Source organism: Pinus tabuliformis, chromosome 7 (assembly GCF_031772625.1).
Source record: "Pinus tabuliformis cultivar Carrire ecotype Pingquan chromosome 7, CPIR1, whole genome shotgun sequence".
NCBI lineage: Eukaryota > Viridiplantae > Streptophyta > Pinopsida > Pinales > Pinaceae > Pinus > Pinus tabuliformis.
Window position 1 is genome coordinate 2007048696 of NC_142293.1, and position 72089 is coordinate 2007120784.

The 72089-nt window shown below is 38.1% G+C and overlaps 1 pseudogene across 1 annotated transcript; it reads right to left on the minus strand.

Annotated features, from left to right (window-relative positions):
* Positions 1-47028: 47028 nt before the first annotated feature.
* LOC149256530 (transcription factor MYB1-like) lies at positions 47029-48844 on the minus strand (annotated as a pseudogene). The gene is made up of 3 exons (XR_016266465.1): positions 48405-48844; positions 48054-48183; positions 47029-47909 (listed from the first exon to the last, which is right to left on the minus strand). The product of XR_016266465.1 is annotated as a transcription factor MYB1-like (transcript).
* Between the last annotated feature and the right edge of the window lie 23245 nt (positions 48845-72089).

Sequence of the window (72089 nt, forward strand, 5' to 3'; positions counted from 1 at the left end):
ATCACTGTCCATTGTCAGTAATCAGATCTGGAAATTGATACACTTTTTTAGGGAATCTGAAAGGTTCGATTTCCCACTATGGTCGCCACTATGTTGTTGTTCTGTATTTTTGAGGTTGAGGGAGTAAACACATAGGACAACATCAAAACCACTTTGGAAGCTGGGATAGCCCTGCCAACTTCAGAGAGGGATCTATTTGTAAATTTAGCTATGTTTGATCTGAATGTTAAGCTAGTTATAACTGTACTGATTGTTTTTTATTGGATTGTTTGGTTTATTAAATTGTTATAATTCCATTGGGCTATGGAGTCTAAAGATTAACTGGATCTACAACAAACTTTGAAGGAGTTTCACAAGGAAATCTAGGTTGAACTAGTTGGATCTTTCAGAATTTTAAATGAATTATGAAACAAAAGAAATATAAGTTTGAGTAGAAACTAAGGAGCAATGAAGGATTCCTTAATTTGACTTCAGCAGAAAACAAATAAATTACTAACAGCAAGAATAGGGTGTTCTGTATAACAAACCTATTCATCACATTTTTTGGTATGTAATTAAGCTTTTCATAAATGACATAGAAATGAGACAATGATTAAATACATGAACAAAAGAAAAACATCACTAATTCGTACACCACATGAATCCTGTGAAGAATGTCCTTGTATTATTGATGTCTCCGACAACTAGAATATTATAATTTGTAGAGGAATTTATATTCAACAATCAACCCTCTCTTACCTCTAATGATGAAGTATTTATAAAATCCTAAACTAAAATATCTTGAAAAAATATCAAGATTTGTTACCAATATCTCCAACTGTATTACACAAATAGAATTGAAATATAGGACATTCAAAACTAATAAATCTACTTGGAATTATATTTCTAGATTTTTGGTCATAAAGAAGAGCAATTTGAATTTGATTGCAACTCTTATTGGATGAGGTGGTATCCAAGTCACTAACTATCTTTGAGCTTTTTCCTCTTGAAATTCTGAAAAATAGGGTCCTGTAATCAATTTGTATGTCCCAACCCATAATAGATGTTAGAAAAATGAGAGAGGCGTTTGGAAATGATGATGTTTGAAACAAAAAGCTCTTTGATATCTTAAAAATTGATTTCCACTTGATTGTAAACCGCATTCAAAAACACTGACTAAAAACAGGAAATTTTGGGAAAACATTCTTGCAAAGATTCATCCGAATCTCCCAGACAATAATAGTTGTTAGAAAAATGAGAGAGGTTTTTGTACATGAGGATGTTATAAGAAAACCCCTTTTCATTTTTTGAAAATTTGTCCTCGGTTTTTTGTAAACCATGTTTTAAATTATTGTCCTGTATATGAAAAATCATATTTTTAACTAACCATGAAATGAACATATGACATGGAGGTGGAAGGTGACATGGAGGTGCGTGGGGAAAAAATTCCAAGTGCCAGGTAGTGAGTGGTGTGGGAGTGACATCGAGGTCAAATTTCAATTATGTAACGAGCATGGTGAGGTGTCGGGATAGGAGTGGAGGGGAGCGCGTGGGAAGAGCTAGTGGGAAAGGGGGAGAAGGTTGGAAGATTTCGGAGGGGGTTCAAAATGGTAAGTGGTTTGTGAGGGGAGGGGTGCAAAATAATGTGTAGGTGACACGTAAGGGTGGGATCGATGGGGAGGAAACCACCTTTTAGACCCCCCCCCCCCAACGGATAAAGGTAGGATGGGTAAGGGGACCGAAATACCTTTTTAGCCATTGATCTGATGAGGACTCCATCGAACCGTCAGATGGAGCACAAAACTTAAGAGATATGACAATCACCTTTTGTCTCTTGTGGGTTTTATTACATATTAATTAATCATGTTTAAATTACATGATTAAATTCATTAAAACAAAATTAATTTATGCTAAAACATAATTACTTTATCCTAAGGGCACATTTTGTTTTGCAAGCCCATTTCTTTACTTTTGTTATTTTTTCTTGGAAATAATTTGCAGGATGAAATATTATTTACATCTCTCAAACCTAAATAATCAGGTAAAATAATAACTCATCCTATAAAATTTATAGGACCCTAACACTGTGAAGACAAAGGACACAAGAAAGTGGTGTGAGTTCCATAAGAGCTCCACTCACAACACAAGTGAGTGTTGGGCAAACTAGTCACTGGTGGAAAAGATGAAGGCTTTTGAATGAGATGCATGTTCTAACTCTGTGTCAAAGCCTGACAAGGGGAATGACAAAGGAAAGAATATCACCGATGTGGAGCCCAACGCCACCGTTGCTGGCAAAAAGATCCAGAAGGAGGAACCCGAAGGTCCAGAGCAGGAGGGACACCTATTCCATTCTTAGAAGTGGGTAAAGGGTTCCCCGCTACAGTTCATTGTCGATAATGGGATCCAAAAGAACCTCATTTTGGTAGAGGTTATGAAGCGACCGGGCTTACCGACCACAACACACCTACAACCGTACACCATCGGGTGGCTTCACCAAGGACGAGATCTTCGTGTCAGCCAGCAGTGTCATCTTCCATATAGCATCAAGCCTTTCACGGATGAGGTATTATGTGACATTGCTCCTCTTGAAATTTGTGATGTATTATTAGGCCAACCATACTTATGGAAGTGACATGTTGTGTATGAGTCAAGTCCTCACACTGTTATTGTTACCTTGGGAAATAACTTGTACAGGATATCGGAGGTAGCACCGCCTACCACCATCTCTTTGGTTACTGCAAAAAAATGCAGTAATCTCATTTCCAAAACTAAGATTTTTTTTTTCCTGATGATATGCCCTCAGGAAAAGACAAATAAGTTGTCCACCGCCTCCAGACAGGGCCCCTCCACATGACAACAACAGATGGACAAGGTCATGGAGGAGTACGAGGACATCTTGACCTCCCCCGCAAGGGTGCTTATGCATTGTTAGGTCAAGCACACCATCGATATGATCCTAGGTGCATCATTTCCCAATGGAAGAATCTATCAGTGCTCTATTCTAGAGAATGAAGAAATCAAGAGGTAGATTCAAGAACTGCTAAATAAGGTCACATCCGCTCAATTTTATCGCCCTGTGGGAGCCCAATCATGTTGGTAGAGAAGAAATATGGTTCTTGGAGACTCTGTATTGATTATCAGGCATTGAGCAAGATCACTGTCCGGAATAGGTACCCAATCCCATGGATTGATGACCTTCTAGACCAACTCAAGGGGGGAAATATTTCAGCAAGATCAACTTGAAGTCTCGATATCACTAGGTACCAATCGAACCCTCCAATGTGTGGAAGATTGCACTTCAAAGCCAAGGAGGGCCTTTTCGAATGGTTGATTATGCCTTTCGGGTTGACAAATTCTCTTGCAACCTTCATGACACTAATGGATGACATATTGTGGCCATTCACCAAGTCATTCATAGTGGTATATTTGGATGACATCCTGATCTTCAGCCAAAGTTGGGAAGAGCACCTCCACCATATCTGACAGGTTCTCCAAACACTACGGCAACACAAGCTATGTGCCATTTTGGAGAAATGCACTTTTGGCATGACCCAAGTTCAGTATCTGGGATACATTATTAATGAATGGGGGGTGCATGTGGATCTAGCCAAGATCAAGTCATTCTTGATTGCCCAGCCCCAACCCCTTTGACAGAGTGCTGCAGCTTTCTAGATGTTGCCAATTTGTACTGCAGGTTGGTGTTGGGGTTCTCTCATATCACTTGGCCCTTAAGTCAAGTCACCAAGGGAGGAGCGAAAGAAAAAATATTTTTGTTTAAATCTCAACAGAAGGCATTCATATAGTTGAAACATCGCCTCTGCTCTGGACAAGTGCTGACATTACCAGACTTGCAAAAACCATTTGAAATTGATACCAATGCCTCTGACTATGCTATTGGGGCAGTCCTTACTCATCAGGGGCATTTAGTGGCATATCATAGTGAGACACTTTCAGACACAGTTCAAGAGTATCCCACTTATGACAAAGAGATGTATTCCATTGTGTAGGCCTGCCGACAATGGAAGCATTGCATTTTGGGGATGGAAACGGTCATCCACACAGACCATCGACCCCTGTAGTTCATACAGACACAAGGGAACTTGTAGAATGATCGCCATCAGAAGTGGTCTACATACCTACAAAAATTCCATTTGAATATCAAGTACCTGCAACACCAATAATGTTGCAGACTACCTCAACCGACCGATGATCATGATGTTAACTACCATGCTCAACTCTTGTGGGCACGAGACTTCTAATTGGCCAATTCCATACAAAAGCAACCCAAAATTCGGCCACACATACCAGATGCTCTTGGAGGGTCAACAAGCTCCATATTTTCGCCTCTAGGATGCACTATTATGCCACCTGGGATAAGTTTTTATTCCTACAAGCGAGCGTTCCAAGATAATTTGGGAAGTGCACTATAGTCAGGTCGCTGGGAATTTCAGGGTCAAGAAAATAGTGGCAGTACTATAGAAGTATTTCTATTGGCCAAATCTTCAACAAGATGTCGGGAAGTACATCAGATCCTGCATTGCCAATGACATTTCCAAACTAACCATCATGAAGCAAGGTCTATATACTCCTCCACCTACCCCTAGTCAACCTTAGGAATCCTTCTCCATGGATTACATGGTGGGCCTTCCTTCTACTAAGCATGGCAATGTCTTTGCTTTTTTGGTTGTCGACAAATTCTCGAAGATGGCCATTATGGCATCCTAAGGGAAGAATATCACAACAGAAGCCACTGCTAAACCCTTCTTTGAATGAGTGTGGGTACACTTTTGGATCCCACAGTATATCATATCAGATTAGGACAACAAATTCCTCAATACATTTTGGTCCAGTCTGTGATCGATGTTGGACATGAAGTTCACTAAGTCCACAACTTTCCATTCCCAAACTGATGACGAAACAAATGTCATCAACAAGATGATTGTACATATTCCACACATGTACAACTCAAAGCATCCACACACATGGGATGAGAGCCTCCCCTATGTCCAGCATAGCTATAACCATGCTCTACACATCTCGACTTTCAGGTGGGCTTGGGATTCCAGCCACAATGTCCCATTGATGTAGCCATACCATTTGCAACTACTCAGTTACATTTGACTCATGTCGATTCCAAAGATGATAAGGAAAATAACTTCATTGAGCACATTTAGCACATTTTTCAATAGGTCCAAGACATATTGGATAGAGCCAATGCTAAGTACAAGCAACGACATGATCAGCATTAGGTGCCACATAAGTTTTAGGTGGGTGACAAAGTTTGGCTACATTTGTAGAAGGAGCACCTCCCTATGCCCCATCGCAAGCTTCCCTTGCTCCAATATTGGTCATACGCCATCACCAAGGTAGTAGGGGATAATTCCTTTGAGCTCAGTATTCCACCATTACTTGGTCTGCACCTAATGTTCAATGTGGACCGCCTTCGGCCCTACCTTCCACCATTGTTGGACACATCTGAAATTACAAAATAACTCACACCAACAGAGTTAAACGCAGACTGCATGGAACAAGCCACAACTGATCATATCATGGACACATAGATCAAGAACACATGACAACAAAGGATCCAACTATATTGAGTTTTCAAAATAGGAAAACTCCTTCACCGAGGCAAGTGGCTCATCAGTGACCAAGTTCAACAGAATTTTCCTCATGTCATGGAGGAACTCAATGCAATGAGCACCATTAATTCATAAGGGGGGAGGAATTATCTAGGTGGATATTGGTGGACACCCGCCCATTCCACTTGAACCCCCACCATTGTTTCTTTTAGTTTTTCAGTTTCCTTACTTGTAGTAGAGCTTTCTATTTTTGGCGATTTTTTGGGCCCTGAACTTCCAGAGCTATTTTAAGGTCCTAAATGGTGTTTTTTGGGAAAGCCACCGTGGTGAATACAAAAATTTAATTTAATATCTTCTATCCTCTGTTGTATTCCTCTGATAGATCTTTCTAACAAGGCATCGTGTGCATGAATTGGAGATTGTATGCCAAACTTATGACCTCGGGAAGTTGATGTACCAACTTACCCCAACAGGGCATATAGTTTGGCGTTTCATCTCCTAGGGTTAGGTTTTTGGATGTTTAGGGTTTTAAATTGTTTCTAAATAATAAATAGGCCTTCAAGCCTCATTGGAACATAGTTCAGAGGCATGCAACTGCCACGTCTCTTCTAAGAGATAAGCTACCATCACCCGAGCTAATTTATTTCCATTTTGTATGTAAGCATATTTCAGTTCATTGATATTAATGAAATGAAGTTTTATTTTCATTGCATCTCTGTGTGTATACTTATATTTGTAATTTTTTTCATTCCTCTTTTGATTCGGATCATTCTTGAATAATCATCAATAAATGTTATCATATATTTATTACCATTGATAGTTGCAACAGGCATAGGACCACATAAATCGGAATGTATGAGACTTAATTTTCTTGAAGCTCTAGAAGAAGAACTATGAAAAGTCTGCTTAGAATGTTTCCCCAAAATACAATCATATGGTGTAAGCTTTCTAGGAATTGTAGGCAATCCTTTTATACCTTGTTGTCTCATAATTATGATACTATCATAGTTAATGTGACTAAAAGGAGAATTCCATAATAAACTGGAAGATAGAGTATCACTTCATTGTGCTAAAAGAGTAGAACTGTCATGAGAATTCATTACAGTAGATGATGTGCCATTCAATTTTAGAAGCATATGTTCTTCAACACTGGTCATAATGATTGCATGATCTTATGCTATACGTATCTCAATGATGCCATTGAAGATATGTATGGAAATCCCTTGTTGTCCAATATGTATAAGAGACATTCAATTTCTTTCAAATGTTGGAATGTAAAGGACATCCTGTAGAACATAATCTGCAAGCTTTGGTATCTTCAAATGAATGGATCTAATTCCTAAAGGATTCACTTGAGATTATTCAGCAAGCCCAATAAACTTCGTCAGCCTTCTCACTGAATGTTTCAAAAAAACATCTCCTAAAGTTCGTATGACATGTGTCTCTATTGATGCCTCTAAAATCCTAGCACCAACATTGGGGATAACATCCCAGTCCTGACCTTAGTACAACTCCTTTTCCGTTTGGTGTGGTGGCTCCGACTAGATATTATGGGTCCAGCTTCCCATATAATGGATGGTTGGATGGATGATTGTTTTATAATGTATAATAAGGATGATAAGTTCTTTAACCTATGACTCAAAAATATACAAATATGCTTATCTAAACTCGGGTAATGTATTAACAATGCGATTTCTGATTATTTCTAACAGACAAATAATCATATAGATGAATTACTAATCGATAGAAAGATGCATTCATAGATAATGATTACTTTGTTTAAGAAATTAAACAAAGTAATTATTAATAAAACATATCGCATTTATAACAATATATATATCGCTGACATATATCTTTAAAGTATAACAATTCTATATATTCAGAAATGACATGATAAAGAATTGTTTGAACAACATACATATATCAACAATAGCAACTTTTAAAAGGAATGCTTCATTACATAAGGAAACAAGGCAAAATAGCAGTGATAAAAATACCGCATGCATTTGAGTCTTTCTGATGCAAATAACACTCTGATTCCACTTTCTTATTTGAGAAAACCTTCCAGGAGATACAAAAGTGCAGGTCTTGAGAGAGTTTCTTCACAAAAAGGTAGAACCTTGATCCACTACTGATAAAAAAATATTCAGAAGTACAAAAGTGCAACTTCTTAAGTCAAATATTATACAAGTTGAGGACCCTTTCTTCAAAGACATGAAAGGGTTTAAATAATAAAATAAAACTAACTGTCAATAAAAATCGCTCTGAGCTGTTGAAACTGCTAACATGAAAATCTGGGATTTGATTTATAAAAATAACAATGCGATAGCCTTTTAATTGACTCACTGTCTCTACTTCTTCTCTTATGCTTGCAACTGACAAACTGAGAGCATTTGATGAATTTCGGGAGGGTGACTCAGCCTAGAATGTAGTTGAGCTACGTATGTAGCATCTAAAAGTTTAGGAACCATGAGATTGACAGTGTCGGCAAGGCATTTGGTGGCCATTTGTTGACTATGCAGATTTAATAAGAAAAACCAGAATGCATCCCAAGTCAAGTCTTGTACCTTGCCGATTTGTTCTTCTTTGCTGGCTAGATCCTGTCTCCATTGATCTTCTAGCGCTTTTGCTTTCGGGAGCTTTGCCGGAGAGCAATTGAAGATCAAGTTAGTTAGATATAGGTTGTCATTTACCAACTTGATTACATTATTCATTGTTTCCCTGGCTTTGGAAGTGGCTCTTTCGGCCTTAATTAACTGTGATTCCCACTCCGAAAACAAGATCTATTTGTGTGATTCTTGGATTTTCGGTAGATTAGTAGCCATACCTTCCACTGAACATTGCCAAGAAAGGAATTTTGTTACCTTATCATCTGCGTTTTCAAATTCTAGCTTATCGTCAACTGCCTTTTCAATGAGTGATGAAGTGATAGTGCACAATGGGTCAACCAATGATATCTTATGGCAAAGGATATTTAATATCCAAGATAAGGCTTTAGTTACTTCCAGGGCTTCTTTCTTGAATTCATCAACCTTTGGGTAACCCTTGAATCTATAATTGCAACTACGCAATTTGTTCTTCTTTAGCCCTCTTTTCCTGCTGAACTACCGCTTGAAGCTTGCTGAGTTCTTGAGACAATTTTTGTTGTTTTTAGATAGCCTGTTGATCTATCTTTTGTTTCTCTAGAGCTAGCTATTCTTTTAGTTGTTCATTCTATTGTTTTTGTTCTGCTAGTTTTTGCTCACGCTGACTAATCTTCTGCTGTTCTTCTACTATTTGCTCTTCAAGTTGAGTGATCCTTATATCCTTTTCCTTGATTATTTGGCTAACTTCAGAAGCCTTATCCATTGTAGCAGCTGTATAGCCACCTGCATACTGAGACAACTTTGTTAAATCCTCAAAATGGTTAACCTCTGAGTCTTTCCATATCACATTCATTAGCTTAGCTTGAGGAGTTGAGAGTGTTCCCTGGTCAATTTTCCTCCTTTTTCTTTTCCTTTTGACCACAACCCTATGCTTTGGACTATAAAATACATCCAGGGGTGGCATTCCCTCTACCTTCAATACAATTTCTTCAGAAAGATTTTCTAGAATTATTTCAATGTCCTGCTGAGTGTTCACCATGCCGACTGCCCCTTCAATTGTAGTAGCCATAACAATAGGCTCTTGTGTTGTAGTTGATTCTGGTGTAACAATGTTTTGGGAGTCATTCTGGTTCTTGATCATTTGATCAAACTGCTCCCATTGCTTGAGTAAGCTGGAATCAATATTTACATCGATATCTAGGGGCTCACTGGTTTTTTCATTTTTTAGCTCCTTTTCGGGACTTTGCTCCTTTTCGGGATTCTTCCCTTTTTCAGGAGTCTTCTCCTTTTTAGGACTCTTCTTAGTAATTTGTTCTTCACTTTGGCCTTCTTGCTGCACCATAGGGGTAGTGGCCAATAAATCTAGAGGAAATGTTTGTAACCTCTGTGCCCTGAACTGCATAAAATTATCTCTCCCCCTGCTCCTAATTTGGTATTTGCTAGATGTTTTACCCATGAGAATACTTCAGCCAAAGCGAACAAGTCATCATATTTATCTGTCTCATGTTCAAATTTGGCCAGCTTCACCTGACTGGTAAAGTTGTAAGCGACTACTCTTGGATCATACTGTCTCTTTGGAATGACTCCTAACTTGAGAATTTTTTTCTTCTCTGTTTCTTTATTTGCATATTTGAAATCATGTAGTGTGTAGGTACCACAATGGAGGTGAAATGGAGGCCACATTTGTTTCTTTGACTCTTTGAGATTCCTTGACATTCCTATTTCTGATATCAGGTAAGCTATTTCTTCGGCCAACAACTTATCAGGAATGTACAAGGGGAGAACATGTGGATATGTGGTGCTTCCAAAAAGTCTGACATAGGTGAACATTTCTTCACTGAACCAACTTCCGATTGATGTTAGGTCAATGCTAGCCTCATCGGATAACCGAGAAGTAGGTTTGTTGAATATTTCCTGATGGACGGGTAAAGTAAAAGCATGACAAATTCTATATGTATGATCTTTATAATGGGCCTTCCAAAAATACTTATGATAAATGTGAATAGGAGTTGGGTCTTGAGGAGTCCATTTCCAACCTAGGATGGAGTAGTCAGAATTGAAACAGATGGTATCCATGATATAGGTGCTCATATAAAATCGGGGTATTATATGGGTAGTTACAAACCTATTTCTTCTATAATCAAAGATTTGGTTGGCCATTTTATCTGGTAAAATGGTTGCCCAATCCATGATATAAGAGTGGATTGTTGCTTCCATTAAAGGCACCATTTCTATAGTAAACCTAGTTGAATTAGAGACTCCAAAGAATCTACATAACATAGCATCAGCATAGCAATAAGGAGATGCTAAGGAGTCGACGGAGTACATACCAAAAGATTCATGGTTATGCTTGTTCAGGAAATGTCTCCATTTCCTGATAGGGTCCGACTCTATATCATTCTCCTTGGCGAAGGCTTCTAAAAATGCTTTATTGTAATGTTTCTGGGGGTCTGGAAATTGATGCATTTTCTTGATATCTTCTTCCCTGAATGTCCTGAACATCCTTCCATCGGCTATATAGAAGGCCTTGTCAGTTATGTTGATACTTTCTTTAACCCATCTCACCATGTCATTGTATGGTAACACTTTCGCTCGGGCTGCTATTATGTGGAGGAAGGAGCTGACTAAATCGTAAAGAGTATTTTCTAATTTATCAGTTGAACCAGTCATTACCCCTTCTTCTTCAACTTCACTTGGATCCTCGGCTTCGAGTAAATTATATATACCCTCCCATAAAGTCTTGTCGAGGCCTACACAGGTAGTATCAGCTATCAGTACCAACTTTGCTGGTTCATATTTCGCTACGACAGGGACCTTTGCTTTCCAAGCTCTCTTAGACATTTTTGCTGAACCGATGATTTCAGATTTTCTCTACAAAACAAAATAGAAGGATGTAACAGTGGAAAAAAAAATTTCAAAGTTAATACGCAACGCACAAGATCAAAAGCAATTAAGCACAATAGACGTTATGGATCTATGATATATTAAGCCACCATGGATGAAATGCTTCAAAGATTCAACCATAACTGCTTCTTAATGATTTCCCCATAACTTCCAACGTGAAACTTTAATGCCTCGATGATATGTCACATCACCAATTTATAACAGTCCTTTTTAGAATGGTATCGTGACTTCCCGATCAGCGATTAGCGATAATTGCATATCGCAGATCGGGAATTACAAGTGCCATGCTTAAATGGTTCCATTGCATGGTTGTGATTGTGATCAGTGGTGAGCTGGCATGAGGAGGTTGCATGCTTTAAACTTAATAAATCTTTTTAAATTTTCTTTATAATTGATTTATAACTTTAAGCTGCACATGTTCGTGATATTTCATGTTTTGCCTTTTATCAAAAGCGCGCTTCCAGATAATAAAATCACATCGGAAGATTTCAAAGGAACTTTTTGGGATGTGTCTTATGATTTTAGCGATGCGTAATTTCGATCAGCGTATCACATCGGATGTTTTCAATGGAAGACTTGAAGCGATATTAAATTTCCCGATAGAGTTATCACATCGACGGATTTCAATGGAACACTTTTAAGTCCATTTTTGAAATAAAGGATGTGCACGATGCGATACATTCTTTTTATAATTGCTTTCATTCGATAAAGATTTATGATAAGGTTTTATTGTAATTGAAATCGGATTGGACCTTATCAAAAGGACTTTCATGGGTTTGATAGATTGCCAATTGCGATTGCGATTTAACCTATTCTAAAAGAAAATTTTATATGACCTATTATAAAATTTATTTTCAAATGTTTTATTGATTTTATTTATATTCTAAAGGGTACCCATTTCTTATTAATGTTTTTTATGAAAAAATTTAAAATGGGGAGGGTTGTTGTATAGCACAACAATTGGCGATTCATTGGGAGAAACAATTATCTCTGAAAAATAATGCAATATCTAAAACTTTCTGAGTTTGGAAACAATTGAGGATAAAGAAAACCATCTAAGAATAGCTAATAAAAATTAACTCTGAATGAAATGACAATATTTTGCAATTTCTTTTACAATCTCTTAAAAATAAAAACATTTCAGGTTTTTTCAAGTTTTGATTGGTTGATAAAGATAAAGTATGGGGCTCTTCCAACTTATCTTTTAAATTTACTCTTTTGTCACAGGTAGTGCCTCTGCTGCCAGCAAACATCTATAGTCTCAGCAGGGTTACCTTTTAACCATAAATCATTCATTGTCCCATCCATCTAAGAGCATAACTTTTGAAAGATAAATTCAAAAATATATTTTTACATATATTTTTTGATTATATATTCTTTTTATTTTTTAAAGATAAAAAGCCATCGTCTTGGTTTGGGAGTGAGCTAATGACAACGCCATTCACTGGTTATAATTGAACTGAACAAGCTTGCTCGTGATGAGACCCCTTGTCTTATGATTATAAGCCATTACCCTGTTTTGATATGCAATATTGGTAATGTTAGTTTAATTAGTTCCCTATGATCATGGTAAGAAAGCTCATGATGAGACCTCTTATCTTTTATATCAGACATGTTTTAGAATTACACTCTGAAAAATCATAAACTTAGTGGATGGGGTGAATGACTTTCTCCTTAGGATTTTATGGGTGACAATTTTAGAGTTATGGATGCTAAGCTTGGAAAAGTCTTTACTTTTTATGAATAACCTCTCTTAACATTATAAAACTTAGAATTATTTACAGTATTTTCAAGGTTTTTGGAAGATTTTACAAATTTTAAAGAGGTTCTCAGAGTTCATGTTTTATTCAACTTTCCAAAACTGTAATCATTTCCTTAAAGGTTTCCACCTATTGAAAGCAAATTAGTTACAATATCCTCTTAAAGAGCTTTCCAATAGTAAAAGGCCAATGGAAGACTATTTACAACATTATTTTCTAAAATAAACAAACTTGCATAAAGAATATTTACAGGTAAGAAGGGGTTACCTCCTTAAGAAAAGAATTTCTTTAAGATAAGTCCATTCAAAGGAAGAGAATCTCTCTTTCCTAATAAATCTTGCAGTATGAATGTTGATGAGCCTATATTTTCAATGATTTGAAATGGTCCAAGCCACATCTTTTGAAATTTGGTATGTTTACCTTTGTCTTCACGTGCCTTGTCCCATTTCAACATGAGATCACCAATTTGCAATGTTTTTGTGCCAGTAGAAATTGCATCAAAAGAAGATTTAATAACTTGTTGTTGTTTAGCATGAGTGATTTTGGCCTTCTCTCTTTCCTCCTCCAATTTAAGGATTTGATCAAATCTTAATTGAATAGAGGAAGAAGGATTTTCTTCAATAAACTGTACTAGGGCTAGAGATTGGAGTGCTAAGTTTGAAAGTATTACAACTTCTTTCTCATACACTAGGTTAAAAGGAGAAGTACCTATTGAGGCCTTCTGAGTTATGCGATCTGCCCATAATGCAAATATTAAATTTTTATGCCAATTCTTTTGATTTTGATCAACAGTGCTTTTAATAATCTTAATGAAATTCTTATTAGTTGATTATGCCAAACCATTACCTTGACGATAGTAATTTGTAGAATGTTTTAATTTAAAACCTCTCTTTAGAGCAAATTCAAATATACTACTCCCAAAAAAATAAGATGCATTATCAAAAATAAGGGCATTAGGTACACCAAACCTGGTAATGATGAATTGATCAATGAATTCAATGATTGCATCAGAGTTGGCTACCTTTAATGGAATTGCTTCTACCCACTTTGTGAAGTAGTCCGTGGCTATAAGGATGTATCTGTGTTGCTTGGAAGAATGTGGAACAATCTCTCCTATGATATCAAGCCCCCACTGTTCAAATGGTTGCTCAATGTTTACTAGTTGTAAAGGAAAGGCTGGTTTCCTTTGTCTCCCACTAGCAGTTTGGCATATCTTGCATTTCCTGACATAATCATGGGCATATTTAAACAAAGTGGGCCAATAATATCTAGCATGTATGATTTTGTGAGCTATACTATCTCCTCCAAAATGTCCACCTGCTGGACCATCATGTAGTTCCTGCAAAACCTTTTATCCTTCAGTTTTTTCTAGGCATCATAATAGACTTGAATCATAATTTCTTTTGAATAACACATCATCAATGATTTCGAGGTGTTTTTCTTTTAATATTAAGGCACATTTGTTTTTGTAACTGAAATTAGGGGGAGCATATCCATTTTTCAAGTAAAAGATCAGATCAACATACTAAGATTTAGTATTTATGATACTTATCTCGTTCACCTGAAAAGTGTTATCTGAATCTTCATGTTTTGGAATATTAGAAGCTCCTACTAATAACCTGCAAAAACCTTTCCCTTTCACAAGTTTCGTCGGTTTAATATCAATATCATACTCCTGTAAAGCTGTTACCCAAGTAGCTCTCTTTTCTCCTATTTCTCTTTGCACTAGCAATTGTCTCACTGCAGAGAATGGGACTATTACTTTTGTGTGTTTTTTAGGAGAAATGGTCTAAAGTGTTTGATAGATTTAAACACAGCAAAAGCTTTTTTTTTTACTTCCGAATAGTTGAGTTCAACACCCTGAAAATTGGAACTAAAGAAAGATATAGGTGCTTCTATTTGTTGATCATTGATTTGTGTCAAAACAGCAGCATAAGATGTTTCAATGGCCAAAGTATACAAAATAAAATGATTAGAAAAATTGGGAGTATTCAATGTAGGAGCATTAATAATGGCCTGTTTGATTGAGTCAAAGGCTTCTTTTTCATTATGTCCGCATTTGAAAACTAAATTTTTCTTAATCATAGTTTGTAAAGGTAAGACTATATGAGAACAATCAGGAACAAATCTTTTTACAAAATTTATCAGTCCTAAAAATGATTGCATTGATTTCTTGTTATGTGGCAAAGGAATATCAAAAATCTCTTTTATCCTATCAGGATCAATATATATGCCATCTTAGGATACAATAAACCCTAAGAGTTTTCCTTCATTTAGGGCAAAGAATGATTTCTTGGGATTTAGAGAAATCCCATACCTTTTACATCGTTCAAAAATCTATTTTAAATCATGGAGATGATTGGCTCTTTTCTTGGAAAAAAATAGTTATGTCGTCTAAGTAGACAACAACTGACCTATTGATCAAACCTTTGAAGGCTATATCCATGGCTCGTTGGAAAGTAGCTCTAGCATTTATCAGACCAAAAGGCATTTTCTGATAAGCATATGTTCCCCGTTTAGTCCTGAATGTAGTTTTTAGTCTATCATCTGGATGCACCAGTATTTGATTGTAACTTGAAATATCATCAAGAAAGGACATTAACTCTGAACCAGCTACTGATTGAAGTATCTACTCCATTGTTGGTAATGGGAAATTATATTTTTGACATGCCTTATTGAGATGTCTAAAATAAATGCAAATCCTAATATCACCATTCTTTTTTCTTACAGGTACCAACTTTGAAACCCATTTAGAATGTCTAACTGGGAAAATTATTTTAGCTTTCAGAACTTTATTCAACTCTGCTTTGATTTGGCTTTCTAGATTTGGGTGAATTTTCCTTAACTTTTGTTGTACAGGTTTCTCATCAGAAATCATTGGAATTGTGTGTTGAATGATAGAAGTAAGGTGCCAATTTTGAAACCCATTTAGAATGTCTAATTGGAAAAATTATTTTAGCTTTTAGAAGTTTATTCAACTCTACTTTGATTTGGCTTTCCAAATTTGGGTGAATTTTCCTTAACTTTTGTTGTACAGGCTTCTCATTAGAAATCATTAGAATTGTGTGTTGAATGATATAAGTATCATAAGTTCTCAAATATTTGTAATTCCAAGTGAAAACATTTTCGTATTTGTTCAATAATATGATGAAAGCAAATCTTTCTTCTAATGTGAGTTCAAGTCCTAGATTAACATTTTGTGGGTTGACCTTAGTGCCAAGGTTTACTAATTCAAACATTAAAATAGAACTTTGAATTTTTGCATTAGTGACCTTTTTGAATCTATCTTTGATGTCATAGAGATCTTCTACCTTGACCACAGATTTAGGAATAGAATTCTCATTTGGTCTTTGTTTTAACTGAAGATCATGATTGCTTTCATCAATAATCTAATCATCATAAGATTTTTCAGAAGTCAAGAAATTTAAAATGTCTTCATCATGATTAAATACCCACCAATTGGTGACATTGTCTGGGACAAATGGCTGAAAAATTAATTCAATTTAAAACCTATCTGGACTATAATCCTGGGATGGGAGGAGCTTAGAAGCAACATTAGCCAATAAATCAGCTGCTACATTCTGAGATCTAGGAATAGGAGAAATGTTAAATGCTAGAAAATGAGTTATGAGGTATTGAACAAGAGATTGATTATGTTTGAGATGTCCTGAAAGGAAATGGATAGTGTTTCTTACCTGTTTGATGACAATCTCGGAATCACCAAATACTTTCAGATATTGAATATTCAAGTCTATTGCTTTATAAAGTCCTTGGATCAGTGCCTCATATTCTGCAATGTTATTGGTACACTCAAATTCTAGTCTACACGATAGCATAGTTTTTTCCCCTTCTAGACTAACTAAAATACTCCTGCTCTTGCACCATCATTGGATTTTGATCCATCAAAATATAAAGACCAAAATAAAGGCTTACCTACATATTTATTTACAAGTTCACCAGCAATACTAACACATCTTGAGGTATCAGTATGAGAAAAAATTTCAATTTGTGATGTGATACTATTAACAGGAAAAGGCGATTGTTGAGCATTAAAATTTCCAAAGAATGACTCAGCTGAGTAATTTCCAAGAATGTTGTTACTGAAAGCTAAAGGTTGGTTTTCTTATTCAAACTCCATTACTGTATGAGTCATGTGTTTTTCCCGATCTATTTCGATTTGATTTGGTTTCCCTTTATAAGGAAGCCAGATGTGAGACCAATCAACAGAAATGTAACCATGGAGTTTCTGAGACCAATCCCTACATAGAATTAAACCATAAAACTCAAGGATGTCAGTAATAAATATATCAATTCTTTGAACTACTCTGGGTTCAGCCAATAGCCTAATGGTAATTGAATTAATCTCTCCTAAAACTTGCACTTTATTTCGATCTAATTGAACGATATGAACTGCAGATTTCTGGGGCAGAATGTTTACTTTAGATCAAACTGAGGCTGGCATTATATTTGATGAAGCCCCTGAATCTATCAAGAAATTATGCATATTTTCGTTATAGATCTCATAAGTCAAGAAAAAGGAGGAGTGTGATAATTAGACCTATCTCCAATCAAAACAGCATCAATAGCATCTACTTTATCCGATGGTGATTTACCTGATCCTTTGGCCGCTTTGGATAATACATTGGTTGGAAGAGAAGAAGAAGGTACTATATTTAACTCTTCAAGTAACAATTTCTATTGGTATTTTAGCTTGCTAAGTTCGTGTAAAGAAATATTTTCTCAAGTCTTGTTCATGTCCTCCACAATGTTGTAATCCATAGAGTTAGAGACTACTAATGTTTTAGATGATGAGGGTGGATTGGAGGATGATGGTTGATTTTGGGTAGGCACCACTGGAGTTTTCTTCATGGGATATTTGTCTTTAGGAACAGAGCTTGAATTTTTCTTCCTTAGATTTGTTTGAATAGGCTCTACTACATTTTTACTTCTGATATTTACTGGGAGAGCTTCCTGTTCACTTTCATTATCACAGTTGGGCAAGATAAAGTCCCACATCCCATGACATTCAATTGTTTCCTCTTCTTCTGTTTCCTCCGATGATAAAATTGTGTCCTCATCTTCATCACCATCTTGATCTGATTCTGCATTAGATATAGCATTAGGTGGTTTTGGTTCAGTTGACTGATTTCTTCTAAAGTTTCTAAATGGTTTTTTAGTAGAAGTTTCAGCTACCTGCTTTTTTATTTCCACCATTTCATTAGACATAGTTTTCAGAACCTTTTGTAAACCTTCCATGTCATATGGGTCTTTAACCATTTTCTTTTTTGAATCATATTTGAAAGTAACCTTTTTTTATTTTCTTTCTTCAAGAGCATTTTTATTTTCCAAAGCAATGATACATTTTTCAACAGCAATTGCTTCCTTCATATTTTCTGCTAATGTGGGTTTGGCAGCCCTATCAACGAAAATGGCTATGTTTGAAGGTAAAGCAGAGATATACCATTCGCTTCGGACTTCTTCACTAGGCTTGGATGTTGCAGGAATTTTATTCAGCAGTTTATTAAATTGGGAGTTGAAGTCTTGGATGGGTTCCTTTGATTCAGATTTCAAATTGGAAAGGTCATTAATCAAAGTCGTTGTAGACCTATCATCTCCAAACTTGGTTAAAAATTGTTCTTGAAAAGCATCCCAGCTATTGATGGATCCTGGTGGTAATGAAAAATACCATGATCCAGCTACCCCTTGTAGAGTATATGGGAAAAGCCTAACAACAACATCTTCTTCTGTTACCCCATTCAGGTTTATGGACAACATAAAATTGTTTATATGTTCTTCTCCTAATATGCCAATGTCTGGATTGAATTTTGGTAACCATTTTTCAGGATGAGCTGGTAATTGACTCAAGGGTGCAGGAATAGCAAGAGCTATTGGATTTGTCCATGGCCTTGGTTGAGGTTGATTATGTGCCATTGTTGAACTAATAGCAGAGGAGGGTGAAGAGACAGTTGAAAGTGATTGGGTAGAGGATGTTGGAGTACCTGTACCCTTATGGACTATGATCTTGAGTTGGGGAGTGGATGGATGACTTTGCAATGGTTTAGATGGAATGGATGATGATGAAGAAAGAGTCTCACTCTCAGACTCTAAAGGTGTCTTCCTAGCTCTTTTTCTACTTGGTAGAGGAAATTCAATTGGTGGAATACCAAGCTTTTCACTCTAGGATCTTGTAAGAGGCTGGGATGGAATATATTGCGAAGTCACACTGCCTTGGGATAACTCAGACTGTTCTTGGGATATTGAAAACCCTTGGAGTTTATGAATTAACGTCTGTACTTCAGGGAGTTCAAGAGGAGAATTGTCAAGTGTGTTTAAGTTTTCAACAGTGGCTATTGTATTTTCCCTTTCAACTTCTCGTTTAAAAATAAGATATTTAGAATGTGAAGGAGAAGTTGGAGGAGATGGTGAGGGGGTTTTACTCTTAGAATGGCCTATAGATTTGGATTTACTCGCCATTCACAGCTCAGGCCCTCCTTCTAGCACCAAAAACGTTGATGCCTCTAAAATCCTAACACCAACATTGGGGATAACCACCTGGTCTGGACCTTAGTACAAATCCTTTTCCGTTTGGTGTGGTGGCTCTGATTGGATATTATGGGACCAGTTTCCCATATAATACGGTTTAATGAATGATTGTTTTATAATGTATAATAAGGATGATAACTACTTTAACCTATGACTCAAATATATAAATGTGCTTATCTAAACCTGGGTAATGTATTAACAATGTGATTTCTGATTATTTCTAACAGACAAATAATCATAAAGAGGAATTACTAATCGATAGAAAGATGCATTCATAGATAATGATTACTTTGTTTAAGAAATTAGACAAAGTGATTATTAATAAAACATATCGCATTTATAACAATATATATATCGCTAACATATATCTTTAAAGTATAACAATTCTATATATTCAGAAATGACATGATAAAGAATTGTTTGAACAGCATACATACATCAACAATAGCAACTTTTAAAAGGAATGCTTCATTACATAAGGAAACAAGGCAAAATAGCAATGATAAAAATACTGCATGCATTTGAGTCCTTCTGATGCAAATAACACTTCAATTCCACTTTCTTATTTGAGAAAACCTTTTAGGAGATACAAAAGTGCATGTCTTGAGAGAGTTTCTTCACAAAAAGGTAGAACCTTGATCCACTACTGATAAAAAAATATTTAGAAGTACAAAAGTACAACTTCTTAAGTCAAATCTTATACAAGTTGAGGACCCTTTCTTCAAAGACATGAAAGGGTTTAAATAATAAAATAAAACTAACTGTCAATAAAAATCACTCTGAGCTGTTGAAACTGCTAACATGAAAATATGGGATTTGATTTATAAAAATAACAATGCAATAGCCTTTTAACTGATTCACTGTATCTACTTCTTCTCTTGCACTTGCAGCTGACAAACTGAGAGCATTTGATGAATTTCTGGAGGGTGACTCAGCCTAGAATGTAGTTGAGCTGCATACATAGCATCTGAAAGTTCGGGAACCATGAGATTGACAGTGTCGGCAAGGCATTTGGTGGCCATCTGTTGACTGTGTAGCTTTACTAAGAAAAACCAAAGTGCATCTGAAGTCAAGTCTTGTACCTTGCTGATTTGTTCTTCTTTGCTGGCCAGATCTTGTCTCCATTGATCTTCTTGCGCTTTTGCTTTCGGGAGCTTTCTTGGAGTGCAATCGGAGATCAAGTCAGTTAGATATAGGCTATGATTTACCAACTCGATCACACTGTTCATTGTTGCCCTGGCTCTAGAAGTGGCTCTTTCGGCCTTAATTAACTGTGATTCCCACTCTGAAAACAAGATCTCTTTGTGTGATTATTGATTTTTAGTAGATTAGCAGCCATACCTTCTACTGAAATTTGCCAAGGAAGGAATTTTGTTACCTTATCATCTGTGTTTTCAAATTCTAGCCCAATGTCAACTGCCTTTTCAATGAGTGATGCAGTGATAGTGCACAATGGGTCAACCAATGATATCTTATGGCAAAGGATATTTAACTGCCAAGATAAGGCTTTAGTTACTTCTAGGGCTTCTTTCTTTAATTCATCAACCTTTGGATAACCCTTGAATCTTTCTACTTGTAATTGCAGCTGCGCAATTTGTTCTTCTTTAGCCCTCTTTTCCTGCTGAACTACCGCTTGAAGCTTGCTGAGTTCTTGAGACAATTTTTGTTGTTTCTGGAGAGCCTACTAATCTATCTTTTGTTTCTCCAGAGCTAGTTGTTCTTTTAGTTGTTCATTCTGTTGTTTTTGTTCTGCTAGCTATTGCTCAAGCTTACTAATCTTCTACTATTCTTTTGTTGTTTGCTCTTCAAGTTGAGTGATCCTTAGATCCTTTTCCTTGATTAGTTGGCTAACTTTAGAAGCCTTGTCCATTGTAGAAGCTGTATAGGCACCTACACACTGAGACAACTTTGTTAAATCCTCAGAAGGGTTGACCTCTGAGTCTTTTCGTACCACATTCATTAGTTCAGCTTGAGGAGTTGAGAGTGTTCCCTGGTCAATTTTCCTCCTTTTTCTTTACCTTTTGACCACAGCCTTATGCTTTGGACTGTAAAATACATCCAGGGGTGGTATTTCCTCTACCTTCAATGCAATTTCTTCAGAAGGATTTTCTAGAATTATTTCAATGTCTTGGTGAGTGTTCACCGTGCCGACTACCCCTTCAATTGTAGTAGTCATAACAATAGTCTCCTATGTTGCGGTAGATTCTGGTGTAACGATTTTTTGGAAGTCATTCTGGTTCTTGATCATTTGACCAAACTGCTCCCATTCCTTGAGTAAGATGGAATCAATATTTACATTGGTATCTAGGGGCTCGCTGGTTTTTACATTTGTCAGCTCCTTTTCGGGACTTTGCTCCTTTTCGGGACTCTTCTCTTTTTCAAGAGTCTTCTCCTTTTTAGGAGTCTTCTCCTTTATAGGAGTCTTCTCATTTTCAGGACTCTTCTTAGTAGTTTGTTCTTCACTATGGCATTCTTGTTGCACCATAGGGGTAGTGGCCAATAAATCTAGAGGCAGTGTTTGTAACCTCTGTGCCCTGAACTGCATAAACTTATCTCTCCCCCTTGCTCCTAATTTGATCTTTGCTAGATGTTTTACCCGTGAGAATACTTCAACTAAATTGAACAAGTCATCATATTCATCTGTCTCATGTTCAAATTTGGCAAGCTTCACCTAACTGGTGAAGTTGTAAGCCACTACTCTTGGATCATACTGTCTCTTTGGAATGACTGCTAACTTATGAATTTTTATCTTCTCTATTTATTTCTCTGCATGTTTGAAATAATACAGTGTGTAGGTACCACAACGGAGGGGAAATGGAGGCCACATTTGTTTCTTGGACTCTTTTAGATTCCTTGACATTCCTATTTCTGTTATCTGGTAAGATATCTCTGTAGCCAACAGCTTATGAGGAATGTACAAGGGGAGAACATGTGGATTTTTGGTGCTGCCAAAAAGTCTGACATAGATTGAAATTTCTTCACCGAACCAACTGTCGATTGATGTTAGGTCAATGATGGCCTCATCAGATAACCAAGGAGCAGGTTTGTTGAATATGGCCTGATGGACGGGTAAAATAAAACCATGACAAATTCTATATATATGATCTTTATAATGGGCCTTCCACAAATACTTATGATAAATGTGAATAGGAGTTGGGTCTTGAGGAGTCCATTTCCAACCTAGGATGGGGTAGTCAGAATTGAAATAGATGGTATCCATGATATAGGCGCTCATATAGAATGGGGGTATTGTACGGGTAGTTACAAACCTATTTCTTCTATAATCAAGGATTTGGTTGGCCATTTTATCTAATAAAATGGTTGCCCAATCCATGATATAAGAGTGGATTGCTACTTCCATTAAAGGCACCATTTCTATAGTAAACCTAGCTGAATCAAAGACTCCAAAGAGTCTACATAACATAGTGCCAACATAGCAATAAGGAGATGCTAAGGATTCTACAGAGTACATACTAGAAGATCCATGCTTATGCTTGTTCGAGAAATGTCTCCATTGCCTAATAGGGTCCGACTCTATATCGTTCTCCTTGGTGAAGGCTTCTAAAAATGCTTTATTGTAATGTTTCTAGGGGTCCGAAAATTGATACGTTTTCTTGATATCTTATGCCCTGAATATCCCTAACATCCTTCCATCAGCTGTATAGAAGGCCCTATCAGTTATGTATATACTTTCTATAACGCATCTCACCATGTCATTGTATGGTAACACTTTTGCTCGGGCTGCTATTCTATGGAGGAAGGAGTTGGCTAAATCGTAAAGAATATTTCTGATTTATCAGTTGAACCAGCGATTGCTCCTTCTTCTTCAACTTCACTTGGATCCTCAACTTCGAGTAAATTATATATACCCTCCCATGAAGTCTTGCCAAGGCCTACACAGGTAGTATCAGCTTTCAGTACCAACTTTGCTGGTTCATCTTTCGCTATGACAGGGACCTTTTCTTTCTAAGCTCCCTTAGACATTTTTACTGAATTGATGATTTCAGATTCGCTCTGCAAAATGAAACAAAAGGACGTAACAGTGGAAAAACTTTGTTCAAAGTTAATACGCAGTGCACAAGATTAACAGCAATTAAGCACAATAGCTGTTACGAATCTATGATATATTAAGCCACCATCGATAAAATCCTTGAAAGATTCAACCATAACTGCTTCTTAATGATTTCCCCATAACTTCCACCGTGAAACTTTAATGCCATGATGATATGTCACATCGCCAATTTGCAACGGTCCATTGTAGAATGGTATCGTGACTTCCCGATCAACGATTAGCGATAATCACATATCGCAGATCGGGAATTACAAGTGTCGTGCTTAAATGGTTCCATTGCATGGTTGTGATTGCAATCAGTGGTGAGATGGCATGAGGAGGCGACATGCTTTAAACTTAATAAATCTTTTTAAATTTTCTTTATTATTGATTTATAACTTTAAGCTGCACATGTTCGTGATATTTTGTGTTTCTCCTTTTATCAAAAGTGCACTTCCAGATAATAAAATTGCATCGGAATATTTCAAAGGAACTTTTTGCGATGTGTCTTATGATTTTAGCGATTTGGGATTGCGATCAGCGTATCGGATTAGATGTTTTCAATGGAATAATTGAAGCGATTTGTTGATGAGAAGCAATATGCAATTTCTCGATAGAATTATTGCATCGGCAGATTTCAATGGAACACTTTTAAGTCCATTTTTGAAATAAAGGATGTGCGCGATGCGATACATTCTTTTTATAATTTCTTTCATTCGATAAATCTTTATGATAAGGTTTTATTGTAATTTAAATCGGATCAGACCTTATCAAAAGGACTTTCATGGGTTTGATAGATTGCCAATTGCAATTGTGATTTAACCTATTCTAAAAGAAAATTTTATATGACCTATTATACAGTTGATTTTTAAATGTTTTATTGATTTTATTTATATTCTAAAGGGTACCCATTTCTTATTAAAGTTTTTCTATGAAAAATTTTAAAATGGGGAGGGTTGTTGTATAGCACAACAGGATCCTAAAGCCAAAATTCAGCTATCTTTCTATGAAGAAAATGCAGTATCAAAAACATCATTAATATTAAAATTGCAATGAGCAACAATGTAATGTGAAAAATATGATTATTTTCCCTTATCTGGTGGTGGATGCTTTTTCTTTTCATTCAACAGTTCTCTCCTTTCACCGATTCTCTCCCAAGGAATTCTACAATTAGTAGCAGTGTGACCAATTTTACCACATCTAAAACACTTGATAGTTGGTTTATCATTAAAATTTCTTTGTTGCCTATTATTTTGATGTATGTCTCCCTGATTATGTTTGCCTCCCTACATCTATAATTTCTTCTACCACAACCCCTATTACTTTTATCACCTCTAGATGTTTCACCAATAAACTTCTGACCTTTTTGTGCAAGGCATAAAGTTTCTATGTTAGAATATTGTGGAGGCTCTTTCTCCCCAAAAGCATTTTCTCTCTCATCTATTTTATTTACTAGTTTATCAAATGTAATGTCTTTTAACCGCCCACTAGCTTGGTGAAATTATTAGTATGAATAGGCAGGGAGGAGAACTTTAATAAAAGCAGTGATTTGTAAATCTACTTCAACACCAACAGCTTTTACGTCATGAAAAATAGCTTTTCTTTTAGAGGTCATCTTCAAAGGATCATTGCCTTTCTTCTTGAAATTAAAAAATCTCAACAACAACTAAATAATTTCAATTTATGAACGTGAATCATAAAGTTCCTTCAATTTTTGTAATGCTTCAAATGTAGTATGAAAAGAAACAACATATTTGCTTACCTCCTCTATCACTGATGTAGTGATTAATGCATATCCTTTCTTGTCTTTTGCCTCCCAAATTACACATTTCTTTTCGTCATTAGGTGGCTCAGGTGCAATTTATTTTCCATGCTTATCTGTTTTGCTTGACAAGCTTCTAAAAAATCATTAAAAACAAGAGCACTTTTTAGATTTCTAAACCACTCTTGATAATTCTCCTTTCCTCTAAGCACAACTCTAACTATGGAGACTATTGAAGTCATAATTTTTTTGTATCCAAATAAAATCTTTAAACAAATCCTTTTCAAATTTTTGAAATATATGTAATACTCCTCTAAAAAATATAAATCCCTTTCTCCTTTTGTTTTAAATAAAATTGGCTTAGTGGTCTAATGGTGGGTTTTAAAAATAATTTTGAAGAGAGTTAGGTTCAAGCCTCACTATTTCCCTTTTTCTTCTTGGAATATTTCCACCACTTTTAACTCCAAGTTAATTAATTTCAAAATTAGTTACTTTTACTTTCTCATTTCAATTTTCTTTAACCATTTTTGTTTCCTTAAATATAATTGATATCGATTTTCTTTAACCATTTTCATTTCCTTAAATATAATTGATAAAAGAAATGAAAAATATTTTCTTTAATCCCAATTTGATACAATTTCCATTCACGTGATACTCACCAAATTTTTCTCATGTTAACTTTCATGTTTCTCTATTTCTTTCTCTGTTCACTTTCACCTTTCTGCCTTTGCTTCTTTCTTTGTTCACCTTTTGTTCACTATCACCTTTCTGCCTTTGCTTCTTTCCTTGTTCACTTTCACCTTTCTGGCTATGCCTACTTGGACAAAAAATATGTTGTTTATGGAAGTAATAAAAAATATATAGGAAATATATTCACCTTACTTGTGGTCTCATATTTTGGAAAATGTCTCCATATTCATTTAATTTTTACAATTCTTTGTCAAAAAAAATGTAAATCATTTTTTTACTTTCCCTTTCATGAACCAATGATATGTGGATTAAATTCAAATGCCAAACATGGAAAAAATATTCCACTAAAAATAATTAATAATTCACTTCCAAAAATGCTTCAAGGCTTCACTAATATTCAATGTTATTTATTCATTGCCCATTGTTCCAGTACTAACATTACTAGTGGGTAATCACTTTGACCTTGGTTTCTTTTAACTTGTTTTCCAACACTCCCACAGTCTTTATCTCATGCCTTTGCAAACAATGTGCTCCTCAAAATGCATTTTATGAAACTTGTACATTCTTCCCTCCATAAACTTCAAACAACGCGTCCTTAAAAACACACTCAATAGCCATGGAGTTTCGAAACTTTCTAAACAACTCAACCAAGCTCTGATATCACTGTGCATACCTGAATAAATTCCATAATGAAAGATCGATTGTATTAATGATAAAAATCACCTATTTATATATATGCAATCTAGGTATGAGACAATTGTGTCTTGGGATAACAACTAAATCAAAAACTAATTACATAATGTACAATAACAATCCCAAAAAATTAGTTAACATATTTCAATTTCATTTACTAGATGAAGTTTTAGTTTACGCATTTGACACATTTCTAACTCAACACATGTCTTTGTTTATACAAGATTATATGCTTCACAATCCACAAGTTTGTTTGAGTATTGAGCTCTATTAGCTATTATCTAACGTGGATTTCGTGATTACATAATAAAAAATGGGGGTTGATGGTTAGGGAAAAAAAAGTCAAAAGTTTAATTAATAATATAGCATTTCGAATCTATATAATATTTAAGATAATGTTTAATATTTGACTAAACGAATTTAATGAGTTATGTGGAGATCTGTGAACAATTTTTGTAATTTCTTATATTTATATCTTAAAATATTGAATGTAGTCTAGGGTAGCAGTCCATTCTTGGAGCAATCGCCCTTCTATGGTTCTTTAGATTTATTTCCTTGCAAACAACTTGATTGGGAAATGGCCCTTTTATTGCTACTTGGATATTTTTTCTCTTCCAAAAGTTGGATGGAATAGGCTCTCTCACAAACCGCTCACAATCCAACGTTGAATTTATATGCTTCACAATCCATAAGGTTTATGGAGCATTTAGCTTTATCCACTGATGTAATTAAACGAGTGATACAATGAAAGGTAAATGTATTGATCTCATCAATGTTTTAGTTAAATGAATACACTCATATTTTTAAACAAAAATATAAAAGAAGGAAAGTAAGTTTCATTATTTTAAAAAAAGTTAATGAATTTAAATACCACCTTAGATCTATTTAACACTAGATCTATCATGCACCGGGAGGGATCAAACCTCTCGAGGAGCAAACTTTTTTTTTGGAGTGTCGAACTCTCTTTCTCTCTCGTCATTCCTCCTCTTCCCTCCCTTTCATTGTATCTCGTCCTCTCCCTTGTAATATTAAATCTAATATTATATTAGATTTAATATTACATTAATCCAAAATTATTAAATTTAATAATATTAATACTCTAATATATTAATATTAATATTAATATTATAATATCAATATTAGATTCAATGATGTTTTTTCATGGCATGATAACAAAATTTATAATAAAACTATATCAAATTAATATTTTCAAATATTACAACTTTTAATGTGGAAATATTTATGTCTTTAAAGATTTTAATATATCCCTATGATATGGATTTTCGTTTTCAAGGTTCATTTTATAAATTTTTAGTTAAAAGAAATATTAAAATATTTTGGAGCATGTTGGCTTGTATGGGCTTGACCCAGGTTCAGAGGTGATTTAGCCAAGCAAATCCCAGTACTACTGGCCCTTTTGACAACAGTCCGTAGAGTGCAGACTAAGGTCTCACCCGAAGTAGTATGGGAGGGTGCTAGAACCAGGTTTCTGCAGCCTCGGGATGTTTGATGGGCTTCTAGAGGTCTGCGGTTTGATCCTGCGTGCACATCGCTATGCGCACTTGTTATTCATTCGCAACCTATGATGTTTTTTCCACGCAGCCCTACTTACGGTGCAACCCGTATAATACCCAAGTTCCTTGTTATTTAATCTATTATTACCTGATTACTTAACTTGTGTGTGTAAGATTAATGGTTATTATAGCATATTCAGCAATCATATCAGTGCACATGATAAATAAACCAATATAAATGTAAAGAAGGCAATGTACAACAAATACACAGAAATAAGAATCAACTTCTCTTTATTAATCTTCAATCCCGATTACAGACTCGACACCACCTTGCGCACTCAGCTGCAAGGGTCCACGCACTCAGCTATGGACTCTACTAGGCCTCTGTGCACTTAGTTGCAGAGCCTCTTCCTACTACTATGACCCAATACACTTAGAATCCTACTCTAAGCTCGAACCATTCGTATTCCTCTTTCTTCTTTCTTCACACCCTTTACAACATAGAGCCTCGCTCTATTATACAATCCCATGGTCCACAAACCATGGGTAGGCCAACATGACTTTACATTATATTACAATATTTTAGGGCAGACAACCCTCTGACTCATCCTATACTTCGCACTCCGCGCCCGCAATTCGCGGAGTCTTACAAAATATTTGACCAAAACTTGGGCTTTGAGCCCCAAAACATGTTGTAGCGGGGGGGATTCCATGCCCAACATGCCTCCAACACAATCATTGTGATTCGTCTCAAGTCACTCTGCTAGTGTCGTGACCTTGGCATGGAGCCCCTCCAACTGGTCCCATCCTGTCCGGAGGTCTGCGGCACACTGTTCTGTAGTTTGCTGGACCTGTTGCATTCTTGCTTCTAAATCATCCGCATCTGAATCGTGTCCTTTCTTTGGTACCATCTTTTGGTGTGTGTGTTTATAGCCCCGCACCCTTGTCCGACTCCTTGGGCCGTGAAGACTATGCTACGGCGATTAGTCAGAGAGTCGGCCCACCCATGTAGGATTTCAAGCAGCTGTCATTTACTTTGTCTGGGAAGGGTTCTCCATTGAGTTTGACTAGCTGGACCACACCTCCATCTGTGACCTCTTTGACTAGATATGGTCCCAGCCAATGCATTCTAAATTTTCTCGGAAATTTTTCAAACTTACTGTCATACAGTAGTACTAAGTGATTTACCTTGAAGGTGCGAAACTTGATATGGCAGTCATGCCAGGCCTTTTCATGGTGTTTTTGTACCTGCTGATGAAATCCAGCTAGAAATCGTTCTTCCTCGAGTTATTATAATTGCGTGAGCCTTTCTTTCAGAGCTTCACGGTCTGTCATGCCTGTGAGCGCTATTATTCGCAGACTAGGTATGATGTATTCCATCAGCATGACATCTTCCATACCATAGACCAACCGAAAGGGCGTCTGTGCCATCAATTTCTTACACATTGTCCTGTACGCCCATAACACAGTAGGTATGCGCAGATCCCAGTCATTCCGCTACGTGTTACATACTTTGGTTAGCGCAATCTCCAGTATTTTATTGAATGCCTCTACTATTTCATTGGCCTGTGGGTGGTACGATGTACTTTTCTGATGATACACCTAGAACTCTTCTGTGAGCACGCTGAAGGTTTCATTCTGGAAATGTGTTCCGTAATTTCTCATTAATATTTTCAAACAGCCAAATCATATCAACATGTTTTCGAACAAAAACTTTACAACCATAGTGGTAGTGCAGTCCTTGACCGGCTGCGCTTCTGCTCATCGTGTCATGTACTCCGTCACGGTGATGATGTAGCGTGCACCCATCTTTCCCTGAGGTTTGATTAAGCCCAAAAATTCGATTACCCATTTCTCAAACGACTACAGTGTCATTTGGGGATTCAGTGGCATCTCATCCCTTTGTGATGGTTTTCCCATCCTTTGACATATATCGCAGGCCTTATAGTGCGCTTTCGAATCCTGGTGTAGGGTCGACCACCATAACCCTGCTCAAAGAATCTTCTGTGCAGTCACCCATCCTACATAGTGTCCTCCTTCAGCACCCCCATGTGCTTCCGCGAGGATCTCACCTAATTTGTATTCAGGTACATATCTTCGCAATATCTCATCATTGCCCATCTTGTAGAGGTGCCCCGCGATGACAGAAAATTCTACCACGTGCACCACCAATTCCTTCTTCTGTTGGATTGAGTATTCCTTTGGCGTAGTCCCTGTTGTTAGAAAATGGATTATATCTTCGAAGTGTCCATCCGTGACGCGCACTGCAAAGAGTTGTGCATCAGGGAGTCCCTCCTCAAAATTTGTTGGTTCCTCGCCCGTCTCAATTCGTGGCAAGTTGTTTGGTCCTGCGTTTAAGTGTCCTGGATTGACTATGACCTCAAAATCATATTCTTGAAATAGTAGGATCCATCTGTATATTTTCCCACCCAACACAGGCTTGCTCACTAGGTATTTCAATGCGGAATGGTTGGTATACATCTTGAAGTGTCCTCCGAGTAAATAGTGTCGGTATTTTTGGAGCACGTACACCATTGCCAATCCTTCACGCTCGGTGGTAGAGTAGTTATTTTCTGCCTTGGACAATCTTTGACTCGCAAACATGATCGGGTGATCTACACCCTCTACACCCTCCTGTGTGAGTACAGCTCCCAACTCGATACACAACACATCAACATGTACATGAAATTCCAAATCCTATTTCGAGAAGACCAAGTTGGAGCGGAGGCCAGTTTCCCCTTCAGGACATCCAAACTCTTGATGCAATCATCATTCTAGCAATATGTAACATCTTTTTTCAATAGGTTTTCCATCGGTGTAGTTATTTGGGTATAACTTTTGATGAACTTCCTATACTATCTAGTGTGTCCCAAGGTATCGCACATTTGTTTAACACTTCACAGTGCTTCCAAATTTAGGATAACGACAATCTTCACAAGGTTCGCCATCAATCCTTCTTTGGAGACCACGTGTCCTAGCAAGATTCCAAAGGGAACGAGGAATGTGCACTTCTTAAGATTCAACGCAATCTGGTGTCGGCAGCAAGTATCCAGCATCAAGCGTAAGCTCGCTACATGGTGCTTAACTAATCCAAAGACAGTCCAATAATCTACATAGACCTCCAAAGACTTGTGGATGTATTATTTGAACACGGCAACCACGATGCATGAAAATATAGCTGGCACATTCTTCAGTCAGAATGGCATAGCGGTGTATTGAAAGCAGCCCCATTCCGTTGTGAAGGTCATTTTCCTCCTATCTTCCTGTGCGATCTTGATCTGATGGTACCCTGAGAACCCATCTGTGAATGAGTATGCTTCCTGACCACCAACATTCTCCAGTACTTCATCTATGAATGGTGTGGGGAATGGATCATATGCACAGGCGTCGTTCAGCTTCTTGAGGTCTACGCATATCCTTATTTCACCCTTCTGTTTTTTCTCCTGTACTACCATAGGACTTACCGAGACGGATTCTTCCACTGGTTCAATAATTTCGGCTACGATCATCTTCTCTAATTCGTCGCGAACCTTTTCTTTGTACTTTGGATTCAAGCGGTAAGGAAGCTACTTAACTGGCTTCACGTCAGGTTTCAAGGTGATCTTCATCATCCCTAAATCGCCAACGATCCATTTTAAGTCCGTAATTTTGGTCGGGAACAAGTCTTGGTATTCGCGAAGTAACTCTGCAACCTTATCTACCATGGCATCATCCCAATAGTCCCCAAGCATTGTATACTTCAGCTCTGCCTCCGTTCCAATGTCGACTTGCTTCATTTTTAGTGGCGCGGTGATGTCAGGGTCATCAAGTGATGGTCCAGAAATCTCGCGGGTGCCTTTTGTTTCTGAAATGTTAAGGTTTCGTGGGTCCTCAACATCTTCTTCAACATTTACGTGATAACACTCCAGTGCATTGCTTAACTGTGTCACCCATTCTGGAGGAAGTACTCCCATTGGCTCTTGTGGTATTTTGAAGATAGCGGCTTTTACTGCTTGTAGCGCAACGTCAATAGTATCTGACCAAAAACCTCCAAATGTGAATGTTAACAAGACATCACATTCGCCCATACCATGGCAAGGTTCTATCTCCGTATACCAATTCATGGGTATGACATCCAGGGTATGGTAGAATAAATGTACCCATTCAGGCTGTGGCTCTTCCCTATAGACCTTGGTCCATTTCACGAGGTGCGTGCATGGATCATCTCATTTGTCATATTTGTTGACTAGCCATATTTGTGGTTTCCTAAATCATAGGCACATCATTCTTCTGTAGCCGCGCCAGTCCTCAAAATTTCCTTGATGTGTACCCCACCATCGTGCAGGTGTTGCGCGCAGTGCCCACTTTAGTGCATCGAACCGCTGTTGTTCTGGTACTGCGCTTTCAAATTTGCTCAAAAATTCATCCACTGTTGTTAATCCATCCTATGTCGACAGCTCCCTTGCCTCTGTTGTCAAGCAGCGCAATGATCTAATCATCATGTTGCAATTAAGCATTGTTACTTTGTGCAGCCAATTCTTCCATCTCTCTATCTCTCTGTCTGAATCCGAAGTGCAGGAGCTTTCGCACTCCCATGAAATCCTTCCTTCTGCAGTCAGATTCACCCAATCTTCTTCTCGCATAGTTATCTTGTAAATACAATCAATATCGTCATGGCGCACCGGTTCAGTGTATCGCGCTCTTTCGGCTGGATCCAGCAGTACTACCACGTGTAGTGACTTTTTCTAAAAGATCATTTTGCGCTTCTTCAGATTTATGACTCCATTCATATCGGTGGCCCAGTCTATTCCTAGTAGAATGGAATAAGGATTGCTATCATCGACAATCTCTATGACTTCAAAATCTGCCTGCGCGCTCGCACCTTCAATATTGACCGTTACCCCTTACAATCTTCCCATGGGAAAAGTCTTTTGTTGGTTCGCCATTTGTAACTGAATAGGGGACCATTGTAACGTGGGTCTGCCCATGCATTCCCATGTTTTCTTTAGTAGTACATTTGCTTCCGAACCTAGATCCAAGATTACCTGATCCATTTCATATTCACTTATTTGAACAATCAACCTCATTTCCCTTCCTGTGTGCAATGCATGCTTTCCAAGTTTCCAGACCACGCGCAGCTCTCCTGACCCCGTGCACCTAGTGATAAGTTCCTATAGTCCTTTGACTACCTTGCTATCATGCAGCAGTTTCATCCATGTCTCTAGAAAGGTAGTGAGCATTGAAGGATCCATCCCTAGTTCTAGGTGGTCCTTACTACCTGAAGTGGAGGCCTCCATGAAGCTCTTCTTAGCTTCCATAAATGTCTCCTTCATGCATTCTAAATCAAATTCGGGTTCCTTTGTAGGATCCTTGCAAACTCCTACGCTTTCTTCTAGCTACTTCCCTTTATCATCTCCCATGGTCATACCGCTCCTGAGCATCATGTTTACATTCGGGTCTTCTTTGTGTGGCTCAAATCTCATCATTTGTAAATTCTAGGTCTGAGGGGGCTGGAGTACCCCCTTTTTGTGCATCCTCGCTATTAGCGAAGGGCAGTCTTCTGCCTCATGATCAAACTGAGTACAGTACCAACAGGATATTCTTATCTGGATTGTACAATCGTGGGCATAATGCCTTGGCCCTATGCAATTGTAAAAAATTAGTTGTCCGTGACCCCTTCCTAGTCCCATTCCACCTCGACCCCGCCCACGCCCCTGAAATCCAGCGTGCGCCATCACTGCATTTGGGTTGAGGGCTCGTGTTTTGGTCTGCACCTTGTAGGTAGGAGTCTGATCCATCATTAGTTCGTAGCTTTGGCAGGTGCGTTCATCATGTCCTACTAACCTACAGAAATTACAAAACAATTGTTGGGACGTCTGCATATACTTTTGCAACAGATGACAATTGTCCATAGTGTGTTTTCCTCTTATTTGGCAGATCACGCACCATAGGGTGGACGTCGCCCTCGGCCTTGCCTGTGCCTCCGGTCTTAATGGCATCGGCCCTCCTCCTACCAAGCAGTTCACGAACACTGGACAGTGGTCATTGTTGTGCCCTTGGCCTTTGCATTTTATGTACCATACTTCCTCACGCACCTCGGGCTGAGGTGTCCTGCCTTGTTTCAAACTTTGCACTTCCAGACACATATTCTGCAGTTGCACATGGATTTGTTGGACTCCCAACCTAGAGTCTTGTATAGGGGTTTCATGTAATCTCATTGCCATTTCCAACGCTTTAGCCTGAGTGGAAAGTTTTTGCTGTGACAACGTCGTCCTTAAGTTTGGCGTAAGTGAGGCCACAAACCATGTGTCATGTTGTGCATCTGTTAACGTCATAATGGCTTTGCGGATCGTACTCTTCAGCCTTTGGTCTAGATCCCAGGGTGTCTCGCTCGGGAGCATCGCGATCTCCTTAAACCCGATGATTAATTGTGTTTCTGATTTTGGCCTGCTAAATTCCCTGTCCAACGCGGCCTGGATCTCTATAATTCCTACGTTTGGGTGGTCATTAGAATGCTTGATTTACCATGTTAATGTGCGATCCTACAGCGCGCTCACCAGCGTAGCCTTTTTAACATTATCATCCACGATTCCTTGTGCTTCCCATACGACTTTTACCACCAACCAGAATTGGTCCAGATCTTCATTTCCCACTCCTATGAATACCGATAGTTTGATCACACTTACCATACTGAACTATGGTGGTGGTAGAGGTGGGGTGGGTGGAGATGGAGGTAAGGAGGGTGAGATGGGTGGCGGTGTGGGCGGAGGTTGTAAACACGGAATACGCTACCTTATCAGACTGACTGTGCTTCTTGAAGAAACTTTCGCGAGCTCTTCATTAATTTCATGCGAGGGTGAAATCAAGGGACTGTTTTCCAACTCTTCACTACATCCGCTTCTGTAGATCTTCCTGCTTCACGTAGTTCCAAACATTAATTTATTCGCATAACCCGCTTTTCACACAATAGTATCTTAATCCAAGTGTTCAAAGATTTAATATACTTACCTTGTGGTCCCTTGAGAAAACATCGTTATGCCTCACTATAGCTGACAATCGTGTTGACCGCGAACTCAGTGACAAATCATACTATTATTCAGTCGAGCCAATGGTCCATAGCTCGCGCTATCTTATCTCCTGACGCTTCTAGTCTATGCACTAATTCTGGAGTCCACACTAATATTTTGTCGAGCCTACACCTTCCCTGGGTGTCTGCTAACCTCACGATCCACTCATACAGCTCAGAAGGAAAGGATGCAAAGAAAATTTTGTGCATTTCTGTATACAAGTAGCACTCCAACCACTGTTCCTTAGATACTAGTGGATTTTTGTTCTCCTACGCTGTGAACTCGTGAATCTTCTTGTCCAACCACTCTTCAATTTCTTTCTTTGTTGGATTTCAATGGCACAACATCAGACATCCTTTATGAAGATCCTGGTCTCAGCAACAGAACCATTTGTTGGCTTGTATGGGCCTGACCCAGGTTCAGAGGTGATTTAGCCAAGCAAATCCTGGTACTACTGGCCCTTTCGGTAACAGTCCACAGAGCGCGGACTGAGGTCTGACCCGAAGAAGTATGGGAGGGTCCTAGAACCAGGTTTCCGCACCCTTGGGATGTTTGATGGGCTTCTGGAGGTCTGCGGTTTGACCATGCGTGTACGTCGCTATTCGCGTTTGTTATTCCTTCACAACCTCTGATGCTGTTTCCGCACAACCCTACTCGGGGCGCAACCCGTATAATACCCAAGTTCCTTGCTATTTAATCTGTTATTACCTAATTACTTAACTTGTGTGTGTAAGATTAATGGTTATTACAACATATTCAGCAATCATATCAGTGTGCGTGATAAATAAACCAATATAAACGTAAAGAAGGAAATGTACAACAAATACACAGAAATAAGAATCAACTTCTCTTTATTAATCTTCAATCCTGATTATAGACTCGACACCGCCCTGCACACTCAGCTACAGGGGTCCGCGCACTCAGCTGCGGACTCTACTAGGCCTTTGTGCACTTAGTTGCAGAGCCTCTTCCTACTACTACGACCCAGTACACTTAGAATCCTACTCTAAGCTTGAATCATTCGTATTCCTCTTTTTTCTTTCTTCACCCCCTTTACAACTTAGAGCCTCACTCTATTTATACAATCCCATGGTCCGCGAACCATGGGTAGTCTGACATGAGTTTACATTGCATTACAATATTTTAGGGCAGGCAACCCTCTAATTCATCTTATACTTAGCGCTCCGCGCCCGCAATTCGCGGAGTCTTACAAAACCTTTGACCAAAACTCGGGCTTTGAGCCCCAAAACATGCTGTGGGGGGGATTTCCATGCCCAACAGAGCAAGATTTTTGATTCTTTGTGTTGAATTAACATTTTTCATTTGATTTAGCTAATGAAATTCACTTTAGCAAAGAGTAAAAGTGTTTAAAATGTTATTCAATTTAGATTGATGTCAAGTAAAAATGCTTAAAATTTTACTCAATTTGGATTTGTGTTGAATTAACTTATTTCCTTTGATTTAAGAAATGACATTGGCTTTAGTAAAGAGTAAAAATGTTTAAAATTTTACTCAATTTCCAATGTTAATGTCGTAAAAATAATTGTTAAAAGTAAATTTATTTTCCATTCAAATTCAATATGATAAAGGAAGTGTTAAAATTATGAGATGATTTACTATCTATTCAAATGCATAGATATATTTTAATAATTAATCTTAGTCTATTAATAAGATTACAATGTTATATATAATTTAAGCTAGAAAATGTTTTTTTATTATTTTTTGAGAACATAACATACTTACGTCATATTTATTATAATGAATAGCGTATATTATCAAATATAAATTTTATGGTCGTAAATATTTAATAATTATTATTCAAATTTTAATAAAGCTATTAAAAAATATTATATTTATATAAATATTTTGTGCTTCACTATTTATTTGATATTTGATTGTTATTTTTGTGTCTTTTCTGGATAGTGTATCTATAATTTTGATTCCAATCAAAATATACTAAATTTTAATATTAATATTTACATGATAAGTTTGAATATAAGGTTTTACCTTTTAAAATAAGCATTGGGTTTTAATAAAGCCATCCTCGTAACTCATAGATAATATTTCCCGCCGGTCACTCCATATTTTTTATTGAATTATATTTAAAAATATGGTAAGTTATGTTCACTATTTATTTTGATATTTGATTGTTATTGTTGTGTCTTTCTGGATAGTGTATTTATAATTTTGATTCTAATCAAAATATGTTAAGTTTTAATGTTAAGATTTACATAATAAGTTTGAATATAAGGTTTTACATTTTAAAATAAGCATTGGGTTTTAATACAAGATGCCATCCTCAAAACTCATATATATTATTTTTCACCATTCACTACAATTTTTTTATTGAATTATATTAAAGATACGGTTTTATGTTGATATTATGTTTATTAGTATTAGTTTTAGATTATATTAATATGAGGTTTAGATTTAATATAAGATTTAAGATTAATTTTAATAATATTAGGGTTAAGTTTAAATTAAAGAATATTAAGTTTAAGTTTAATAATAATATAATATTATTATTATAAATTTATAATAACATTAAGTTAGCCAATAATAATTAATAACATTATTAATGATTATTATTCTAATATTAATTTCACTCATATTAAGCTTTGTATGTCCAAATACTGTTCATGTAAGCCAATCCCGGTGGTGCATTTTTGTCCTCCTCCAGCAAGTAAAAAATGTTATGCGTGAGAACGATTTTTCATAATCGTCGTTTGGTTGACCGTGGAAATTTGGTGAGCCTCTGCACAGAACCATCCTGAACAGGAGATTTGAAGAGCGGCGGCGGAGATCATCATGAAATTAGTGGGTACAAATCAGAATTGTATTCGGGTCCCGACGATCCTAGGGTCCTTGAAATCGATAGTCTCAATGTTGTATATAATAAATATATATAATCGATAGAATAAATGGTGTTTAGACCAGATAAATCCACGAAAACAACCATGCCAGTTTTCCAATCAGAAGCTAAATAATTTTAAATTTGTGGTTTACACCTATGATCAAGATTTTAGTTAACGTCGTCGAAAGTGTACACAAAAAAAATCTTACTTCATCTTTGAGGGTGGGATGACATGTGAAACGCCCCCAACTTGCGGTTCGTTTGACGAAGCGTACATGATGGGCGAGCGGGCGATCAGCTAGAGGAACCAGCGCGTTGGGCATGCCCGCACGGTGCGACGAGCTGGACCAAATGAAGGAAAACGCGATGTCATGTGAAAATGGCTAAGTGTTGGATTCGCGACAGAGAGTTTATATGGTGGGGCGGTCCCGAGTGTGGGCGCGCCCTCACCATGGGCCGACATGAGAAAAGTTGCAAAGGCAGCAAATGATGGGTTGGTTGGGCTAGGACGATGGCCCCATGTTGCGCGAGCTGCCATATATATACCGTGGGCGAGTTGCAGAGGAAATCATTAAGTTCGAGGTTCAAACCAAGGTCTTAGGCGAGAAAAAGTGAGAGCTCCTTGGTGTTTGAAACGTAGGGCGAAGGTGCAGGCGGAGCTAAGTGTCCAAGTACCTTAGCTTCAGAACAGGGTGAAAGCAGTCGGCTGAAAAAGATTTCATGCAAGGGCATCGATGGACAGGCTGAACGAGATTTTGTGTGAGGGCGTCGGTCGATGGGCTGAACGACATATCCTTCAGGAGTTCGAGCAATAGGCTGAACAACGGATTGTTCGAGAGTTCAGCTGGTATGGAATGAGTTTTCATGTGAAGGCGTCGTGGACAGGGTGAATGACATATCGTTCAGGAGTGCAGGGCAGCGAGCTAAACGACGGAATGGTTGGACGTTCACGTGGCGAGTTGAACGAAACATCGTTCGAGTAGGCGAGCTAAACAAGGGCGCGTTTGGGTGAGTGCTTGAACGATGGGTTGAACGACATATCGTTCAAGGCGTTTGGGTGGTCAGTTGAATGACGAGGCGCTCGGTGAACGGTTGGGCGTTCAATGGTTGGTTGAACGTGCGACGGGCGGTCGGCACGGTGAACGGGTGCGGTTGGTGTGAATCAGTTGGAGGCCGAGTCGGGTTGAACGAAGCATCGGGAAAGAGTAAACGAAGGCAATTTGGGCAACCGGGCAGGTGACACGGTTGGCGGGTGTGACGAGCTGAACGGTGGGTTGTTTGGGTGAGTCAGCATGATGAAACGATGGGCACGTGCGGAGGTGAACGATGAGCTGGGTAAACCAATGAAATGGTGAAGGAGAGGCACCGGCGGTCTGGATGACGAAGTGCAGATTCTGAACGACAGATTGGTAGAGGCTACACTTTGGTGGAGGCCGAGTGTAACTTTTGTAGGTTTATTGTAAAATTGTAAAAACTAAAGATTATCATTATTATCTGGAGGCTCTTATTTGCAGGGAGTTGCCCCTCCCAAGTTATATCCGTTGTGCACTTATGATTTAATAATAATAATGTATGTATGAAGATGTTATAAATGTTTCTGCTATGTTGATGGAAGATTGTACTTGGTAAAGTTGAAAAATAAACCAAGAAAGTAGGCGTAGTCCACAATCGCAAGTATTGTTAAAAAGAAAGTGGTTGGTGGTGCCGGATCCTCGATCATGCGGTTGGAAGATTACCACCAAGGTAGGGGTATGACAAGTGGTATCAAAGGCCTGATTTAGTGGAAGTGGATTTGTAGAAGAAGATTATCTCACTGTCACTTCGTGACAATTGGTATGAGAGGTCTGTATGCTATAGATTTTGGTGATTGAGAATTGAAGGAAGGACTGAAGACTTGGCAGGTGGTTCAACTTTTCCAGGTGACTTTGGTGGATGGTCTATACAAGATCACAAAGAAGGCAGATAACAGGAATGGCAGAGGAACCTCGACTTGTTATAGGTGAATCTAGCAAGGATGCTGGTGAAGCTTTCTTTGACACGGTATTGAATCGTATAGAGGAATTTTCTTCCGATATGGCTTCAATGAAAGCTGAGAACATACGAGTGAAAGGGGAGCTGGAATACTTCAAGGTTCAATACGAGTGTACTGAATGGCAGTATGCACGAATGGAAGAAGAATTCAAGAAGATTTGTGAAGCAAGAGCTCAAGGTTTGACTAAAATCTTGAAATTGCGGCAAGCTCTTGACGATGCTCTGAATGAGATCACGGTTTTGAAGAGGGTTGTGGGGAACAACTCAGGTGGAGGCGTGGCTCATGTGAAATTCAAAGAGTCAGATTCTTATGACGGGATGAGGAGTACGAAAACTCTTGGTAACTTTCTATGGGATATGGAGCAATACTTGGAGCGCTTGGAGATGAACAATGAAGAGTCCAATGTGAAGGTAGCTTTTCAATTCTTGATGAAAGATGCTAAGATGTGGTGGCGCAGAAAGATGGATCAAATTGCCAATGGAAATGTTGAAGACATAACTTCGTGGAATGACACGAAGAAGGCTTTGCAGGCCCATTTCAGTCCACAAGACGAAATGTGGGATGCAAGGATGAAGATAAAATATATAAAGAAAACGGGAAGTTTGCAGGCATATCACCGAGAGTTCTCAAGTGCAGTTTTGGAACTTCCAGACATGGGAGAGAGGGACATGGTGTTCAACTTTATCATTGGGTTGAAACCTTGGGCGCGAAATGAAGTGAAGAGGCAAAAGATAAAGAAACTTGAGGAGGGTGAGCTGCCATATATATAGCGTGGGCAAGTTGGAGAGAAAATGATCAAGTTTGAGGTTCAAACCAAGGTCTTAGGTGAGCAGAAGTGCAAGCTCCTTGGTGTTCGAAACGTAGGGTGAAGGTGCAAGTGGAGCTAAGGGCCGAAGCACCTTAGCCATAGAACTAGGTGAAAGCAGTTGGCTGAACAAGATTTCGTGTGAGGGCATTGGTAGATAGGCTGAATGGGATTTCATGCGAGGGCGTGCGAGGGAGTCGGTCGATGGGCTGAACAGCGTATCGTTTAGGAGTTCGGGTGACGGGCTGAACAACGGATCGTTTTGGAGTTTGGTTGGCAAGGAACGAGTTTTTGTGCGAAGGCACCAGTGGACGGGTTGAAGGACATATCATTTAGGAGTGCAGGGTGGCAAGCTGAATGAAATAGCGTTCGGGTTGGCGAGCTGAACGACGGGACAGTTGGATGTTTAGGTGGCGTGCTGAATAGAACATCATTCCGGCAGGCGAGCTGAACGAGGGTGCATTCAGGTGAGCGGTTGAACGACAGGTTGAACGACATGTCGTTCAAGGCGTTTGGGTGGTCGGTTGAATGACAAGGTGTTCGGTGAAAGGTTGAACAGTTGGCTGTTCGATGGTCAGTTGAACGTGCGACGGGCGGTTGGCACGTGAACAGGCGCGGTTGGTGTGACTCGACTGGAGGGCGAGTCGGGCTGAATGAAGTGTCGGGCAGGAATAAACGAAGGCAAGTTGAGCAACTAGGCGAGCGACACAGTTGGCAGGTGCGACGAGCTGAATGGTGGGTCATTCGGGTGAGTCAGCATGACAAAACGGTGGGCGCGTGCATAGGTGAACGACGAGCTGGGTAAACCGGTGAAACAATGAAGGAGAGGCACGGGCGGTTTGAATGACGAAGTGCCGATTCTGAACTACAGATTGGTCGAGGCTGCACTTTGGTGTACAACGAGTGTAAATTTTGCAGGTTGATTGTAAAATTGTAAAAACTGAAGATTATCATTATTATTGGGAAGACTCTTATTTGCAGGGAGTTGCCCCTCCTGAATTATATCCATTATGCACTTGTGATTTAATAATGATAATATATGTATGAAGATGTTATAAATGTTTCCGTTGTATTAATGAAATATTGTACTTAGTAAAGTTGAAAAATAAATTAAGTATAGAAAGTAAGTGTAGTCCATAATTGCAAGTATTGTTAAAAAGAAAGTGGTTGGTGGTACGGTTGGAAGATTACCACACAGGTAAGGCGTGACAACATGGGTTGCGGCCACTCGCTATTGTCTCGAATCGGATAAATAAATTTCCCATTGCAACTTATTTCTCTTACTATTACTATTAGAAGTTGGGTATATCAATCTTCTTCGCAATTAAAAATTATTATTTTACAATTGAGAATAAAAGGATGTTTATAGGAGTTTTAAATAATAACTCCTTTTGCAGGTTTACATTTTATATTTAAATTTAAAATTTACTGAATAAAAATACAAATATTAATGTCATTTATGATTATCCGATATTAAAATGTTAAATGTATATAAATTTATAAAAAATATAGCTTTGTAAAAGTAAATAGGTTTATGTGTTTTCATAAAAACGTTATGAAACGTGTGGCAATTTATGAAATGTATGGCTGTATATCAACTATCTAGGGTTACTCAACTATCTAGGGTTACTCATTGTAAGCTACCTAAGGTTCCACCTTTGTCAGCCTCTAGAACGGTTCTCGATGAATAAATTTATTCTCTTTATTTCTCTTACAGATCGGTTTAAATGCATTTGGGTCTAGTAAAGATTTAGTTATTAAAGGAAATGAATAATTGGTTCATAAATTAATAAAATTATTGTATTAATATAAAATTAAATTAATAAATTTTATAATAATAATAATAATATAGGAAAAGTATACTATAAAAATAAATGTTAATAAGAATATTTATGTTACACTAATAAAATTGACCAATTATTAATAATAGTATTAATGACATTAATAATGATATTATTATTATTATTAGTAATACTAATATAATATAATATAATGTATTATTAACAATATTAATATAATACATTAATTATAACATAAATAGTCAATTAATATATATTAACAATCAATTAATTATTTAAAATATTTAATTATGTAATTAATTAATAATTTTGATAATGTTTTTAGGATTAATCACATCATAAGTTGTTGGTCGAAATTTCGAACCATCTAATGTGGTTCACCCTTGAGACAAAGGTGAAAAAATCAAATCATTAGTGTTTAAATAGGTTCTAGAGTTAGCCATCAGGAAATAGCTCTTAGGAACTAGTCGTTCAAAATTAGTTGTTGATAAAATTTATAGATTTATTATCATTTTATTTTATTTTATTTGTATTTTTCATTAAAATAGTATTGAATTCAAATCAGTTAAATTATATTAATAATAATAGAATACGAAATGAATAGTTGTAAATGCATAGTCACAATTAAAAATAAGCGTAATCTATTTTTAACAAATAGTTTTTAAATAAAATTAATAATATTCCACCATTACTTTTACATGTTATTATATTAAAATATTGAAGAATATTTTAATAGGAAAAACAAAGAGGGAATATTTTAATAGGAAAGACAAAGAGGATATATATATCTATATATATATATATATATATAATAATAAAAAAAAAAATACGAAGAGAGGACAGGGATCCAACTTCTACTTAACTTTCAACCATCATCACTGCTAAGATTAATAGCGTGCTTTTAAATTTCAATGACCTCTCTAAGCTTCCTATGATGGAAGTGGTCAACCCTAATGATGACCCAAGAATCCTCAATTGAGACATGGTGTTTGGATTTCACCCCATGTTCAACTAAAGCTAAGGAACGTGAACAATTATGCTTAATATATGCTTCATGTACTTAGATTATTTGGTTAATGTAGCAACCATTCTTCCCAACATAGGGAATCCCACATGAACATAGCATTCAGTAGACCCCTTTCATGTATTTAGGGTTTATAGGGTCTTCGAAAAATTTGAGAGAATTTCTAATGGTATTAAGGGGTTCGAAGGTAGTAGAAACTTTATTCTTTTTTAGAATATGAGAATCTTATCGGTGGTCCCTTGGATAAAGGGAAGCTCGACACTGGAGATTATATCATCCCGAGAAGGTTTAACCCTTGATTCTTTACTAGCCCTTTGAAAAGCTCTCAGGCCCTATTGCTTGTGATAGCCATTATTTTCAAAAAATATCAAAACATGAGATTTTTCCTCTTCTAAGTGATTCTCATTAGAAATTCTTAGAGCATAGGTGGCAAGCGTGTTGAGAAATTCTTAGTAATGATATTCTTAATAATATTAGTAATATTATAAATGGTTAATGGTAGTCAACATGGTTATATATGGAAATAAATTCTCAATGCCACAATGGTTAATCATGGTCAGAATGAAAAACCATTCCAGGATGGTTGATCATATTCAACATCATTATGTAGTCAACAAAGTTAGTATGATCATCACATTCAACAAAATCAACCCTAATAAACATACGTAACATGATCAACCATAATCAACCATAGTCAAACTACTCAAACATAGTCAACCATCTGCAACCATGGTCGCCATAATCAAACATGGCCACCATGATCATCAATAGTCAACCATGCACTTATAAGTTCATCCATGCTTGAATAAGTTGACCTGGGTTAAACATAGACAAAAGTTCAACCATAGTTAACCAACTCAGCAATGACAAAACATGGTTAACATGATCATTAGTGGTCAACCATAGATAACTATATTTGTCCATTGACAATCCATGGTATGAATGACCTACCATATTTATGTATGGTTAATTCTCATCAACACGTAGTTGACCATGGTCAATCCTCATCATCCTTGTCAACCATCATCATTAACCATGGATGACCCCCTTTAACCATCATCAAACATGGTCATACATAGTCAACAATGGTGAACCATAATCAACCTTACTGAACTAATATGTTAACCACAGTCAACCATAGCTAACCATATTTTACCATAGTCAAACACAATCAACCTTAGTTATTAATAGTCAACCATGATAAACCATATAAAAATTGTGAAACCATGGTCACTTAAGGTCAAATATGATCAATCCATTTTCAGTAATGGTCTCCATGGTCAACATGGTTATAGCGGTCACCCATGGGAAAGATGGTTGAACATGGTCAACCATAGTCAACATAAATAATTCCATAGTCAAATCTAACTAGAAACTCACTGTTAGATTTATAACTCGTACTTATCTTAGGTGTGATTCTTTCTATGTAAAGGATTTTGTTCCTAGATTTTAGTAGGTTGCTAAAACTAGTTACGTTGAGAGATATTCTCCATTAACTAGATTCCCATATAAGGGTTGGGATATCTAATGTACCTCCAAATGTATACACTATTTTTTTTTTGTTATTTTTACTTAATCCAATATTGACATGTAATATTTACCACTGATCGAGCTCATGTGTAACCTAGGGTTATCTAGGATGTCGATCGAGTAATAGGCTCGATTAAGCCATGTTTTTCAAATTTCCTGTCAATACAACTTGGGCGCAGAATTAAAAAAGTGACTTGATCAAGTTATGAGCTCTAACTAGCCTTAAAGCTAGATTGAGCTATAGTCCAGATTAAGCCTTAAAGCTAGATCGAGCTACTATTTAACCACATTAAGTGCTTGATCAAGGTTTTCTTAAACCCTCGATCGATCTATTTGAAATTTTATCTCAAGCACTCGATCGAGCTACTAAGGGCCTAAAAAATAGAGTCTTAGCTCCCCTTTTGCAGATTTCTCTACAACACAGTTTTGTACCCTCGTGGACATAAGGTAGAATTTGTCCTTGGATGATAGAGTTGATCATGTTGGATTCGTTAAGGACTCCTCTATCCAATGGCATATGAGTTTGACATTTTCAAATTCATATGATATTTTTCATCTAATTTATTTTAAACATAATGCTTGAATTTTTTTTGAACAATTTCAAAGGGGCTCAATAAAAAATAAAAAACATAAAATATATAAAATGAAAAATTTCCAAAAATACCATTATGTTCATTTACTAGTCCTCTTCAAAAGGGTACTCGTGGTTTTTAAATTTATTTAAATAGTAGAAGAAAATCTTACATGAACACGTGTCTTAAAAAAGCAATTCAAATATTAATTTACCAACTCTGAAAAATAATAAAAAAATATAATTTTGCATAAAAAATAATGTTTTAATATGCATAACATAGTTCTCTCAGTGTACTTCATATATATATATATATATATATATGCGCACACACACATTTTAGACTAAGTTATGCTATTGCAAGAGCAACATAATTCTCTACAAATTATCTTCTTACTGGGAATCACAATTCTCAATACTTATATGAATTTTAAGAGCTTAAATTATATATATATATATAATTTTAATTTTATTTTTGCTCACATTTACCCAAAAATATAATGAGCCTTCGTACATTCACCCTAATATATTAAATATATCCTTTACCTTTAAATATCACTAAATATATTACTAAATATCACTGAATATATCCTTTACGTTAAAATGCAAAGTTTTTTAATTTCAAGTTATGTGTCTCTCACCAACGTTAAAATGTAATGTCTTTCACCTCTATTTGATCAAGATATTTAAATGAAAATGCTGATTGGTCACATTGTTATACAAGAATATCCCAAGCATAGTTATGTCGAGTGATCAACTATGTAGAGTTCAGCATTGGCCCACTCATTGAATCAATGTTTTTCCCTGTGGTGACCTGGGAATGCATGGGATGGATCCCAAACCACCACTCTAGTGCATTGCCCCACTCATCTCATTGAATTAATGATCTTTACTGTGGTGACCTAGAAATGGATGGGGATGGGTCCCCAAACCACCATATCCTGAGCATGACTTCTGTTTATTAATAGATCTGTTCCAGAGGTTGTACGTCTTCCTCTGCTTAAACTCACATCACGATCATTTTGTATATTTAAATGAATGATGATAGGTATACCTCCTTTGTTAGGAACCAATTCCTGAAATAAAGTGAGTTTTATAGATTTCTTTATACTTTATAATAATGAAGTAAAATAGCTTCCATATATAAGTCTAAGTCTGAGCATTAAGTAATCAATGCACATGGCCTTTGTCAATATTGTAAATGACGAAGGCAGAGTACGTCTATGTCCGCGATTGTTGATTCCTCATGCACGATTCCCTAAAGCTGTGTGATGAATCACGATATGCACGTTTCTAAAAGTTCAAACATTGCGACGTATCTGTAAAATTTGCTCCTTCCTTTGTCATTTTCAAGTGAGACAATAACCTACTCAAGAAATCTTGGGAGCATAAAATATTTACAAGATATATCCATATATAATATAAAACCATGAAGTGCTTTTACAAGAAAAACCGAACGCAAGGGTTCACGTACTTCATCAACCCAAATTATATTCTCAGTGCACTACCTAATCACATGGCCTACTATATTCTATGAAAGAAGAATAGACTGCTCCCCCAAATCTAAGAAGCTGCCAAAATACGAAGAAATAAAATCTTTACAATGTGGGGATTCCTGCTGAATCAAATCGCAAGAAGAAGAAGCATGCTTTTCTTGCAATATTATACTTTGACTAACGAAAGGGGACTCAGGCTGGTGCTGATCTTCTGTTACATAGCTACTGTTTGTCATGCTGTTTGGTTGAAGCCCACTAATCTCTTCCAATCGGTCGTACTGATAATCTCCCATGCAATCCTCCAACAATAATTGGCACCATGATTGGAGGTATCTATTTCCACAACATGATGATTTGTTGCTTTCAAGCCTTCTTCTAGATTAATACCATCATGGGTATCTGGTACACAATCATGATCATAACTATCAAGATTGTCTCCATCTACTATTACCCTTCCACAGTGTCTGACTGCCCTTGTTTTCAAGGGTAGAATATCATAGCTATCATTATCTTTATGTAGGAATCCTTTATCATAAATTGAGTGGGGAGGAATGGCCCTTTCTTTAAAAGCCTCTTGATATTTGGGGTCGAATTCACCCTTTTGGACTCTCTTGCTTAACTGGGTATTCCAGTAATTCTTTATTTCATTGTCTGTCCGACCAGGGAGTCGACCTGCTATCAACGTCCATCTGCACAATGCCAAGTGATATTAATCATCCTTTCACATTATGTATATATCACACTGAAATCATTGTATTAAATTCGTTTAAATGCCTTTTCCAAACATTCTATACAAAATTAGAATGTCATCAGATTTTGAAAAAATTAAATACCTATTGCCAAGAAGACGATGTAATCTAACGAGAAGTTCGTCTTCCTCGGGGGAAATATTTCCGCGCTTAATATCTGGACGAAGATAGTTCAACCAACGCAATCTACAGCTTTTCTCACATCGTCTGAGACCTGCAAAAACAAATTTCTTCAGCTCAAGCTTGTTCATGAAAGGAAAATTTATTCGAAAAACTTCAGAGATATTTGCTAGAGTGAGGTGCAATATTTCTAGTAAATCAAACCACGTATACTACTTCGCCTCTCTAGGCTAACGGATCTTATTTTTGTACAGGGTAGTCGGCAAATATGCATTATTCATAGTCAATCTACTCATAATTGGTAAAAGGTCTCACCTGCTTTCCTGGGAAGATCTCTCCATTGACCAATGCCATGAGTCTTAATGTATTCAATCAAAATCTTGTCTTCGCTGGGTGTCCAAGCCCCGCGTTTGAGACCCTCCTCATGTTTCGAATACCTCCAACAACCAGGAGATCTACCCATCATCTATAACCTAATCGTTTCCACAAACCCTCAACCAGTAGCTTATATCTTCAAGAGACAACTTCTTGATTTCTCCCCTCCGCAGATCAATAATAGGATGATAATATATAGAGAGAAACTACTCGACCACAGCTTCATAGCAATTTTTCCAGAAACTTTTAAAATAAAGTGGGCCTCGTGATCCTACAAGAAAATCTAGATGCAGTTACTAAAGCCTGACGAGTCACCGAACGAAGGCAATAGAGAGCGAAGGACGGCAATAGAGAGCCAAGAATGTATTTCCACGTTAACATGTTGATATAATTTCGCTGTTAGTGTTCTGCTGTCCTTCTTGTAATTATTCAATGCTTCGATCTCGCCCCGGAGTCCATATTATGTTGAGTTTGAGTTTTAGTTTTAGAGGGCGTCTCAAGTTCTTACCAGTCATTCTTAAGCACAACTGCCGTTCTTCAGCTCGCATCGAGAAAACAATGGCAGAAAGCATATGGGATATTCTAGTGGCAATAAATTAGTTTACTTAGATAAATTTATGACAAGCTCCAAGTGCAATGTATTGCGGCATCGATTATCCATAAGAAAAATGCGTGTAACGAGAGCTCCAAGTGCAATGTATTGTGGCATCGATTATCCATAAGAAAATGTGTGCAACGAGAAAAGTCCGAAAGGAATTTTGTTTGTTCACAGATTTCACAAAAATAAATCATACTCGACATAGAACTATAGTTGGATACAAATTTGGTAGATGTCAAGTTCACTACTAAAAAAATAATAGTAGTAAAAAAGTACATAACATAAAAAGACGAGACAAAATGAATACAAGTTATAATTTATATTTATTTTCACTTGCAATAGTATATGGATTTAAAAGATTTTAAAAGATGAGACAAAGTGAATACAAGTATTAATTTATATTTATTTGCATTTGCAATATTACATAGGTAGGATTGGTTAGTTTTATTTGCAACCACATTTACCAATATGGTTGATATAAGTTGATAGGCTTGAAGCATATATACAACCACATTTTCCAATATAGTTGATATAGACTAATAGGCCTATATCAGCAACATTAATAATTATTATGTGTATTTTTTTTAACCAATTATTTAAATTATTAATAACTATATAATAATAATATTAAATAATAATAATAAACCATAATAATATTATAAAAGATATATATATATATATATATATATATTATAATAATATAATAGTTATTATTATTATTATATTATTATTATTATTATAATATACTATAATATAAAGCCCCAAGAGTTAGCTCAATAGGTCAAATCAAGTGCCTCGCCAATGGGAGGTCACAGGGTAGAATCCCGAAAGCTCTTGGGGTTAGGTCAGTAAATAGGCCGAGGGGTGTTGATGCCCTTCGGGTGGCGTCCACTCAGTGTTTAAAACCCTGGACGTAGCGGCTACCCACTGACCCGGGTATCCCTGAACCAGTAAGTGAAAAAAAAATATATATATATACTATACTATAATATAATAATATATTATCTTATATTATATTACATTATATAATAATAATAATAATAATAATAATAATAATAATAATAATAATAATTTTCATAAGATTAACTTTTTAATAATAGCAATAATTATTTTAGTAAATGTGGTTGATATACTCATAAGGCTTTATTTAAATCATTTATAAATATATAGTAATAATAATAATTTATTATACTTTTTTTATAAAATGTAAATAAGTAATTACTTATTTTATTAAAAAAATAAATTTTAATATTATTTTTAGAAAAAATATAAATATTTTTATTTTATTTTATTTTAATAATAATAATAATAATTTATTGTATCAAATTAAACTATGAAAAATTGCTTGGAACATAATTAGATGTCATAGTTGTTAACAATGCCATTGGAAATGACTTTGCTCTACAACCCTAGTAGACCCATGACTCTGCCATGAACTAATCTTAGCCATGAACGTAAACCTCTAAGGGTAACAGCAGTGCAACACACCAGGGAGACGCCCGCCAGGTCGGGATGACAAAGGAAATTGGGCGGGGCAGAGGGGAAGGGGAGAGATCCCCTCCTACTGGGACACTGCGATAGGTGATTCTCACTAGCCCCAAGCATAGGAAATGAATGAGACGATTGGACCTGTCCTCGGGTCATCATGGCAAGCTCATAGTAGGGAAAATGACTGCTATGTGCAGTAGAGAAACCGAGATTCAACATCCCAATGAACAAATTGGAGAGATACAGAAGCTTCATGAAGGACCACACGTTGATCTGCAAGTTCATAGGAGTGTGGCAGACGAAGAAAGACCTTATTAAGTGGATACAAAAGAAATGGCAACCCAAGGGCCGTATCGAACTCAAGTTGGGAGCTAATGAGCCTCATCATTGGGTAATTATGTGGGCCTTAATTCACCTCCTAGTTTAGTCAAACCAACTATTCTCACAATTTATTGCATACTTTTGATCATATTTTGTTTATGAAATGAGTTAGAGTTGGATATTTTGCTTTGTAGTCTAATGTGCATTTAATGGAGGATTAAAGGGTAAAAAAAAGGCATTTTGGCAGAGATCTTGGTCAAAACTCAAATGGGACAAGGGAGAGGAATTATAGGAGGGAAATCCTCCTCATTTACTACCCGCCCCATTCGAATATTCCTCCATCAGCTTGGAGTGAAACCAACCAAATCATGAGGACTAGAAGGTAGCCGAGCAAGTGGAAGTCAAAGCACCAGTTTATCTCTAGTTTGGGAGCCGAGGCTCCCTAATTTTAAGGAAGTCGTTGGAGACTTCAGATGCATAAGTAGAGAGGCCTAGGACCTCAGTAGGATTCAAACTTTTGATTGTAAAACTCTACTTTATTTTCGAGCTGCATGACTTATGACAGTTGTTGATGTACTCCATTGTTTTGATAATAAGAATGAGTTTTGTTTTGAGCCAACACTGAGTTAACTCAGAGAGCTGAAGCTCTTGGGTTAAGGCCCAACCCTAGTAGCTAAGTTGTTGGGTGTGTTATATTATTTCCACGTAGTTAATAGGGGGTTTGAGGGGTATCCGTAACCCCACTTTATGGGGTCCGGGCCAGCGCCTCGGAAAATTTTGGTTTTGGACCCTCTGTTAGGATGGGCGGACCCACCTATGGTTTTGTGCATGATTTTTGCACATGTTTTTAGACGTGATGGTTTTCGATCGATGGTATTGGATGCAATGGTTTTCGGTCCATGGTATTGGACACGATGGTTTTTCGGTCCATGGTATTGGGTGCTTTGGCATGTATAAATATGTATTGTAACATTGAAAGGAATATAATGAAAAATAAAGCTAGTAGTCCCAGTTTTGGGATCCACGGGAAAATCTCTGTGTATATGTGTCTTAAGTGTTATACTCTCGCATTGTTTATTTTATGTGTTTTAGAATTCGTATGCAGGTAATTTCTGTATGGGGTTAAAACCTACATTTGGTTTCAGAGCATATTTGGCTTCAAGGGGATACCTCTATTGCTGAGCGGCTTCGCTCGAGCCTGTGGTAGACCCTGTTCAGTGGGAGATCTGCGAGATCGATTCTGATGGTGAAAGAAGATGGCGAATAGTGGAAAGATAGAGATCGAGAAATTTAATGGTCAGAGTTTTGAGTTGTGGAAACTCAATATGGAGGATCTGTTGGTGGATAAAGATCAGTGGATCGCGGTAGATCCGGGTACTAAACCAATGGGAGTGTCCAATGAAGAAAGGAAGAAGTTGGATTGGAAGGTAAAGAGCACAATATGCTTGTGTGTCTTAGATTCACTATTGCTGAATGTATCAGGGGAAGCTACAATAAAGGCTTTGTGGGACAAGTTAGGGACTTTGTACCAATCTAAGTCTCTAGTGAATAAACTGTTCCTGTGGAAAAAGCTGTATAACCTAAGGATGAAAGATGGAGACTCGGTGATAGAGCATCTGAACGCATTTAATACTGTGGCAAGTTAGTTGGTATTAGTTGATATTAAAATTACAGATGAAGATAAGTGCATCAGTTTTTTGTGTTCTCTACCAGATTCGTGGGATAGTCTGGTTATTGCAATAGGTAGCAATACAACTGCCTTGTAGTTTGATGAAATAGTCTCAGCCTTGCTGATGGAGGAGATGAGATGGAAAAATATGGAGAGCCAGAATGGTGATGCCTTGTCTATACGAGGACGGTGCCAGAATAGAAACAAAAATAAGTCATCAAGTGGGAGATCCAAATCTAGAGGGAGATCTAAATAAAGGTGGTGTGCTCGAAATGCAGAAAGGAAGGCCACTTCAAAAGGGACTGTAAATCTAAAGCTCCTAACAAAGGAAAGGGATCTAATTAGGCTCCTTATGCAGAGCCAAAAACCACCTCAGATGAAGGTGGGGATGTGTACTTGGCTTCTTCAAGTACACATGTAGATCATGAGGCATGGTTGATTGACTGAGGCACATCCTTTCACTTCACTCCCCATAGAGAGCGGTTCTATGAGTATGAGAAATATGAGGGTGGTGATGTCTTCTTGGGGGATGACAAGAAGGCTAGAATCATTGGTCATGGAAAAGTAAAGTTGAAGCTGCAAGGTGGAAGGGTTAGAACACTTCCAGGTGTTCTGCATATTCCCGCATTGGCTAGAAATCTGATTTTCATTAGCAAGCTAGATGATGCAGGTGTAAAAACAGTGTTCGAGAAGGATACTGCAAGATGGTTCGGGGAGCACTAGTGTTGATGCAGGGAGTTCGGATTGGAACTCTGTACAAGCTGCAAGGTAGCACTATTGTTGATGGGTGCAACAGTTTCATGGTTCCTGAAAGTGGAGCAGAAAATCTAGTGGTCTTTGGAGAAAAGACCATGTTGTAGCATCAAAGGCTTGGACATAATGGAGAGAAGGGCCTTCGAATACTTCATGTTAAAGGTATGGTAGAAGGTATGAGTAATAGCTCTCTGGATTTTGATTTCTGTGAAAATTGTGTATATGGGAAGCAGAATTGGGTGAGTTTCCCCTCTGGTAGTAAGAGGGCGAAACAAATATTAGAGCTTGTGCACAGTGATGTGTTTGGACCTGTGAAGGTGCTATCACTAGGTAAGTCTGTGTACTATGTATCATTTATAGATGACTTCTGAAGGAATACATGGATATATTTCCTTAAGAAGAAATCTAAAGTCTTTGATAGGTTTAAAGAATTTAAGGCTCTCGTGGAAAATCAGACAGAGAAGAAGATAAAGGTACTAAGGATAGATAATGGTAGAGAGTTTTGCAGCAAGGAATTTGAAGAATTCTGTAAGAAGTGTGGTATATCATGGCAGAAGACTACTCCATGTACACCTTAGCAAAATGGAGTTGCAGAAAGAATGAACAAGACGTTGATGGAAAGGGCAAGAAGCATGCTCAGTGGTCCCAGGTTAGGACAGGAATTCTGGGCAGAGGCGGTGGATACTACATGTTACCTAGTCAACAGGTCACCTTCATCAACATTGGAGGATAAGACTCCACAAGAAGTATGGATTGGTAAGAAACCCTCTCTTTCACATCTGAGGGTATTTTGATGTGATGCATGTGTACATGTTACAAAGGAGAAACGAACCAACTTGGATAGTAAATCTGAAAAGTGCATCTTTATTGGGTATAATGATGGTTTAAAGGGGTATAAGCTTTGGAACCCAGTCACATGGAAAGTTGTGTACAACCGAGATGTGGTGTTCAGAGAGGTAAAAGATGTTATTAAACATGAAGTCCAACCAAAGGAACCTGAGAAGATAGAGATTGAGCTAAAGGAGGAAGAATCAGACTCTACAGCAGAGGAGAAATCAGAAGATGAAAAACCACAAACTCCAGCTGTGAGAAGATCAATTTGAGAAAGAAGGCAACCAGAAAGGTATAGTCCATCTGCTTTCTGTTCAAATTTTTCTTTGTCTGTTACTGATGATGATCCCATAACTGTGAAGGAAGCAGTGGATTCAAAGGATGGAAAACTCTGGAAAGAGGCCATGGTTGATGAAATGGCATCTTGGCAAAAAAATGAGGCTTGGGATCTGGTGGAGTTGCCTGCTGGAAGTAAACCCATTGGCAGCAAATGGGTGTTCAAAAAGAAGACAAATGCAGAAGGAAAAGTGGAGAAATACAAAGCTCGGTTGGTAGCAAAAGGTTATTCCCAGGTGCCGAGAATTGATTTTGGTGATATTTTTTCTCCTGTTGCAAAGGTAACTTCTATTAGATTACTTTTATCTGTTGCTGCTGCTTTTGATTTTGAGGTAGAACGGATGGATGTGAAGACATTATTTCTTCACGGGGATCTGGAAGAGGAAATATACATGAAGCAACCTCAAGGCTTTGCGGTGAAGGGTAAGAAACAACTGGTATGCAAGTTAAAGAAGTCTTTGTATGGGTTAAAATAGTCACCAAGGATGTGGTATCAGAAATTTGATACATTTATACAGGAACTTGGCTTCACTAGAAGAAAATCAGATCATTGTGTGTATTTTAAATTAATTGGTGACCGTGTTATTTATCTGGTCTTGTATGTCGATGATATGTTGTTGGGTGGAAATGACAAAGAAATTATCCAGGATTTGAAGACCCAATTTTCCTCCAAATTCGACATGAAAGATCTTGGTGCTGCAAACTATATTTTGGGCATGGAAATTAAAAGAGATCGGGCAAAGAGGAAGCTCTGGTTAAGCCAGAGGAAGTATGTTGAGACAATATTACAGAGGTTTAATATGCAGGATAGTAAACCGGTGAAGGTTCCTATTCCTGTAGGTGTGAGGTTATCTGTTGAACAATGTCCCAAGACACAAGAAGAGGAAGAGGACATGTCCCGTGTTCCATATGCAAGTGTAGTCGGTAGATTGATGTATGCAATGGTCTATACTAGACTAGACATTGCACATGCAGTGGGAGTATTGAGCAGGTTTATGTTAAAACCAGGGAAGGAGCACTAGACAACAGTGAAGCAGGTTTTCAGGTATTTGTGTGGCACTAGTGATTATGGTTTGTGCTACCAAGGAAGACTAGGATTAGACAGAGTGTTGGCTATTCGTGGCTTTGTTGATGTAGATTGGGCTAGAGATCTGGATCAAAGAAGATCTACATGTGGGTATGTGTTTAACCTATTTGGAGGTGCAGTCAGTTGGATGAGTAAGAAACAATCTGTAGTGGCACTATCAACTACAGAGGCAGAATACATGGTAGCCACTCATGCAAGCAAGGAAGAAGTTTGGTTTCAGAGATTGTGTTCAAGTATGGGGTTAGTACAGGAAGCTATAAGGATAGATTGTGACAGCCAAAGTGCAATTTTCTTGGCAAAGAACCCTGCATATCATTCAAAGACAAAGCACATTGATGTTCAGTATCACTTTGTGAGGGATATGATAGAAGACAAAAAGGTTTTGTTGATAAAGGTGGACACTTTGAAGAATATTGCAGATGCATTGACAAAATCTTTGAGCTTTGAGAAGTTCTCTTGGTGAAGAGATACAATGGGCATTTCAAGGCTGGAAAAATGACTAAGCTCTCTTGTGGCCCCCTGTGGAAAGAAAACAACAAGTGGGGGAATGTTAGGTTGTGTTATATTCTTTCCACGTGGTTAATAGCGGGTTTGAGGGGCACCCGTAACCCCACTTTATGGGGTCTGGGGCAGCACCCCAGAAAATTTTGGTTTTGGACCCTATGTTAGATGGGCGGACCCACCTATGGTTTTGTGCATGATTTTCGCACATGTTTTTAGACGTGATGGTTTTTGGTCCATGGTATTAGATGCGATGGATTTTGGTCCATGGTATTGGACACGATGGTTTTTCGCTCCATGGTATTGGATGCTTCGGCATGTATAAATATGTATTGTAACATTGAAAGGAATATAATGAAAAATCAAGCTGGTAGTCCCGGTTTTGGGATCCAGGGGAAAATCTCTGTGTATATGTGTCTTAAGTGTTATACTCTCGCATTGTTTATTTTATGTGTTTTAGAATTCGTATGTAGGTAATTTCTGTACGAGGTTAAAACCTACATAAGGCTCCTCTTTGTTGTACATGTATGCTAGCATAGATTCATGGTTTAATTGTTCGTTTGCTTAAGTAGTTGCATTTCCATTACAACAGTGTAGATTAGATTGATTGTGTTTCAGATTTCTAGTTATCACATGATCTTTGGATTTTGTTGTCTTAATTTAGTACTTGGTTCATTTCATCGTTATCGTCTTTAATCACTCTCTTTCTATAATAGATTTCACTCAGATTCTCATTTTCTTCAGCATGAAATGCTTAAGTGGAAGCCAATAAATCACATCTTAGTCAGATTATACCCGTAGATCTCCTTACCATCCGATCCACAATAAACTTGACCAATCATCGTCTGATTCATTTCAACGCTTGAATTTATGCGCTCTAGATCTCCACCATCAATTTGTCTAGCTTGATCCAACGGCTATCACATCATCTCAATACTTTATGAGCTCCAAACCTCCACGATTGATATGTCTAGCTTGATCCAATGACTATCACATCGTCTCAATACTCTATGTGCTCCCAATCTCCACCGTTGATCAAACCCACATGATCGGACGGCTATCGCGCAATCTCGTGTAGATTCTTACAGGAACGATATCCACCCCAGAGAATGTAAGAAAAGCAGTTTTCCCATGCTATGTGTCATTCACTTAGGCTAATCATGCAAAATTTAGAAATACAGCTTACATCTTTGAGGGCGCGTGAAAAACTGCTTACTGCCTATGAAAACCCACTCCATCATTCCACATGTTTTTTTCCCTTCTGTCACCGCGTGGCTTGATGTGATCCATTCATCTATTCACCTCATCTTTGTGATAAGATCTCTGTTGCTCATCTTCTGATTAGTCTTGTTCGTCCATCTCTCAAATTAACCTCCTGCGATAAGATCTCCGCCATTCATCTCCCGTTAGTGTTGTTCATCCATCTATTGACTTAAACTCTTGCAATAAGATCTTCCCCATTCATCTTTCGATTAATCATGTTTTTCCATCTCTTAGCTTAACCTCCCATGATAAGATCTCCGTCATTCATCTCATGTTAGTCTTGTTCATCCATCTATTCACGTAATCTCCTGTGATAAGATCTCCGCTGCTCATCTTCCATTTTTAGTATTCACTGATCCATCCAACGTTTCCTATGCACTTCTGCTTTGTTATGTCCTCCTTTCACTGATTTTGATCTTCAGTTGCTCTTTCGCTTGACTCCTTGCATGCTTGATTTTACCAAAACACCAAAAATGCAGAAACGAACTTAGTTTAGTTTCCTTGCTTACACATTAGTTTGGTTTGATGCTCTTTACTTATGTAACTTAGATAGAAGCATTAGGTTAGAGTTGATTTGGAAATTCTGTTTAGTTTAGTTGTTTAAATGGTTAATTAGGATATTGTGTGATTTAGCATTACATGTTGTTTTCTTCATTCCTGCAGTAGAGTAGCTCTCTTAGAGTAGATTTGCTCTTCTTCCATCAAACAATCAAGCTTCTTCTGACTTTATATAAGTCTGGCTTGGTACCCTTGGGGTCTCTTGCCAAATGAACAAGTGACAACAGGCAGGACCTTCACTTCTACTTGTGCTTATAGCTCTATCACCTCCAAGTTTGTACGAACCCTGGGTTGATAAGTAAAGTTGGTAGCCCAGGAATTGCAGCATCCTTCCTGCAATGCTGGCACTCATCACTTTTTGGAGCTGTTGTCAGGGAGGTGTCTGAGTAGAATGTGAGTACTGCTTTATTTTCTTCTATTTCTAGTCTTCAACTTTCTTCCATTAGTTTATTTTTTCAAAAGTAATCTAGCGGCTTCCTTTCTTTCATATGTCATTATCTACTTTCCTTTCCATTCTGCAAGTAGAATTTTAATTCAGCAAGTAGTTTCTTTATGTCAGTAGTTTTTTTTATGTTCCTATACCAATAGGTGTCATAATTTTTTAATGACTAAGGTCAAATCTGTAATATGTACATACCTTTGCTTTCTGCAAATGTTTTCCGTATTCAAAAAATCAAAAAATCAAAAAATGTAAAGAGGGTATGTCCCAAAAGAAAAATCAAGGGACAAAAAGATTAAAAAAGGTCAAAAAAGATGAAAACTGAACCCCAAGAAAGAAAAAGACCATGAAGGTGTGCAAGTCCAAATGCCACTACTAGTTACTTTTATGCATAATAATGATTGTGCGCAGCTTGTTATTCATGCCACAATCCATGGTAACCAAATAGTTTAATCTTGGTTATTCCATGCTTTTAATTTCATGATTAGAGATAGAGAATAAGACCTGACCAAACTGTTTAAACTTGGCATATAATTAGATTAGGTAGAGTGAATAAAAGGAGCTCAACTGTTTAATCTAAGCCCTTCAATGTAATAAGGATAGACTTAGATAGATTACTTTGTAAAAGAAAAGAAAAATGTTTGATAAGGGTTTGCCAGCTTAAGTGCACCCTAATAAAGAGTAGAAAAAATGGTAGGATGAGTAGATGGGTAAGTAGTTGAATGGTTGCAGAATTGTGATGAATGATTAGCTAAGATCATATCATTTACTTTCATCATTAAGCTGCTAAAGTATGGATGATAATTGAGCAGTTACACAAAGTCAAGTGATTAATTGCCCCATTCATATTACCTTTAATTTTACTAATTTCCCATAAGCAAAGTCAAAAGTACCTAAAACCTTAAGTTAAAGGGACTCAGAGCATTTCTTTGACTTCTGGAGGGACCAGACACTCGGCCCAATAACTTATAGGGTCTAAGTACTAAAGCCCTCTCACCAACATTCACCCCCTCCATAATTCATCCATTTCGTCTAATAGATCACTTTTCCTAAAATAAAATCACCATTTGCCTAGGGAAAGTAATTACCCCCATGCAAAACCCTTTTTTCGCAAAAACCCCACAAATATGCATTTAGCCTAAGTTATAATGTTTAAATGCGAAAATGTAAATAAATTTCAAACACATTATACTTAGCGCAAAATCCATTTTCCGCTTTCATGTCATCTTAACTCCTAATTTTAATTATATGTATTAAAACCCAAAAACACCCCTTTCCCATATATTTTATTAAAACCCATATGTTAATATCCTGCCCCATAGTTTGAAAAAAACTTTTATTAAAAAACATTATTAAATGGATTAATTAGTCAATCAGCGGCCAATTAAGAACCTGTTGTGACCATCAACAACCCCCCTTTTATTAATGTTAGTAATAACATTAATAAATGGGGACCCTTCCAAAAAAATCAAATCTTAGCATTTAATGTTGCCTTTTGTTTTTAGAATAAAGCAAGATGTCAAAGTGGAACTTGCTAAAACAATAGGAATTTACCTTTTCATACTCCAAGCGCATAAAACTTCACAAACTACGATTTTCCTTATAAAAAGAGCTACATGACCATAAGACCTAAGGAAAAAAATTATAACCGAAAGTTCTGAATATTTAAGTAAACCATGAAAAACCTGCTTTAGAAAAGATTATTCTCGCATCGCAAAAGGTTACATCAGACATCCCCTATTAAAGTAACTCCTTGAAAGTGTGATCTGCGAGAATGCGAGATCCCAAAACTTACAGCCTCATCGCATCGCAAATTCCAATACCGTGGCATTAAATTATGTAACATAACCAAATATCGCGAAATGTGATAGCGTCTCACAAATCGCATGTCGTAGCAGCTCATGTAACGATGGTTTTTAATAAGAACAAATTTTACGATATAGCAATCTGCGATATTGCGAAGCAAATCACAAAATCACTTTTATAGAAATTTGAAGGGCTCAGAGTTCTAGGACAGTACTTTCCGGCGTTCGATGTAAAGTTATGAACATTAAAGTTTAGCATAACAGTCCATTAGTGGTCATTTATTAAAAACGATTAGGATCAGTTTAAAGGACTATTTGATGCAAGTTGATATCTTTTGATATGATTTAGAATTAATGATCTCCCGTCAGCTTATTTTCGTCCTTCTATTGATTATTCTTGTATTAACTATCATCTTCATCATATTTTTGTTCTCTGCTTGCAATTTTCAGGAAGAGCACACAGAGAGAAATACACGAAGAAATGGGGAAGAAAGGCAAGGTTCCTACGTCTGAGAAGACAGAAATGGCCCCATTATTCATAGACACTACCTGTAGTCAGGACGTAGGGATATCTATGTGGGAAGCTATGTGTCAGTTGTTGGAGGACGAACAACTAAGAACTATGGAGGTTACAGTTACAACGGATGGACACGGCTCTTCTGAAGCATCCCTAACTGAACTTGCATGCTTGTTTCTACACTGCATTGTTGCAAGGCCAAAGATACTCCCCTACACTGATGTGGTGAAATGGATTATAGATGATGCAGACATATCTGACAGAGAGTTCAAGACGGCCAGCCAAGAATTCATGGGGTCATTTACTCCAAGCAACTTGAGGCATATGTACCACTTACTAGAACCCCACGCCAGCTACAACAAGCAATTCATCGACAAGTTCGCCAACGAGAATGAAGACTTGGCAGAATGCACAAAACACTGGTCAAACAATGAGGAAAGATTAAAAAAGGATAAAAATGGTATGTACGCCACTGGATCTCTTTGTTCTCCTTGTTGTTTTGCCGCTGCAATGTTATGTAGATTGTTTGGGAAACCAGACATGAACAAGTTTTCATTAGAATGGTTACCTCTAGTGGATGCGGCTACAAATGCCACAATAATGAATTGGGCCCAAATCCTGTCAGACAATTTAGCCATTGCAATTTTAGGATATAGAACTAAAATAAGCTTTTCTTCGAGGGTTTACCCTCCATTCTTTTGAGCGCCTATGTTATGGACGCCATTTGTTTTGTTTCCAATTTTCCTATTATGGGATGGAGGTGGATGGTACAAAACCCACTTCCCATTCAGGTTTATCACAAATTATTGTGGGAATCCAATTTCATCCCACATTTCTTCAAAATTTGTCATCAAGTTATGCTCCCGATTTATAAAATGCTCTACAATCGAGATGCCCCAAGATTTTCCCGAGAAGCTAAAGTGGATATTCTCTCTATGGCAAGGTGGTTTAGGGAACAATTGTTCACGTATATCCGAGTGTTTGGCAGCATTTCTTCACCCCATGTGCTACCTTTTTACGTCCCCGACAATTACATAAAGCAGAGGTTGTCAAAGGTCCCATTGGACCAATTTCTCATCGAACCAATAAGGGAGCCTACTCCTAGTGTTAGCATAAGTGAAGGTTCAAAAGAGAATTCCAAAACAAGTTATGAAAAAGAATCAGCTGAAAATTCTGGTGATCAATCCAAGAGTGAACACAACAGAAGCGAGGAGTCAATAAAAGACACAACTCATTCTACAGAAAATCCTAATCAGTAGGCTCTGTCTCCAAAACAAGTTGAAGTTCCCACTCCTCTTACAAAGTCAACAAAGCCACTTGTAATTGATCTAGAAGGGGAATGGGAAAATTTTAATAAGATACTAAGCACAGTGGAACAAAATCTAGAGCCTCCAACAAATCCAAAAGAGACAACCACAAAAATAGTAATAGAAAGGGCTGTCAATATTAAGGAAACGGAGCACATTCCTGTTGCCCCCTCATCCGAAATTGTACTAAGGATAGAGGAAATTCCTCCTCTAGATGTGTTTTATAGCCCTCAACATAAAGCTGTTGTCAGAAGGCAAAGAAAGAAACGAAAATTGGATGTTGTGCTCGCTCCTGAGGATGAACCTCTCAATGTTCTTTGGAAAGACCGCACTACAGACCCATTGGAAAATCTAACTAGGCTCTCACAGATCGCAAGTGCGTACACTTCGGTGACTATTGATAAAGTAGCAGAGGTTCAATTGTTACTTAAAGAAAAAGAGGATAGGATTTTGTTTTTGGAACAACAATTATAACAAGTCAGCATCAATCATCAAGCGGAAACACAGTTGGCAAAACTCCAGCGAGACTTCCAGCAAATGCAATTGGAACGTTAAAGCAGTTTGGTTAGTAAATAAGAGCAATTATAGGATATGATAGAACTTCATAAAGAGGATCCCAAAATTGGGGAGTTCGTCACTAAATCACTTTCTCTCAATTCCCAGCTTTTACAACAAAAAAACAACTACTCTGCCAAAAGATCTTGCAATGGAATTCCCATTGCGAAACAAGCGATAATATTACAAATCAAGTCATAGAATTATGACTTGAATATGATTCAATTTTCAAGAAGGTCTCAAATTTCTTGAATTGGCAGAAATGTGAAGAAGGGAAAAGAGCATACATGGCCAGAATTGACGAATCGCATGAAGGGATTTTATTTGCGAAATGGGATTCTCAGTTAAAAGAAGCAAAAAGGAAATGGAAGAGGCAGCAGCAGTAGCGAACAATGTCATTGAATACATAAATGAAAATCTGCACAAGGAAACTTTGGTAGCAGAGACCACTCCAGGCTTCCTTCCAAAGGCACAATAGCTTCAAACAATGTGGAAACAAACAAAAGAGGAAAGGGTAGAGGTGATTAAACAGGTAAATAAATTAAATTGGGACACATACTAGCAGTATCTGGTAAAACCACATAGTCAATGGATGACCCTGAATTGCCTCATAACTTCTGCCGAGAAGATAGTGCTAGCTCTTGCCAATGCCATATTTGCAGGACAGTTAAAAGCTAAAGTCGACCAACTGACACTCTTGAAACCGATGTTGGATATTTGTGATCTAAAGGATCAGATGCAAGATTTATCATAGATACAGTTTATTTTTGTTTTAGTTTATCTTTGCTTAAAATGAGGCAAGTCATTTAAACCTCCTCATCTATTTTTGTAATATTTATTTTTATATTTCATAGAGTAGTATTTAAACCCCTCTCATGCATTTAGAGAGGGGTACAGAGTTTTATCAAAAGCAATTCTTTAGAACATGCATTTTTGTCCCCATTGAGGAGGTTTTGATAAAATCGATGGAACGAGATTTATTTTCGATATGATTTTAATATCTACTACTGAATTGTACTTTTTTACTCTTAGTGGATGTTAAGTGATTTGAGGATAGATCGTTATTCCCACAACTCATGAGTAGAACATATTACAAATGGTATTTCTATCTCCTAATTCTTTTTTACTTATGTGTCAAGCAATAAATCATTTTCAGTTATTTATACATGAAAGTTAGAAATGTTTAGTTATCATTATTTCACTTATGTATGGTGATGATTTACTTTTATGCTGAATATATAAATGACTCTTATGCAATATATTTCTCATAATTGTTTCGGCTAAATTTTTATACGCAAAAATTATTTTTAAAAGGATTCTATTCTCATTGTGATTGAATGATTTTCATTATCAATTGCTTTTAGAAATTATTTTAGATCACATAAGTAAACGTTACTCCCGGGATAGTTTTAGAGTTAGATGTTTTCTTTGATTACGATAGATTGCATATAATAGTTAGAAGATAGATTAGATTTAGAACTATTATTCACCCAATAAAACTCCAAAAAGTAAAACATCATCCCGTTAGCACACACATCATAAACAAATTGGGAAACTGGTCCCATCTTCCCCAGTTAGAGCCACTATTCCAAACGGAAAAGGAGCTGCATTAAGGTCTAGATCGGGTGGCTGTCCCCCTTGTTGTAGATCCGATATCATGAGCCTTCAACATATTTGGCACTAGAAGGAGGGCATGACTGTGAGTGGCAAGTAAATCTACATCTTCATGCCATTCTAAGAGTAAAACTCCCTCACCATCACCCTCAACTTCTCGTTCGCATTCTAAATCATCCATATCTGAACCAAAAGTTGAAAAGAAAAATACAAAGAACATTACTGAAATCCCAAACAAGCCAGATTATTCTTCTTACAAACTTTAATTCATAAGTTACACGTAATTTCTTTATCTCAAGATGAATCTAAGTTTTCCCAAGGTAGTGTCACTTCTTATTTAACCACGTCTCAATGACTAACTAGAGCATGAAGCGAAAAGCTAGGAATCCCACCAGTTGAGTTTCCTTTACCGAGTCGTCAAAAGCCTAGGAAAACACCAACAAAATCTCAGAGTGAGGTTCTATCATCATCTTCGTCTACCATCCCATTTATATGAACACAAGGTCATCATCCATCCCTCAACTCCAGATCATGGTTCATACAAGTACAGGATCAACATTTTCCTCTACCCAACCACCTTCAACTACTGCCACACCTCCTCCTACTCATACTCCAACAATGGAAGGAAATCCACCACCAAGGCCATGGGCCAATCCAGAAGCTGTAATAATGCCTGCACATTTATCGCAACTACCAACTCATCCTGAGAAATGGCTCCGCAAGTTCAATCTTGACAATGGCCTATCGGCCGAAGAGCACATAAATAATTTCATGCTATCTATTAATTTAAATGGAGTAACAGAAGAGGATGTAGTTGTACGATTATTCCCCTATACTTTACAAGGAGTAGTAGGATCATGGTATTTTTCATTACCATCAGGCTCCATTAATAACTGGGATACATTTCAAGATCAGTTTTTAACAAAATTTGGAGATGATCGATCTACAGCAACCTTAATAAATGACCTCTCCAATTTAAAAGCTGAACCAAGAGAACCAATTAAGGATTTCAATTCTCGCTTCAATAAATTATTAAACAAAATACCAGCAGTGTTGAAGCCTAGCAATGAAGTCCAAAATGAATGGTATATTTCTTCTTTGCCTTCAAATTTAGCCATCTTTGTAGATAGAGTTGCCAAGCCAATGTTAGCTGAAAACATGAAAGAGACGATAGCTGTAGAGAAACATATCCTAGCCGTAGAAAAGAAAAACGCTGTAGATGAAAGAAAGTCTAAAAAAGTGTCTTTTAGAGATGATCCTAAGAAAAAACAATCAAAGGACCCATTCGACCTGGAAGGGTTACAGAAAGTTTTGAAAACCATGTCCAACGAAATGGTTGATATTAAGAAACAAGTAGCAGAAACCTCTTCCAATAAACCTTTTAAACCCTTTAGAAGAAATATTTCAATTGATACTAAACCACCAAATGCTATAACAAATGCAGAATCAGAAGGGGAGGAAGAAGAAGTTTCGAATGAAGAAAAAACGAATGATGATGAAGTCGAGGAACTACAAGGAATGTGGGACTTCATTCTTCCAGATGAAGAAGATCAAGATGCATTACCTGTTGCTACTAGAAGTAGAAATCAACTTGATCCTCCACAATCTAGTTCTAAATAGAAAAACTGATCCAGGTGGATATTGGTGGCCACCTGCCAAGTCCACCTGGACCCCCACCATTGTCTTTCTCAGCATTTTCAATTTCCTTAATTGTAGCACAACTTACTATTTTTAGCAGTTTTTCGGGTCCCGAACTTCCGGAGCCGTTTTGAGGCCCTAAACGACGTTTTTTTGGGATTCTGGTACTCGGATAGATCTTTCTAACGAGCTATCGTACGCGTCAAACGGAGATCGTATGCCAAAGTTACGACCCTGGGAAATTGATGTACCAATTTACCCAAACGGGGCCCACAATTTGGTGTTTCATCTTCTAGGGTTAGGTTTCGGGATGTTAAGGGTTTTCCATTGTTTCTCAACAATAAATAGGCCTTCGAGCCTCATTGTAACACAGTTCAGAGGCATGTAGCCATCACATCTCTTCTCAGAGATAAGCTACCATCGCCCTAGCTGGTCTATTTCCATTTCTGGTTGTAAGCATATTTCAGTATTTTCCATTAATGAAATGAAGTATTATTTCCGCTGCATCTTTGTGTATATGGTTATCTCTGTGATTTGTTGCGTTCTTGTTTGAATCCAGATCAGTGGTATCAGAGCGGTTTGCTTTTTCTCTGTTTTTCTTTGCATGTCCCCAACAAGGTCGGGATATAAGGAGTTAGGGCTTGAACTGGTTGAACCTTTGCAAGACCAGCCTCGCAAATCCCGACGGCCTCCCATGGCGGACGAGAAGAAAGACGAGGGGGCAGGAGATCCCATCAAAATCTTGCTCGAAGAAGCCCTCGAGCGACAACGGAACGCGATGATGGACAGCTTTGCCCAGATCCTTCAGTGGCTACCCAGAAGCAACGCATCGGCTTCCAGCAGCTACTCTGGAAACACCACACCCTTTAAGGTACAAGTTAATTTTGAAATCCCCATATTCGAGGGTCAGATAGATGCAGATGCCGTAGATAAATGGTTAAATCTGCTAGAGGGTTATTTTTCTGTTCATGAATTTTCGAGTCGGGAAAAGATTGTTTTTGCTCTTCTCAAAGCAGCCCCCCACGTCAAGGACTGGTGGGAAACCTACTGTGAGCAGAAGGATGAAAGTACTGGCTCACTATTTTTAGCCGCACCCACCTGGGATTCATTCCGGGATGCCGTCAAGGAGCAGAACTACCCTGTCGGAAGCTATGAGGATGAATACATAAAGTGGACCACGCTGTGGCAGGGAAGGGACCAAGACATGCCGGAGTTCACCAATATTTTCCATACCCTTCGCACAAAGTTGGGTATCAAGGATTCGGAGCAACATTTGATACTCAAATACCGTGGCTGCCTGCACAAGTACATCCAGGAAGAAATACAATTCCTAAACATCCCCTCGCTCGGCGCAGCATACCGATATGCCGTCAAGGTCGAGCAGAAGTTTAAACAAAAGAAGCGAGACTTTGGATCTGCGAATCCAAAGCAGGGGAAAGGTGCCCCTAAACCACAGAACAAAGGACAAAGCCAAGGCGGGACAGCCCAAGACAACTAGCCGAAGCCGCAAGCAAAGAACAGCGCCACGAAGTCGAGAAAGGACACTGGAAAATGGTGCGAGTTCCATAAGAGCTCCACTCACAACACAAGTGAGTGTCAGGCCAAGCAGTCCCTGGTAGCTGAGCTAAAGGTTTCAGAATCAGATGCATGTTCCGACTCGGAGTCAGAACCCGATAAGGGGTATGAAAAAGGGAAGCAGATCATTGATGCGGATCCCAGCGCCACTGTTGCTACCGTAAAGATCTAGAAAAATGAACCCGAAGATCCAGAGGAGGAGGAGCATCTCTTCCACTCCCAGATGTGGGTAAAGGGCTCCCCGATACAGTTCATTGTTGATAGCGGGAGTCAAAAGAACCTCATTTCAGCAGAGGTCGTGAAGCGGTTGGTCTTACCGACCACAGCACATCCACAACCATACACCATTGGGTGGCTTCACCAAGGACGAGATCTTCGCGTGAGCCAGCAGTGTCGCCTTCCATACAACATCAAGCCCTTCACGGATGAGGTATTGTGTGACATTGCTCCCCTTGAAGTTTGTGATGTATTACTAGGACAGCCATACTTGTGGAAGCGACATGCTGTGTATGAATCAAGGCCCTGTGCTGTTATTATTACATTGGGAAATAAGTTGTTCAGGATACCAGAGGTAGCACCACCTGCCGCCATCTCTTTGATTACTGCAAAACAATGCAGTAAGATCATTTCCAAAACCAGGAAATTTGTTTTCCTGATGATACGCCCTCAAGGAAAGAAGAAGACAGTGGCCGCGGCCTCCAAACGGGTCCCTCTCCACGACAACTACAGATGGACAAGGTTGTGGAGGAGTATGAGGACATCTTCACCTCCCCGGCAGGGGTTCCTCTGCACTGTCAGGTCAAGCACTCCATCGATCTGACCCCAGGTGCGCCGCTACCCAATGGACCAATTTATCGGCGCTCCGTTCTGGAGAACAATGAAATCAAGAGGCAAATTCAGGAGCTCCTGCAGAAAGGTCACATCCGTCCGAGTTCATCGCCCTGTGGGAGCCCGATCGTGTTGGTGCAGAAGAAGGATGGGACGTGGAGACTCTGTATTGACTATCGGGCGCTGAACAAGATCACTGTCCATAATAGGTACCCGATCCCGCGGATTGATGACCTCCTAGACCAACTAAAGGGGGCGAAATATTTCAGCAAGATCGATCTGAAGTCAGGATATCACCAGGTACCAATCAAACCCTCCGATGTGTGGAGGACTGCCTTCAAATCCAAGGAGGGCCTCTTCGAATGGTTGGTCATGCCTTTCGGATTGACGAATGCTCCTGCAACCTTTATGAGGCTAATGGATGACATCTTGCGGCCATTCACCAACTCATTTGTAGTCGTATACTTGGATGACATTCTGATCTTCAGCCAGAGTTGGGAAGAGCACCTCCACCACATCCGACAGGTTCTCCAAACACTGCAGCAACACAAGCTATGTGCCAATTTGGAGAAATGCACTTTTGGCATGACCCAGGTTTAGTATCTGGGATACATCATTAATGAATAGGGGGTGCATGTCGATCCGGCCAAGATCCAAGTCATTCGGGATTGGCCCTCTCCAACCACTCTAACAGAGCTCTGCAGCTTTCTAGGTCTTGCCAACTTCTACCGCAGGTTTGTGTTGGGGTTTTCTCATATTTCTTGGCCCTTGAGTCAAGTCACCAAGGGCGGGGCGAAAGCAAAATTCTTTTGGTCTGAATCTCAACAGAAGGCATTCAGGGAATTGAAGGATCACCTCTGCACGGCACCAGTGCTCGCGTTACCAGATTTACAACAACCATTTGAGGTCGAGACAGATGCCTTTGACTATGCTATTGGGGCAGTCCTTACTCAACATGGACATCCAGTGGCATATCACAGTGAAACACTTTCAGACACAGTCCGGAAGTACCCCACTTATGATAAAGAGATGTATTCCATTGTACAGGCCTGCCGACAATGGAAGCATTACATTTTGGGGAAGGAAACGGTCATCCACATAGACCACCGACCTCTGCAGTTCATACAGACCCAAGGGAAACTGCAGAATGATCGCCATCAGAAGTGGTCTACATACCTGCAACAATTTCACTTGAATATCAAGTATAAAAAGGGTAGCACCAATAATGTTGCAGATTTCCTCAGTCGGCCACCGATCATGGCACTAACCACCGTGCTCAACTCTTGTGGGCACGAGACTGCTGATTGGCCACTTCTCTACAAAAGCAACCCAGAATTCGGCCACACATACCAGACACTCTTGGAGGGTCGGCATGTTGTAGATTTCCACCTCCAGGACGCCCTATTATGCCACCTCGGTCACCTTTGCGTTCCTTCAAGCGAGCGTGCCAAGATGATTTGGGAAGCACACTACAGTCGGGCTACTGGGCATTTCGGGGTCGAGAAAACAGTGGTAGTACTGCAAAATTATTTCTATTGGCCGAATCTTCGACAGGATGTTGGGAAGTACATCCGATCGTGTACTGCCTGTGCCATTGCCAAACCGACCATTAAGAAGCATGGCCTCTATACCTCGTTGCCTACCCCTAGTCGACCTTGGGAATCCATCTCCATGGATTACATGTCAGGCCTTCCTTCCACTAAGCATGGAAATGACTGTGTTTTTGTGGTCGTCGACAGGTTCTTAAAGATGGCCATTATGATGGCCTACAAGAAGAATATCACAGCAGAAGCCACTGCTAAACTCTTCTTTGAACGAGTGTGGGTGCACTTTGGGATCCCACAGTCTATCATCTCAGATCGGGACATTCAGTTTCTCAGCACATTTTGGTCCAGTCTCTGGTCAATGCTGGACACCAAACTCACGAAGTCCACAGCCTTCCATCCTCAAATTGATGGCCAGACAGAGGTTGTCAGCAGGATGATTGTGCACATTCTGCGCATGTATAACTCAAAGCATCCACGCACATGGGACGAGAGCCTCCCCTATGTTCAGCACAGCTACAACCAAGCTCTTCACAGCTCCACTGGCCATAGCCCTTTTCAGGTGGGTTTGGGATTCCAGCCACTATGCCCCATTGATGTGGCCATGCCCCTTGTAGCTACTCACATGAATTCAGCTCATGTCCAGTCCGAAACAGATAAGGCCACCAGCTTCATTGAGCGCATCCAACATATTCGCCAGCAGGTCCATGACATTCTTGAGAAATCAAATGCCAAGTACAAGCAGCGACATGATCAGCACCGAGTGCCACACAAGTTTCAGGTGGGCGACAAAGTCTGGTTGCATTTGCAAAAGGAACGCCTTACTGGAGCCTATCGGAAATTGAGACCACTCCGATATGGTCCTTACACCATTACTAAGGCTATGGGAGACAATGCATTTGAGCTTAGCATTCCCCCATTCCTTGGCCTGCACCCAGTGTTCAATGTGGACCACCTTCGACCATACTTTCCACCATTGCTAGACACATCCGACATTGCAGAACAGCTCAAACCCACAGAATTAAATCCAGATTGCATGGAACAAGCTGCAACTGATCGGATCATGGACACACAGATCAAGAACACTCGCCAACAGAATATCCAACTGTATCGAGTTGTCAAAGCAGGCCAACTCCTTCAGCAGGGCAAGTGGCTCACCAGGGAACAAGTTCAGTAGAAGTTTCCTCATCTCATGGAGGAGCTCAACGCAATGGGGACCATTGCTTCCTAAGGGGGGAGGAATGATCCAGGTGGATATTGGTGGCCACCTGCCAAGTCCACCTGGACCCCCACCATTGTCTTTCTCAGCATTTTCAGTTTCCTTAATTGTAGCACAACTTACTATTTTTAGCAGTTTTTTGGGTCCCAAACTTCTGGAGCCGTTTTGAGGCCCTAAACGACGTTTTTTTGGGATTCTGGGGCAACATAGGTCCATGAAGTGGTAGTACTCGGATAGATCTTTCTAACGAGCTATCGTACGCGTCAAACGGAGATCGTATGCCAAAGTTACGACCCCGGGAAATTGATGTACCAATTTACCCAAACGGGGCCCACAATTTGGCGTTTCATCTTCTAGGGTTAGGTTTCGGGATGTTAAGGGTTTTCCATTGTTTCTCAACAATAAATAGGCCTTCGAGCCTCATTGTAACACAGTTCAGAGGCATGTAGCCATCACATCTCTTCTCAGAGATAAGCTACCATCGCCCTAGCTGGTCTATTTCCATTTCTAGTTGTAAGCATATTTCAGTATTTTCCATTAATGAAATGAAGTATTATTTCCGCTGCATCTTTGTGTATATGGTTATCTCTGTGATTTGTTGCGTTCTTTTTTAAATCCAGATCGAAAACCCAAGCCCGACTCCTAAGGATAAAATTGTAGGTAAGAAATCCTCACCAAAAGCTACTCAGACAAACCCAATCCAATCTGATTCAAAAACTCCATCAAAAATGCTTATCATCTCTGATGAAATGGAGTATAACAATGTTGAAGACATGAAGAAAACTAGGGCTAATATTACTTTTCATGAGCTCAGCAAATTAAAGCATCAACAGAAATTTCTCTTGAAAGAGATGAATGCAGTACCTATTATGCCTCTACCTGCCACTGTAATTTCACAACCTACTTATGAAATGGGGAGACGTTCGACTGGAATTTCAAATAAAGTCGGTCCAAATGACATTTCTTTGATTGGAGGAAGGTCAAAATCCCATACTCCGCCATTTATCCTTACCTTTGAAGTTTTCAATAAAAAATTGCATAGTTGTCTAGTAGATTCCTGTGCCTCATCTAATATTTTTGCTAAGACAGTTTGCGCAAAGTTAAATGTCCAACCTCAGAAATCTACAGTACAAATAGTACAACTAGATTAGTCTCAAGTAGAGGTCGTTGGTGAACTTA